The sequence below is a fragment of the Aquila chrysaetos genome, chromosome 16, assembly GCF_900496995.4.
Source record: "Aquila chrysaetos chrysaetos chromosome 16, bAquChr1.4, whole genome shotgun sequence".
NCBI lineage: Eukaryota > Metazoa > Chordata > Aves > Accipitriformes > Accipitridae > Aquila > Aquila chrysaetos.
The window spans coordinates 44523-115270 of NC_044019.1; the positions used below are offsets into that span (position 1 = coordinate 44523).

Below are 70748 nucleotides of genomic sequence, written 5' to 3' on the forward strand. Positions count from 1 at the left end.
TATGAACAGAGAGAAGAGAAAGACTCGACCCTAAAGAAGCTAACAGGCAGCTCTGAATTTACCACACACGAAATTTCGTTCTTTCACCTAAAACAAAAACATATCAAGGGACCAGTTCAGGAACAGAGCACTATCTGGTAACAGCAATTTTTTCATCAGCTTTTCTGCACTAGCAGCAAATTTGCCTTTTCTGTGGGTTTAATGTGGAGCATCTGTAGCGCCCTCAAACTCGCAAGTGTTTCTCTCCGCTCCCCCAGCCAGATACATGCGATTACCTGAGCAGCAAGCGGAATTACCCACGCAGGATTTTCTTCGTGTGATGCGGAAGGTGACACTGGGAAAAGAGGAGACAAAGAAATGAACCTGTTTGTCACACCCAGCCAACGGTGAAAAGACAGGGGAGGATTCTGCCAGAAGGGCTCTCCGCACTCCAGGAGCTCCCAGGTTTCTCTCCCCTTTGCCCGGTACCGAGGGGATGACGACACCTCGCCCACGCCCCCTCGCAGCGGGGGCTGCCCCAGGAGAGCCGGGGGACCCCCACCTCGCTTCTGCCCGCGGGAACGGACCGGGCGAGACCCTCCACGCAGAGAGAGGAGCGTGGCATGGATTGCATCCCCGAGGGAAGAGGCCGGGCTCCCCGCCGGCAGAAGGACGGCTCGCCTCCCTGCTGCTCGGAGCTGCTTGCTGAGGACAGCCCTGCCTGCGCCCGGCTGCCCTTCGGCCGTGCTGGGAGCGCGGTCCGGCCGACGGACGCTCCAGCTAATCGCGGCTCCTGCTCGTTACAGCCGCAGGTACTTTCACCTCTGGCTAATGCACGCTCCAGACAACGGACACCCCGCCTTGTTCCAGCTCCCGCTTGCTACAGTTCTGGCTCGCTGAAGCCCCAGCTCCGCGCTGAAGCTCCGGCTGATTTCAGCTGCTTCTCCTTACAAGCTCCAGCTACGTGCAACGGCCTGGGCTTTCCGTAAGGTTGTGTATCAACTGCTGTCAAAACTGGAGCATTGGGATTAAATGTCAGAGTTACATGCCGTATAAATATTCGTTAGTTCGGGCGATTAATTACTTAACAAGTATTCTGAGCAGCGCAGAAAGAAAGAGCTGGACTCAAAGAGGGCACGTGGGGTCTGAAAAGCACCCTTCCCCCCACAGACCATCGCAGATGTTGAGTTCGGCCTGCTGCGCGCCGGCCTCCCGAACTTCGGCATCCAACACAGCCAGACCCCCATCTCTGGGGAGGGTCCACGCACCCTGCCCACCCCCTGCTTCCCCCCGCAGCCCCCAACACCCTCCACCCGCCTGCCAAACCAGCCAAGGCAGCTTCTGATTTTGGCCCCCACAGCAGCGGACTCAGGGCCCATTTGGGAGCCAAAAAACCTGGCTGCCGAGCCTGTTCTCAAGGCCTAAAAATGCAGGGCCGGACCTCTGTTTCTGGACCCAAAGCCGCACAGCTCGGTCTGTTTGCGAGCCCCAAAATCAGCCGCACGAGCCTGTTTTCAAGCCCCAGGAACAGAAAACTTGGGTCTCCATTTCTGGCCCCCAAACCAGCTGACCCCCTTTGCAGTCTCCGTGCACAATGCTGGGGGGAATGTAGCCACCCCACAGCCCGGCACTCCCGGTGCCCCACACGCAGTTTTGGGGAGTGCTCGTGAACTGCAAAGGGTCCGGCCCCACACCTCTGCGGGGCAGCCCCAGCACAGGCAGGGCATCGCTTCATTATTGCTGTTTCAGGCTTGCTTTCCCCGGCATCACCGCCAGCGCCGGGCACACACACCAAACGGCCCAGCCGAAGCACCCCCGCGGGGAGCCAGGCCCAGCCACTCCCAGCCTGGCCCCGCTCCAGGACCCCCTGCCGGCAGCAGCCGGGGCCCTTCCCCGCCCCTGAGGGCACCAGGACCCACCCGCCGCCGCAGGAGCCCCCCCGGGCCGCCGCTGCCCGACCCGCGCCGAGAGCGGCAGAGGCCGCCCGGCCCCAGCGAGGAGCGGCCGGGGACGGGATGAGGCTGCCCCTGCTCCCACTCCCCCCCCGGCCGGACACGGGCTCGGCCCCGAACCCCCCCCCGCAACGACCCCGGGGCAGCTTCCGCCCCCGCCGGCCCCGGGAGAGCAGAGCCCGGACCCGCCCGCGGAGGCTCCGGCCGGGGGATCCCACCTCCGCGACCCGCCGCGTCTCCCGCTCCCTCACGGCCCGGAGCGGAGCTGAACGGAACCCGGCAGCCGGGGCAGCCGCCGCCGCTCTGCTGGCCCCGCCCCCCTCCGACCACGGCCCCGCCCGTGTTCAATACAGCGACGGGGAGCAGGACAGAGGGCTGGGAAGCGAAAAATAAAACAAGGGAACAGAGAGGGAAAGAAAGAACAAACAGGGACAGGGGGAGAGAGGCAAAGAGAGGGACGGGGACCAGGACAGCGGGGAATATATACACTGAGAGGGACAAGGAGCGGGACACAAGATTGCAGAGACAGGTACAGGGAAGCAGAAAGAATGACAGAGAGAAGACGAGGCAGGTGGGGAGCAGGTCAGAGAGCTGGAGAAAGACAAAATACTGCTGGGGAGCAGCACAGGAGGAGAGAGCCAAAAGAGATGAATGGGAAGCAGGGCAGTGGGACGCAGACAGCAAAAATAATGATCCGCAACAAGACAGAGGGATTGACAAAGTAGTAAGGGACAGGGAGCAGAATAGAGGAATGAAAGGAAAAAACACGGATGAGCAACAGGACAAAGGGATGTAGAGAAAAGGGAGGAAGAAGAGAGAAAAAAAGATGGGGATAGAGCATGGGACATGGAAAGACAAAAAGCTGGATAAGGAACAGGACAGAGGGACTGAGGGTGGTGGGGAGGGGGGAACCAGATGTACATTAAGACAAGAGATGAAGAAGGGAAAAAAAAAAAAACCAAAACAAAACAGTGATGGGCTGCTGGACAGAGACAGACGAAGAAAAAGTAGGGGCCAGAGTAGGGAAGAGAGAAAGGAAAAAAGGGACAGCTGGCTGGACAGGGGGTTATAACTAGAAACAATGAGACAGGCAGCAGGACAGACATAAAGGCAGAAAAACCAGGGAAAGGAAGCAGGATGGATGGTGAGGAAAAAAAGAAAGGGCCAGGGAGCAGGACTGAGAGGTGGAGAAAGAAGCATTACGGGCAGAGGGATAGACAGAGGAAAGCACAGGCTGGAAGAAGGATGGGGCGGGGGGAACAATGGATACAGATTAAGACAGAGTGACAGAACCCAGACAGACAGCAAGAGAAAGAAAAAAAAAAACAGTGACAAGCAGCAGGCCAGAGAGGGGGGCAGGGCAAAGGAAGGACAGGGGGAAGGAGAGAAGGATACAGAAGACAAGTGAGGGACAGGGAGCAAGAAAATGGGATACAGAGAAAAAAAAGAGGGATGGGGACCAGGACACTGGGGTGGAGAACAAGTGAGAGCAGCAGGGAGAATGACAGGGAGATGGAGCCAGAGGAAGAAGAGGGACTGAGAGCAGGACAGAGAAATGGAAAATTAGGGATGGGGAGCAGGACAGACAGGTCCTGGAGAGACAACGAGGGACTCAAGTATAATGACAGAGAAAGAGGGAGGGAGGGAGGGAGGGAGGGAATGACAGATAGTGAGCAGCACAGCAGGATACAAAAAGAAAGAGGAATGGGCAGCGGAGCAGAGAAATGGAGAAAGAAAATAGTGGTGGAGAGCTGGAGAGAGAACTAGAAAGAAAAATAAGACAAAGGAGAAGATTGAGGAGCAGAGAGAGAAAGGAAGGTAGAAGGATAAGGTCAGGAAGGTAGAAAAATCAAGAAAAATAATAAGGACGAGAAGCCCTGCAAAGAGATGGCACAAGAAAACATAGGGTCAGTGAGCAGGACAGAGGGATAGAGATGGAGGGGGAAAGGAGAGGAGGGAGAAAGGAGGACAGGGACAGGGTGCAGAACACACAGACAGAGAGAGAAAAAGGACAGGGAACAGCAAAAAGGGATTGATAAAGAAACAAAGGGTCAGATCAGTACAAAGAGACCAAGAAGGAAAAATTAAATAAACAGCAATGGACAGAGGCAGAGGAAGAAAAAGGGCCAGGTAGCAAGGAAGAGGAGGAGAGAAAGGGAAAAAGTCAGAGCTGGTTAGACAGGGAGGTATAGCAACAAATGACCAGACAGGCAGTGGGACAGGGAAATAAAGACACAAAAACCAGGGACAGGAAGCAGAACAGAGGGACAGTGAGAGGAAACAAGGGGCAGGGAGCAGGACAGAGGTGGAGAAAGAAGCATTGGGGCAGAAGGATAGAAAGAGAAAAGAGACAGGAAGAGGGATGGGAGACGGGGGTGGGTGGGGACAAGGAGCAGGACACAGATTGTCAGAGAAAGACAGGGAGCAAGACAAGGTGATACAGAGAGAGAAAAAAGGGACAGGGAGGCAGGAGAAAGTGGAAGACATGCAAAAAGAAGAGACGGGGAGTAGGACAGAGATGGAAGAGAAAAAGCCTAGGATGGGCAGCAGGACAGATAGCTGGAAAAGGGGGAAAAAAGCACTGAGCTGCGGGACAGAGATAGACTGAGAAAACACAGTGACAGGGAGTAGGACAGAGTGACAGAAAAAAAAAAAAACCAAAGAGGGAACAAGACAGGGAATGGCAAGGAGAAGGACAGAGAAACAGAAAGAGAGTGAGAGCGATACGGAGCAGGACAGAGAGATGGAGCAAGAAAGGAAAAAAGGATGGGAGGCAGAACCAAGGGAAAGAGAGACAAGGATGGGGAGCTGGACAAAGTGATGGAAGAGGAGAAGAAAATAGCAATGTGCTGCAGGACAGAGATGAAGGAATTAAAAAACAGACACAAGGAGCATAACAGAAGGACAGAGAGAGAAAAAAGGGACAGAGAGCAGGCCAGCATTAGAGGGGAAAAAACCCAAGTGATGGGCAGCGGGAGAGAGATATGGAGAAAGTAAAAAAAACTGAGGAAGACAGAAAGGAGAGAAGGGACAGCTCGCCGGATGGGGGGATACAGATAGACAGGATAGGAGAGGGAATGGGACAGAGATAGAAAGACAGAAAAGATACTGAGAGGAAGCAGGGCAGAGGAACAGCAAGGCAGGGGGGAAGGGACAGGGATGTGGACAGAGATAGAGAAATAGGCAGCAGGGACAGAGGAAAAAGAGACAGAAGAAGGGACAGGGAGCTGGGCAGAGAAAGAAGAATCAGGACAGTGGCAGGACGGAGATAAAAAACTGGGATGGTCAACAGGACAGAGAGGAATATGAATATGGGCAGGGAGCAGGACAAAGGGACACAGCAAGAAACGACAGGACAGGAAGCAAGACAGAGCGACAGACAAGACTAATGACAAGAGACAGAGAAAGACAGAGACCGTGAGAAGCATAGGGGGGTGGAGAAAGAGAGACAGGTATTAGGAGCCCTGCAGAGAGAGAGAGGATGAATAAAAAAGGGCCAGGGAGCAGCACAAAGGGTCAGAGAGAGTAAAAGATGAACAGGAAGGAGGATGGGGACAGTGAGATACAGAATTAAAACAAAAAAAACAAACAAAAAAAAAACAGCAACAGCAAGCAAGACAAAGTGATAGAGAGAAAACAAGAAGGAAGGAGGGAGAGATAGGAAGGCAAGGACGCAGAGCGGCACGTACAGGCATAGAGAGGAAAAGAATGCCAAGGAACAGGCCAGAGAAATTGTAGGGGGAAAAAAAAAAAAAAAGAGATGGATGCAGGTCAGGACAAACAGATGGTGTTGTCGTTTAACCCCAGCCAGCAACTAAGCACCACACAGCTGATCACTCACTCCCCCCCACCCAGCGGGATGGGGAATAGAATCGGGAAAAAGAAGTAAAACTTGTGGGTTGAGATAAGAATGGTTTAATAGAACAGAAAAGAAAAAAATAATAATGATAACACTAATAAAATGACAATTGTAATAATAAAAGGATTGGAATATACAAGTGATGCACAATGCGATTGCTCACCACCCACTGACTGACGGCCAGTTAGCCCCTGAGCGGCAATTCCCCCAGACCCGCTCCCCCTAGTTTATATACTGGGCATGATATCACATGGTATGGGATACCCTGTTGGCCACTTTGGGTCAGCTGCCCTGCCTGTCCCCCCTCCTAACATCTTGTGCCCCTCCAGCCTTCTTGTTGGCTGGGCATCAGAAGATGAAAAATCCTTGACTTTAGACTAAACATTACTTAGCAACAATTGAAAACATCGTTGTGTCATCAACATTCTTCTCATACCAAACTTAAAAACATAGCACTATACCAGCTGCTAGGAAGACAATTAAATATCCCAGCTAAAACCAGGACAGATGGAAAAGGAAAAAAAACACCTATGGGCTGCAGGAGAGAGACAGAGGATGAAAAAAAGGAGGGAGAGGGAGCAGGACAAGAAACCAGAGAGAAAAAAAAAAAGGGAGCAGTCAAACAAGAGAGAAAGGGAGAGAGGAAGAAGGAGCAGGACAAGAGAATAGGCAGAAGAGGAGAGGTACAGGGAAGAAAAAAAAAAAAAAAATCACAGCAACTTGGGGAAAAAAGGGGCCAGGAGAGGGGCAGGGAGGGACTGGGAATTACCACAGCTCTTGCTCTCGGCACTGCCAGAAGCCTTTGCCAGTTCAGACATTTCTTTCTCCTTCTCTCTTCCCTTCCTCTTCTGTAACTCCTGTCTCTTGACTGTCCTCCACCTAAAAGAATACATGGATGTCTCACAGCTCTCATAAGACGAGGCTTTCTACACACGTAGCCTCGCTCACTCGCACACTACGTGGCTGTACCGTGCTGTTGGTGATGCATACAGACCCTGTGGTGCACGTTGGCGGTCTGACCTGCTGTGGACTATGAAGAGGGATCCTTCCGGAAGCAGAGAGGCAGGGTCTCTCTTGCCTGCAGCAGAAGGCAGCTGCCAGCCGGATGGCCTTCCATTTCTTCTTTAACATTCTCTAGCCTCTCCAGCTTCAGCAGCTCCTGTCCACAGCCAGTATGCACTCCGCCTGTCCCTCTGCGCTCCCGCGCCGCGAGGAGAGGGAGGCCAGGCAGAGACAGCCCACGCAAGCCTGAGGCTGCTGCAGTCAATGGCATCCCCGGGGGACGAACGGACAACTGCACCCACAGCGTGGCCTCTAGGAGAGAGAAAGAGGCAGCAGTGACCGTTATTACCGCAGCTCGACCCTGGCCGGAGCCCCCTCCTTCCGCAGGGGCTTCCGCAGACGCCGCTCGTTCCCCGCGCCACTGCTAGCGGCACCCACGTTAAGGGAGACTCGAGAACACCGCGGGGCCGGCTTGCTGCCCTCACGACAGGGCTCGGGGGCTGCCTGCGGCCACAGCACAGGCTTCAGGGGAGGGGCTGGAGCTGGGGGCAGCCGCACAGCCCGAGCGGGGCCGGGGGAGCTCTGGCGACTCGGGGAGGCGCCCGCTGGCCGCGCCTGGGGCGTGCCCGCCTCCGTCCCCTCTTCCCTTCTACCGGCTCTCGGGGAACTCCCCGGCGCTGCCCTGGCCCGGCTCGCCTCCGGCGGACCGGGAGCCTGCCGCGGCGGCCGCTTCGCAGCTTCCCGTCCCGGCAGCCCCGGGCGGCCAGCGGGCAGGAGGCACCCCCCGCCCCCGCCCCCGCCGGAGGAGATCGCTCGCCTCACCCGCGGTCCCGGCGCTCGCCCGCTGCCGCCGAGACCCGCGCCCTGCGCACCACCACGCGGCTCCCGGGGACCGCACATGCGCCGGAGGGGGCGGAGCCGGCGCGCGAACGCTGGGCTGCCCCACGCGCAGAACGGCGCATGCGCCCGGGAGGCGCGTCCGCACGGCTGGTCGGGGAGCGGGCGCAGCGGGAAGCCCGCGGAAAACCACGCGAAACCGGCGACACTCCTGAGTCTGACCCGGTCGGACTCCGGGGGCCCCGGCGGCAGCGAGGACTACGCCGCGCCCGAGAGCCACGCTGCTGCCCGGCTGCCGAGTCCGCGAAAACTACAGCTCCCGGCATGCCCCGGGAGGCAGCCCGCTCTGCTGCCTAACACCGAGGGGACGCCGCTTCCGTTTCCGGCCACCCCACGCCAGCGCACCTGCAATCCCCGCCGAGGCTCCGGGCAGCTCCGGCGCGCTCCCGCCGCCGGCTCCGGGCAGTGCCCGCCGCCGCCGCTCCGGCACAGCGCGGCCCCGCCCCGCTGCCGCTCCGTGCGTCCGACACGGACCCCGCCGTCCTCCTCGGGGCTTTCCCCGGGACCCGCCGGGCGATTGCGCAGCCCCGCCACGGGGCCCGGGCCCCCCCCCTCGCCCGACGTGCTCCCAGCCCCCCGTGAGCCCCCAGGCCCCCACCTCCCCCGGGCCACCCCCGCCTGGGACGTTTGCGGTCCGAGGGGCGCCCGGCCCCGCTCACCATCTCCCGAGGGGCAGCCGCAGCCCGGCCACTGCTCCACTCCTGCCTGGGCTCCCACCGGCCCCGCCGCGGCCTCTCCCCCGGCAGCCCCCCTTTTCCAGGGAGGGGCCGTCGCCATCAGCCTCACTGCCCGCACCTGGGGCCCAGCAGGAACCGGGGGGGCATGGCCCGACTCCCCCAGTGCCTCACCTCCTCCTCCCCTGGACTCCCTCACGGCCCCTCGTGATACTGAAACGCCAGTCAAAGAAACTCTCTAAGGCTCGTTTTGGAGTTTTAGAAAGCAGGCATTCTTTATTGCAGCGCTGGATGCACAGGGGATAGTTCCACCTAGCATGGATGCCACAGCTTTAGCACTAACAGGTTATACAGAGTAACTAATTGCATATTAATCAGATTAGTATACATATACATAAAAATGATTATAACTGATTATCATAGTCCTGCCTACATCCGATCATGCGCAATGGAGGATCCATTTGAGTCAAAGGGCTGCTTTTGCGACCACCGACCCATTTGAAGTTCTTGCTGGCTGTCCTTGAAGTCTTTATTCTTGTCCTTGTTCTTTGATCTTGAAGCTTAATGCAGTTTCAATCACATGTGGTCAGTTTCAGCATTGTTCTCATCTAGCGTACAGGAACATCTAGTCATAAGACCAAAGAACTGCAAAACTTATGAAAAATGACTAGTTAAAGTTTGAACAAACCACATGAAATGTATGGACATATGCTATCACTTGCCCCATGCAAAGGGAGCCCAAACGCAGCCTGGAGGGCAAAGGGGAGGGACCGCGAGTGTTTATTCAGTCACGAGTGTTTATTCAGTCACGTGCCTAACGAGTCCTGTGAGCGAGTCTGCTCTGGAGCTCGGGGCCCCCCCCCCCCGACGCTCCCCCTGCCCCTGGGACACCTTGGCAGTCGGTCCGTCGGGGCTGCCAAAACTGAGGAGCACTAGAAGAGAGGAGAAAAGCGGCAGCTGGCTGGACAGCGAGGGTGTAGCGAGAAAGTGCGAGAAAGCAGGGAGCAGGTCCCAGAGAGAAGGACGGAGACAGGGAGCCCAACAGGGATGGAGAAAGAAGCAGCAGGGAGAGAGGAAGAGAGGCAGCACGAAGAGGGAGGGGGAGTGGCACGGAGACCAACCAAGAAGGCGGGCCAGGAAGCAGGACGGAGATGCAGGAAAAACCTGGGACGGGCAGCATGAAAGAGAGGGAGGAAAGCAGAACAGGGGCAGGGAGTTGGACTGAGAGAGATGGAGAAAGACAAAAAGTGTCAAAGAACAGGGTAGAGAGGGAAGAACAAAGCAACAGGGTCAGGGAGCCCGGACAGCAAATGATGGAGGGAAGGGCTGGGGCGGGGGGGTGGCAGTGGCAGGGTGGAACAACACAAACCAAAGCGCATAGCTACACACTACAGGGCAGAGAGGGAAAAATTAAGAAATAGGGACACAGAGCCAGAAAAAAAAGAGAGTTGGAGAGCAAAAAGAATAGCGTTGTGGTTTAATCCCAGTCAGCAACTAAGTACCACACAGCCGCTCACCTACTTCCTCCCCACCCAGGGGGAAGGGGGGAGAGAATCGGGGGGGGGGGGGGGAGGGGGGGCAGGGGAGGGGAAGTAAAACTCATGGGTTGAGATAAGAACAGTTTAACGGGACAGAAAGGAAGAAAATGATAATAATAACAATAATAAAATGACAATAATAATAGAAGAATTGGAATGTACAAAGCAAGTGATGCACAATGCAATTGCTCACCACTCGCTGACTGATCCCCAGCCAGTTCCCAAGCAGCGATGATATCCCCACCCCGCAGGCCAACTCCCCCCAGTTTATATACTGGGCATGACATCACATGGTATGGAATGCCAGTTTGGGTCAGCTTTCCCGGCTGCGTCCCCTCGCAACTTCTTGTGCCCCTCCAGCATTCTTGCTGGCTGGGCATGAGAAACTGAGAAATCCTTGACTTAGTCTAAACTTAGTGTAAATTGACTTAGTATAAATACTTGGCAACAATGGAAAACATCAGTGTGTTACCGACATTCTTCTCATACTAAATCCAAAACGTAACACTATACCGGCTACGAGAAAGAAAACTAAGTCTATCCCAGCCGAAACCAGGACAAATAGCAATGTGTACAGAAAGAAGGGCGGAGGAATTCTAAAATAGGGTCATCGGGGAACCAGAGACAGTGAGATGGAGAAAGGACACACGTGACAGGCCACAGGGCGAGAGGGAGGAATTAACGAACAGGGACAAAGAGCTGGCTAGAGAGAGACGGAAAAAGGCAAAAGATTGCACGGGCAACAGGACAGAGAGGGGGGAACTCAAAAACCAGGGGCAGGGATCCGGACAGAGTGAGAGGCAGAAGTAAAATGGGGAGAAGCAACAGGCCACGGGGCAGAGAGGGAGGAACTGGTAAGCAGGAACATGAGACCAGACAGAGCGCGATGGAGAATGGAACAAAATAGTGGTGGGCTACAGAGAAGAGGGAGGAATTAAAGAACAGAGACTGGGATCCCGACAGAGACACATGGAGAAAGAAGGGGGAAAAAAACACTAAGGGGCTACAAGACAGGTAGGGAGGAAATAAAAAATAGCAGCAGGGAGAGAGACCACGGAAAAAATCCACACAGCCCCTTGGGGCTGCCAATTGCCAAAACCAGGGAGACAAGTGCAGAGAGGAACTTGGGATCATATTCAAAATATAGAATGGTGTTTGGAATTTACTGGAGTTACAGGGCCCTTGTTAGATCCACCCAGAGCCAGAACTATCTATGGAAATTTAGATTGGACTAGACAAACAGAGAAAATCACACATCCTAAATGGAACTGTACGAAAGTCTATACTTGTAATTCCTATGACCCAGAAGTTCAAAGACTTTATCCAGTAGCTAAAGCTCTAAGATGGGGATGTGCTTGTAGAAATTATAGTAATGTTTTAAATGATAGTTGGTCCCCTCTTAATAATGGAAGGAAAGTTTGGCCTGGAATTGACTGTATCAAAGGACAGGCTGAAAGTTTAGGATTAACTGTCTGGGTGAGTAGTGATGGTACGTGGTCCACTCACCTTCCCATGAAGGTCAAAAGTAGACAATGGACTTATAGGCTGTGAAATGTGTTCATCTGATTCGTGTCAATATAAACAATGCTAGGGCCACATAATAAAACGTGACCCTCACTGTAACCATTTTGTCGGTCCTCGTATAACCACAGGCCAGGAGGAAACAGATGATATGTATATAGTTCTTTTTTGCCAGCCCAAAACCGGTTTTGTTGTTAACTGTGCAGTGTCACACAAGAGATCCTAGGGGAGAACTGAGGCATTTATCATAGTATTAAGCGAGGTTACGAACAGGGTGATCTTTAGTATGTATGAATAAAGGGTGTATTGAAGTGGCAGTGTGTGAAATATATTAACCTGATTCGTGTCAATATAGAACAACGATAGGGCCGCATGGTGAAATGTGACCCTCTCTGCATATGTAATCTTTAACCGTTTTGCTTGATCTTGTATAACCGTAGGCCTAAGGGAAGTAGGAGAGTATGTATATAGTTCTTGCAAAAGCCATATAACAGTAGGGAATTACAAAAGTTGGAAACGAAATAAAATCAGACATCAAGTAGAAGTCGAAAAATACTTCACACGGTCTCTCGGAAGTAGCGGAATCCTATAGTTGCAAAGGTTTAAAGAAAAAAGGGGGGGGGATTGATATAGAGAACAAACTGCTTATTGCTTAATGATTGTCTCTCTGTAACTTTACATACCAAGGACTGGTGTTTGTCAAGGATTAAGCCTGTCAGAGACTGGTACTTAGGAATGATGAGCAAGAAGGAACCAAGAGCGATCACAAGACTTAATTAAGTGTTCGATGAATTTACGATCTTGTTAAGAAGACACAAGTAGAGGCCTTGCTTGAATAGATAAGGCCAGAAAAGATAAGAACTCCTGCCTTTTGTTCCCATCCTTGTAGATAATTTAGCTTAAACTAACCATATGGTGCTATACCACTAATGAGAACTTAGATAATAAGAACACTAACAAGCACTAAGGTATCCAAACATGTAAAGGACCATACTGCGCAGAATCACCTGAGGAGGGTCAAATAGCGGACAAGTGAGGAAGACTATGGAAGACCACCAGAGGAGTCTTCCATAGTATCCCTTAAATCTGGTCTCACGTTGATTTGGGTCTCAATTACTTCTAAACAGTTATGTTGTAATTCTTCTGATGGTTCCCCAAACAAAAATTGTGCTGGACTCTGAGAAGAGGTCACTTTTAATTCCAGGTCAGGGGAATCAATTAGTATTGTTTCATACTTTAGGACCCGGCTATCCGTTAACCATTTTTCTGCTTTTTGTTGTAACACATTTCTGACATTGTGTGGGGTGTACACCTTTAAAGGAGCATTGAAGGTAATTTTTCTAACTTCCTCTATTAATAATGCCGTAGCAACTAAAGCTTGGAGACAAGCGGGCCATCCTCTACTTACTGGATCAAGTAACTTAGAACAGTACCCTATGGGTTTTTTTATTCCTGCCCAGTCTTGAGTAAGAACTCCATATGCTGTTTGGTTTGACATATTCACAAAGAGATAGAAAGGTTTTTCTAAATCTAGGAGGCTCAATACAGGCGCTTGTATTAATGTCTTTTTTATTTCCTCCAATTTTTGGTCATCTTCTGTAGACCACTTAAGTTGGTTGTTAGTTAGTTTTTCGTACAAGAATTTTACCTTTTCGCTATAACTTTCAATCCATGGTCTACAATATCCTAATAATCCCAATATTTGTCGAATTTCCTTTTTAGTCTGTGGAGGTCTCAAGGACAGTATCCCAGATACCCTGTTAGGATCTAACTTTTTCCTTCCTTTACTCAGCCAATGTCCTAAGTATTTCACTTCCTGTTCTACAAACTGTAATTTTGATCGGGACACCTTTAATCCTTTTTCCCCTAGGAAGTTTAACAATTTAATGGTAGCTTCTCGGGTCTCCTCTTCAGTTTCTCCTGCTATTAATAAGTCATCCACATATTGCAATCATTTCACCTCCTTGGGTAATGTAAAATCTTGTAATAATTTTTCTAAAGTTTGTCCAAATAGATTGGGTGACTCTGTAAACCCCTGTGGTAGCACAGTCCATCTTAATTGTTGTTTTCGTCCGGTTGTGGGGTCTTCCCACTCAAAAGCAAAATAATCTCTAGATCCCTCATCCAGAGGGCAGGCCCAAAAAGCATCCTTTAAATCTATCACACTATACCAAGTATGTTTGGGAGATATATGACTCAGTAAAGTATAAGGATTTGCCACAACAGGGAATTTAGTAATTGTTCGCTCATTTACAGCTCTCAAATCTTGTACCATCCTGTATGACCCATCCGGTTTCTTTACTGGGAGGATGGGTGTATTATGAGGTGACATACATGGTTCTAAAGTTCCTTTTTCCAGAAGTCTGTCAACTACAAGTTTTAACCCTTTTCAACCCTCCATTGGTATAGGATATTGTTTGACTCTAATTGGACGATGCGGATTTATTATTTGAACATTTAGGGGGTCCATTTCTATCTTTCCAATTTCCCCCTCCTTATACCATACTGAAGGGTTAATGGCTTTTTCATCTTCTTGTGTTAGAGTATATAATTTAATCTGCAATTTATCCCCTTGACTTTGAATGCCTAAGTTTAATTTCAAAATCAAATCCCTTCCTAATAAATTGTATTCCGCTTCAGGGAGCAAAAGTAAATCATTAAGGCAAATTTTCTTTTCTGTTTCTACTTCTACATCTTTTAAAACGGGTACTTTAAAAGGTTCCCCTTTTGCGCCTACTACTGACATATAACCCTTCCCTTTTTCTATTCCTTTCGGAAGTTTTTGAATAGTGGATTTTTTCAGCCCCTGTGTCCACCAAAAATAAAACTTCCTCCTTATGGGGACCAATTAATAATTTTATCAAGGGCTCCGTTGATGTTGAAGTCCCCAGAAGATATAGCCCCTGACACCCCTATTCTTCTTTGAATATTTTTTCATCTTGCTCCCGCTTACGACAGTTCCTCTGAATATGTCCTTTTTTGTTACAATAGTAACAAACTGGAACTGTAAATCTTTCTCGATAAGGCTGTCCTCTGGGTGTTTTCTCTATTCCTTTTTCTCTTCTCTCCCCGGACGGGGTCTTATTTTTTTGACCTTCTCTTACTGCTGCTACAAAGATCTTAGCTTTTGCTTTTTGTTTTTCCTCATCTCTCCTAAAATATATTTTCTGTGCTTCCCTAAGTAACTCTTCTAATCCTCTTTCTTGCCAGTCTTCCAGTTTTTCTAATTTCCTTCTTATGTCCCCCCAGGATTTAGCCACAAATTGTGTTCTAAGGAGTGCGGTTCCAGCTACTGTATTCGGATCAATTCCAGAATACATTTGTAGACTTTTCTTTAATCTTTCCAACCATTCTGTTGGAGATTCATCTCTCCCTTGTTGTTCATTAAAAGCTTTATTAATGTTTTGCCCTCGGGGAACCGCTTCCCTTATTCCTTGTATAATTAATGTTCTTAAGTCCCTCATATTCTGTCTTCCTTGGGGTTGCTGATGATCCCAGTGGGGATCCACATTTGACCATTTTTGGTCTCCCGGGGGTCCCGCCTGATTCTGTCTTTCCCAAATTCTCATCCCAGCTTGCCTAATCATTCCCTTCTCCTCAGCAGTAAATAAGATCCCTAAAATGGACTGTATTTCTTCCCAGGTATAAGTATTGGGGCCTAGGAATTGGTCTAGTTTTTTCAGCTACTCCGAGGGGATCATCCAATAGGGTCCCCATTTCTTTCTTAAAATTTCTTACATCTGTGGTATTTAATGGGACTGCCACAAACCCGATGCCTCCTTGATTGCCTCCGAGGGGTACCTCTCGTAAGGGATATAAAGAAGCTCCCTCAGATACGGCAGTCCTACTTCTGGTACACGCAGCCAGAGGTAGTTCTAATTCCGGTGCTGTTGGTGGTGGAGGCAGGGACAACGGTGGTACTGGTGGGGGTACTATGGCCACCTGAGGGGGAGCCACCGCCAGAGGTAGATTGTTAAGGTATGGAGGCGGCAGGTTATCTAGTGGCTCCCATTTATCATCTTTTTCTTTCTCTTTTTCGTTTGTATCTCCTTCTTCTCCCTTAAACTTCTCATCTGTTTTTAATGTAAGTATTGAGGCTGGAAAAGGACATGAAGTCCTGATCCATAATCCTGCATAATCACTTTCCTCCTGACTAAAAGGTTCCTTTGAGTTAACATATATATATAAAGCCTGGCAAATCCAGTCTTCAAAGGATCCAAAAATGGGCCAAAAGACATGTGGTCTTAAAGGCTCCTTTGGCCATTCAATCATGCAATATTGAATCAATTTTAATTCACTTTTTCCTTTTCTGGGGCCCCTTTCATTCCAATTTTAATCATTACTCCTAATGGACTTTCTGATGGTATATCTGGTAATTTGCTCCCTTTCTTCTGGTCCTTGGTCTTCGATTTTGTCTGACCCATCTTAGGAATTTTACTGTGGCAATTCCTACAGCCCTTGGTCACCGGTAAGAGTGTCTTGCAGGGGTTTTAGGACCTATCACCCACCCACGAATCCTATAGGAGTCACTTCGGTCCTTCACCGGCCAAGTCCCTCGCGGGAGATTGGAACCGCGGTTAGAAGACCTCCACAATCGCTTCGAAACTAAGTTTCGTCTCAGTCACACTCTTACACACATACAGGTGACCGAATCCCACCCAACTGAACGGTATACCCCTTAAATACTTACGACTCCGTCGTCTTCATTCGGATCTTCGCGCGCAGAATTACGGGCAAAATAAACTGCTGCAGCCGGCAAGGGAGCTCAAAAAAAATCAAATCTTTGCTTGTCCCTATTCAGGTTCAGGATGGCGTTAGTCCCGACCCGACCCGATCAGGAGCCACCAAATGGTGGGGGCGCCCCTCCTAGATTAAGTCAGAATTCAGGAACTAAGACCATCCCGGACGAGCCCCCAACTGTGAAAAATAATCATGTCCAAAACAGGATTCTAATTAAAGTTTACAATTTATTATATGAATAGAGGCAAGCAAACAGCGCTGGGTGCACCGGGAGCCTCTGCTCTACCTAGGCACACACCGTCAGGTCTAATTGTGCAGGTTAAGTACAGGTTCTACATACATATTCACTAGATTCCTGAGAAATGTTATACATATTCATTAGTTTTCCGGGAAACTATTAACATATGTAAATGTCCTTTACGCAGGCGCATTGAAGGTCTCTGGTGGTCTTCAGGAGTCCTCTGGTGGTCTTCCATAGTCTTCCTCACTTGTCCGCTATTTGACCCTCCTCAGGTGATTCTGCGCAGTATGGTCCTTTACATGTTTGGATACCTTAGTGCTTGTTAGTGTTCTTATTATCTAAGTTCTCATTAGTGGTATAGCACCATATGGTTAGTTTAAGCTAAATTATCTACAAGGATGGGAACAAAAGGCAGGAGTTCTTATCTTTTCTGGCCTTATCTATTCAAGCAAGGCCTCTACTTGTGTCTTCTTAACAAGATCGTAAATTCATCGAACACTTAATTAAGTCTTGTGATCGCTCTTGGTTCCTTCTTGCTCATCATTCCTAAGTACCAGTCTCTGACAGGCTTAATCCTTGACAAACACCAGTCCTTGGTATGTAAAGTTACAGAGAGACAATCATTAAGCAATAAGCAGTTTGTTCTCTATATCAATCCCCCCCCTTTTTTCTTTAAACCTTTGCAACTATAGGATTCCGCTACTTCCGAGAGACCGTGTGAAGTATTTTTTCGACTTCTACTTGATGTCTGATTTTATTTCGTTTCCAACTTTTGTAATTCCCTACTGTTATATGGCTTTTGCAAGAACTATATACATACTCTCCTACTTCCCTTAGGCCTACGGTTATACAAGATCAAGCAAAACGGTTAAAGATTACATATGCAGAGAGGGTCACATTTCACCATGCGGCCCTATCGTTGTTCTATATTGACACGAATCAGGTTAATATATTTCACAAAGACCACCAGAGGACTCCTGAAGACCACCAGAGACCTTCAATGCGCCTGCGTAAAGGACATTTACATATGTTAATAGTTTCCTGGAAAACTAATGAATATGTATAACATTTCTCAGGAATCTAGTGAATATGTATGTAGAACCTGTACTTAACCTGCACAATTAGACCTGACGGTGTGTGCCTAGGTAGAGCAGAGGCTCCCGGTGCACCCAGCGCTGTTTGCTTGCCTCTATTCATATAATAAATTGTAAACTTTAATTAGAATCCTGTTTTGGACATGATTATTTTTCACACAGTGTGTAAGCAATTTGTTATATGCATTTGTTGGGGGGAAGGTGTCTGTTGCGAACTTGCTTAGGCTTTGATGGCCACAGCTGGTGTTGTGCAGGGTGTTGCCTGTTGCACAGGATGTCTGCTGTCATGCCTGAGCAGCGAGGAGCAGTGAGGAGATACATTGTATAGAAGACCCCTCAGCCAATGAGAGTTGGAGAAGTTTCTAGGAGAACTGAAGACCCCTCAGCCAATGAGGAGAGTTCGAGAAGTTTCTAGGAGAACTGAAGACCCCTCAGCCAATGAGGAGAGTTTGAGAAGTCTCTAGGAGAACTACTGCACCTGCACAACCAGGAGGTGGAGAGTCTTTTGGAAGGACACGATGTAACTAATGTTAGACTATAAAAGAAGCTGGGTGGTTTTTCACAGTGTGCATCTTGGTAGAGCAGAGACTCCCGATGCACCCAGCGCTGTTTGCTTGCCTTTATTCATTTAATAAATTGTAAACTTTGATTGGAATCCTGTTTGGGACTAAATTCATTTATCACATAGGCTTATTAAATTTATGCCCTCTCTGGAAGAAATCTCCCTTGCGGCCTTGACGGTGGAATCGGGTAAAACGAGAAGATGATTCCTGGCAATCACCAAGTACTGGAACCAAAATAGGATGGGTATTGGAATCTATATTCGTACCACAGTTACCAGCTCCTCAAAATAAAATTACTCTCCACAATCTCTCACTTCAAGTAGAAACATTAGCTAATGCTACTCAAAGTGGTCTAAATGAACTCAATGTAAAAGTACAGGCTACTAGTAAAATGGCATTGCAAAATCGGTTAGCTTTAGACTTACAACTACTAAAAGAACATGGAGTATGTGGGTACATTGGATTTTCAAATGATTTGTGTTGTATCTACATACCAAATGTGACAGATGATTTAAACCATCAGATAGACAGAATAAGACATGTAGCTCAAAGTAGTAGAGAATTGAGATCAAACATAGAAAGTTTTTGGCTAAACAAAATATTTCAAAACTTTGGATTTTCTCTGACTGGATGGTTAGCTGGGCTTTTGCAAAATGTGATTGTTATCATCATTGTTATAATCTGTGTCGCTTTTAGCTGTCTTAAACGAGCTGTGACACGATCTGTATTCAGGTGAGACTACTAAAAGAATTAGTAGCCTCAAACAGAAAGGGGGGAACCGATAGCATATGTCCATACACTTCAAGTGGTTTATTCAAATTTTTATGGTTTTAATATTTTGTACCTTCTGTGAAAACTGGTTTGCTGCTAGATAACTGTATAAGTGAGATTTGATAAATGATCATATATTAACATTATGGTTGAAACAATAGACAAAGGGTAGCCAGGGAGATAATTACAAAAGTGTAGTCAAGTGATTAACTAGTAATTATTCATAAGTTTTGCAGTTCTTTGGTCTTATGACTAGATGTTCCTGTACGCTAGATGAGAACAATGCTGAAACTGACCACATGTGATTGAAACTGCGTTAAGCTTCAAGATCAAAGAACAAGGACAAGAATAAAGACTTCAACGACAGCCAGCAAGAACTTCAAATGGGTCGGTGGTCGCAAAAGCAGCCCTTTGACTCAAATGGATCCTCCATTGCGCATGATCGGATGTAGGCAGGACTATGATAATCAGTTATAATCATTTTTATGTATATGTATACTAATCTGATTAATATGCAATTAGTTATTCTGTATAACCTGTTAGTGCTAAAGCTGTGGCATGCATGCTAGGTGGAACTATCCCCTGTGCATCCAGCACCACAATAAAGAATGCCTGCTTTCTAAAACTCCAAAACGTGTCTTAGTCTTGGCGAGTTTCTTCAACCGGCTTTTCGGTATCAACAGGACGAGGGAGATCCTGAGCAGGGCAGAGGAACAAAAGAAGGCTCAGAGAAAACAGAAGGGCCTCAGGAGTGGATCTGAGACAACAAGAACAGTTTAAAGGGGGCTATACCAAAAGCTGCTCTTCCCAGCATGAGGTGCAAAGTTCTATGGCACCCTTGAAGTATAGAGATGGAAGACTACATCTCCTTGCATGGTGCATATGTGGCAAATATTCTGGTAAAGAAATAAAAATTTAATCACTTAAATGAGTTTGGTTTGATTAAGAAGTAGAAAATTGTGAAGCATAGGTATGGGAGTGTTAAGTTTGAAATGTAGTCATAGGAACTTAGGAACTTTAGAAAATGTACTATGTGTAACCATAAGAATTCAAGTATTGTCTAAAATCAGTTAACCACAGAAACTTTGACAAAGATTTGTTGATTTGTAGTGTTTTGTTTTAGGAAACTAAGGAAACCGTTATGGACACCAGTTTGCTGCTTGGAAACCCCTTACCCTTCCCACCTCGATCTAATTATCAAGGATTCTAATCAGTAGAGTTAAGTGAGATTAACCAATGATTGTTTTAACATAAGAATATTAATAAGATGGTGTGACTGAAGGACCTATTATTAGAAAGGTTACATTTAAGAATAGACATAGTATGCATTTTTATGTAAATTAATATAGATGATGTTGAGAATCGTACTGCGCAGAATCACCTAAGAGAGGTCAAGAAGCGGACAAGTGAGGAAGACTATGGAAGACCACCAGAGGGCTTCTGAAGACCACCAGAGACCTTCACTGCGCCTGCGTGAAGAGACATTTACATATGCTAATGATTTATCGGAAAGTTAATGATTATGTATAACATTTTCTAGAAATTTAGTGAATATGTATAACAGGTGTGTATTTAACCTGCACAGTTAGACTAGACAGGTGCACACAATAGGTGGAGCGATCCCCCGTGTCCCCAGCGCTGCAATAAAGGAGTGCCTGCTTCTTAACTTCTCATTGCTGTTAAGGAGTTTTATTCCGGATTTCAGGAACACATAGAACAAAATGGGTGTCCTGCAGTGTAGTGCTGATGTACTTAAGAAATGATGTACTTAAGCCACCCTAAGAAGACCACAAAGGTCTTGTGAAACAAGATACCCTTTGTATAAACAAGGCATGCCTTGCTAATGACTGTGCCCCTGAAGAACTAGAAGACTGGTAAGAAGGGAACATCCTACTCCAGGAGGCACCGAAAAGTTGAATAATTGCTAATAGGCATGAAGTCAGCAAAAATCTTTGATAACTGGAGGAAAGGTAAAGGTGGCAGGAGGAGATCATGACCACCGACTCAATTCAAGACCAAAAAGACTTAGTCCCCCCTCCCCCTCCTTGAGCATGTGCGGTAGAATAAGAGAACACTGTACCTTTTATTCGAAGCGGGGAAACTTTAGCCCAATACAAACTGTGGTAGATAAGTAACTACCAGTAATAGTTTTGGGGAAGAGCTTTGGAAATTGAATACGTATAACTGAACTGTATAAACTGCTTGCCCGTTTAGGCATGAGGTGCGCTAGCTTTGTGGATTACCACTTAGCCCCCATCTTTGCGCAAACATGAATTGGAATAAAATACCTCTGCTCTGTGTGTATATTGGTGTTTCGCACACCGGGTAAAGGACCCCACTTTTGCGACAACAGTGCTGGCAGACTTCGTGTCTCACCTACTGAGCAAAACAAAACCGGCCAGTGGGACACCAGTGCCGGAAAACTACACCACCCGGCACGCTGCACGGCACAAAATGGCCGCCCGGCAGTGCAGTGCCAGGAGATGTAGTCTTCCGGCATGCCGCGAGGCGCAAGATGGCAGCCCAGAATTCCAGTGCCGGGAGACTATGCAGCGCGCCCCTGCCTTCTCTAAGTTTTTAATCCTTTGGCGATGGCGTCTGCATTCCTCCTCCCTCTCCCTCCCCGTCCCCACGAGACCCGGAAGCTCCGCGGAGACCAGAGCGCAGCCCTGGAATTCCCAGGACTGGCCTATTCAGCTGCGATACCGCCCCAGCTCTCCTCCCCCCGCTCTTCAGCATCACCCTACACCCGTCGCTCGCGCGGCCCCGAGCCGCCTCAGTCCCCTCTTCTCCGGGACGCTCCCCAGGGCTTCCCCCACTCGGTGCCTGCCTGGCCCAGTGAGCACTCCCTCCGCCGTGGTGTGCCACTTTGCCCCCCGCAGCGGCCCCAGTGTGGTTCTCCTCGGGCCCGGGCCCGTGTGCCACCAGAGCCCTCTCGCATCCCCACCGCTTGTGTTGCGTTGCCAGGGGTGGATCCGCAGCTTATGCTGGACCTGCAGCCCTGAACATGAATCCCTCGTCCTAGCCCACCTTCTCTGCGGTTGCAGCTGCTGCTCTGGTCCCAGCGGGCGATGCCTGCTGTCTCCGTTGTCCCAGACCGCCGCCGCGTGGCATGGCACTGTGCGGAGCAGGCCCCCCCCACCTCCAAGTAGCTGCCCCCAGCCAGCCAATTCTGTGCGCAGCACCTGCCCTGTAGTGGCAGCCCCATCCCACCTGCTGCGTGGCCAACAGCTGTGGTTTGTTGAGAACAAGGACCAAGACCATCAGCCCCACTAGAGCCTGCCAGAGCAACAGAGCTACGCTTTCTGAAAGCTTGAAGGGAGAGTCCCAGAGGAACTATAAGACGTGCTGCAGAGCTCAGTGCGGCCGACAGGAAATCACCTGCAGGCGTCTGCCTGCTCTGTAAAAGCTCCCTCAGCACCAGCCACAGAGACCCGGACCTGCTGCCCCAGCCACAGTGGGCCCATTTCAGAGTGCTGCGAGCAAACGCAGGAGCAGCCTGGTATGCTTGTACAGCCTGGATGGGCCCTGGCTGTCCCTGGGATGGTAGGAAATGTCACCCTGAATGTCCATGACAATGGAAGGGAAATCCCCTGAAGCCCTGCTGACAGCACAAAGGTTCTCCAGGAACACCCAGGGATGAAAAGGGGGTCTGAGAAACCTTGGGGCCAACCCCTGCTCCCTCAGGCACAAAGAATAACCTCCTTCCCTTGGGCACTGTCACAGACAATTACAGAGTGCAGTTTAGTAATTAATCCATGTAAACAACACCTGGCCCGAGTCTGCTGAGGGGCTCAGAGCTAGTACATGTCCCGTTCCTCTGTGACACCTCAAAAGTCATTACTGGCCCAGCATTTGGCAGGCCAGTGAGGAAGGCCAGCTCCTGCTGCTGCCCTCGATATGTCAAGTCAGGGAGTAGCTGTTAGCCTTCTCCCTGCTTTTTCCTTGAGAGGTAGAATTCAGTTCCAATATCTGACAGGAAAACCCCTGATCTCATCTGTCTGCACTTGTGCCCTAGCCCTAGACTAGAGCCCTGCATGAAACTTTCACCACTTTACGCTCGACTGCGGCCTTGGCAGCCTGACCGTGTCATGCCTGCACCGTATCAAACCGCGGATTCAGATCAGAGCTGAATGCTGGGCAGCACAAGGAAAGGTTACTGTAGTGATCCTAACTGGAAGAGTATTGTACTTCAAGGAGTTAGTGATCCATGTAACAGTTAATGTAGGAAGGTGCAGGCCTGTGCTATGCTGCCTGTATGGCTTAGCTGTCAGGCCTCCTTTGTGCCGCACGTATCCCTAGGTCTCAGCATAAACTTAGCTGGCTAACAGTAACGAAAGAGCCTGCAGGTAGCTCCCACTTGGCACTGGCAATTAACACCAGCCACGTGTCCTTGACTTCAAGTGAAGCGGGAGAGTCTCATGCAAACATCTGTGTGATTGATGGTAGAAATGACTAATAGAACTATTTTCTTTTTAGAAAAGCACCGTAAGAGCTCTGAAGACTGAGATGTCAGTGGAACCTCCCCAGGGACAGGATCTGGACTGCATGCTGTGTCCTAATAAGAGGTTCCTCCGATTCTGCACATTCGGGTTCCCAGAATCTGAGGGGATGTATGATTATCCACACTATGCTCTTTTTCCTTCTAGCATTAGTGTATTGGGTTTGTGTGGCGGGGCTTTGGTAGTGGCAGCTGGTCTGCAGGGCTGGCTCCTGTGAGAAGCTGCTAGAAGCTTCTCTGGCTCCAAGTCGGACCCAGCTCTGGCCCAGGCTGAGCCCATCAGTGATGGTGGTAGCACCTCTGTGATAACATATTAAAGAAGGGAAAACCTGCAGTGGAGAAGGGAGTCAAATGTGACAGAAACACCTATGCACATACCGAGGTCAGTGAGGAAGGAGGGGGAGGAGGTGCACCAGAGGAGGGGATGCGCCTACAGCCCATGGTGAGACAAGACAGCAGGCTGTCCCCCTGCAGCCCATGGAGGGGAGTGGGGGAGCAGATGCCCACCTGCAGCCCATGGAGGAGCCCACGCCAGAGCAGGTGGCTGCGCCCGAAGATGGCCGTGACTCCGTGGGAAAGCCTGTGCTGGAGCAGTCTGTGACTGAAGGACTGCAGCCCATGGAAGGGACCCACGCTAGAGCAGTTCGTGAAGAACTGCAGCCTGTGGGAAGGACTGACGTTGGAGAAGTTCATGGAGGACTGTCTCCCATGGGAGGGACCCCACGGTGGAGCAGGGGAAGAGTGAGAAGTCCTCCCCCTGAGGAGGAAGGAGTGGCGGAGACAAGGTGGGATGAACGGACCCCAACCCCCATTCCCCGTCCCCCTGTGCCGCTGAGGTGGAGGAGGGAGAGAAAATCGGGAGAGGACTTGAGCCCAGGAAGGAGGGAGGGGCAGGGGGAAGGTGTTTTGAGATTGGGTTTTACTTGTCATTATCCTTATTTTGATTTGATTGGGAACAAATTAAATTGATTTTTTTTTTCCCCAAGTTGAGTCTGTTTTTTGCCTGTGACCATAACTGGTGAGTGATCCCTCCGTCCTTGTGTTGACCCATGAGCTTTTAATTATATTTTCTCCTCCCCATGCCACCAGGAGGGAGGAGTGAGTGAACGGCCTCATGGTGATTTGTTGCCGTCTGGGCTTAAACCACAACAGTTAATGTCAATAAATGGAAATTTAACCAATATGGAGTCCAAGTGCCTTTCGTACTGGGATTGTAATAAATACCAGCCCCAGTGCATTACAGTTACAAACCGCAAAGAAGGGTTCGCAGCCTACTGTGTGGGATTCAGGGCTTACAGCTTATGGTCACCTGTTCAGTAGAAAGGTCAAAATCCTTGAGCTCTAAATGCTGAATCCAGAAGTGATAAACTGCAAATCTTGGAACACAAATCATTGTTGGGGATTTAAAAATTTTGGATAAGGTTAGATTTTTAAATCCTGTGCCATGATCGGTAGATGACTGAACTGGAAACACTGATTGATAAATACGAAGCCCCACAAAATAAAGTAATGAACCATAAGGCCCTCAGTGAGAAACCCTCAACAGCAACCTCTGGGAAAAAAAAAAAAGGTAAATTAAAAACTCTGAACCCTCCGTTTTAAACAATAAACGCCCACGCGCATATAAGCAGGAAACCGATAAGATGTGGAATTTTTGCTCGCAGCTCAAAATGTTTTGCCCCTCGATAGGAATCTCAGCAAAACATGCAGACAGACACCAGGAACACATTACAGTTGCTTTTTATAAGCTTGGTTTTAGCCCCCGTACTAACATGACCGTAAGCATGAATCAATCCCAATTATTGAACTAAAATGCACTTCCACCCAATCTACCCACAACCCCACAAGAACCAGTTCATCCGCATTAGGGACAATAACTTGATATTTTTAGTCCTTGCAGATCCACGGGCAAACATCCAGAGCCGGTGACACCTGTTACAACCAACCATCCTTTTCTTAAGGAAACCGGTACCTGCTGAAGAGAGAGGTGACAAATTTGTGACAAATGGGAACGCTCCTCCTGTGGTCACTTAACAGCACCTCAAAACCTGTTTCCTCAGGTCAGTAAATCTCACCCTAAAGACTAACCAGAAAATTCCTCACTGAGTGGCCAGGAAAAGGGTAAAACATTTCAGCCGAGGAAATAGTTTTTATGATTTTTAGCCTATTACCCACGTAATGAACATGTGCAGTCCAAGCTACCTAACCAACTGGCATATCGCTCAAATTCTCTTCAAGGAAAAGCAACTACCTTTTTTTTTGAAAATGCTGAGGCTCATCCAGTTGGATGTTTCTCGGCTGTAAGGATGCAATTTAAAAGTGTCCACCTCAGATCTACAAAATTTCTACACAGTCAGGTCTTAAAGAGCAAGAAACTGTTTTCTGAGTGTTCTGTAAACATCTTGGAATGGAGAATTCGGGGAGTACAAGCATCCTGCTTACTTTACAAGAGGCTCTTTTCAACATAGTGAAGAACTTGTGCGGGAAAAGGGAAGTCCCAAGTGGAAACACAGCACGCCATCTAAGATTAAAGACCAAAAAACCACCTTAGACCTTTTGGATAAATGCCAGGGCATCTTCAGAAATTTTGCTTGTGAAAGCAAAAACACAAATCTGCACCTACTGATTTGCATGTATATCTTAGCAATCCAAAGTGAATCTACAAGCCAGCACAGAAAACGGACAAAGGTGAAGAGCGTGTGCCTCAGTATTTATATGGTATTCTCTGGTGTGCCTTCAAACACAGTACCGCTGGATTTGGTGGTCCTAAAGACAACACTGAGTAGTACAGTTGTCCAGATTTCTCATTGTTGCAGTTTATCATTTGTGATCCTAACTTCACTCTGTAAGAAAACTATGGGAGTGAGTCCACATTACCCAGAAAGCCTGTAGGACACATCACTGATTTTTGTGCCTCTAGTTATCTAGCTGGCCATTGTGGGTCAGACAAATACAGTAGAAAATAAAAATCAATTGTACACATAAAGTGCACATTATTGATGAGTAGGAATGAAAAGGTCTTGATCTTCAGAGAATATTTCCACAATTGAATGATTTCTGTGGTGTTTGACCCCAAGCTAAGAAAATATAATACAGTCATTAAAGTTTGGGCGATGTTTTGCAGGAAACCCACCACTGATGAAAAGCCAGTGAGGTAGCTTCTAGACCTGGAAAAAAAAATTACTATTCTCTCCTTACATAAGTATTTTGTTACTAAACACTGAACGTTGGTATGACAGTTTGTGTAAATAGTCACATCTGCAAAAAGTCTGGACTAAGGTAAAGAGCAGCATTGGCGCTATAAAATTGTCATTGGTGCTTGAATTCATTTTCTCTCCCGCCTTGTCAAATTGTCATTTGACTGAAATACCATTTTAAATGAGATAATGCATCCCAGAACATTATGTGCAGATCGTTAAATGTTCATCTTAACATTTATCTTTTACAGAACAAGTAGATCCCCAGCCACTGTAGTTCAGTCTTACCAAACACTTAGGATTTTCAAACAAAGCTTCAACATCTTTGCAGGAGGTGGGTTGGAGGGGTCTGTGGACCACTTCAATGGACTTCAAATTTTTTTCACCAATAGCAGAAAAACGTTTAGAAACCTACTTTAAGTACTCGATAGAAGAGACGTGTTTAGAAACCTGCTTTAAGTACTTAATAGAAATGGCTGGCTGTAGACATAGCTTGCCAAAATGATCGAATACTTCCAGGCAAGCTGTCATTTAACTATGAAATCGGACGTGACCTATTGACTGATCCTCAGCACCAAAATTAAAAGATAACGATTAGCTTTTTAGAGTTCTCAGCAGAGGAAGTTTATTTATCCTACACAGGACACCTGGATCAGCGATACACTTTTGCAGAGTGCTGAGGAGAGTCATCTAAAAGAGCATTATGGTGCTAGATACACTTCTAAAGTCATATTGATCTTGGCAGTGGAGTTACACATTAATACCAGGCATGGCTAACAAGGCCATATCCTTGGCCATTAGGCTGATAATGCTGGCTCCAGGACAATCTTTGTACACAAAACAAGCATATTTCTTTGCCAGTCTTTCCTTTTCTAAAATGAGGTCTCTCTCCCTCTCCTCTCCCCAATGTCTTTTGCTGACATTTCCTGAAGTTTAGAGTGTTTGAGAGGGTGTTCTCCAGCCTATCATCAGTCCCCAAAATACACTGTAGCTGTCTGATTGGCTCAAAAAAAAAATTCAGGTAGATTTTAAGGTCTCTTAAATTTTTGTGCGTCAGCTTACAAGCTGCCATCTATCCCTCAGTGCTGGGCGGACTTTTTAAAGATAGCATTTACTCTTAGAATTTTTATGTAAGCAAAGGAAGAAATTACTTATGATGAGGGTGGTGAGACTCTGGAACAGGTTGCCAGAGCAGCTGTGAATGCCCCATCAGCAGTTCAAACACAGGTTGGATGGGGCTTTCAGCAACCCAATCTAGCGAAAGATGTCCCTGCCCATGGCAGGGGCTGTGGACTAGGTGGTATTTTACGGTCCCTTCCAACCCAAACCATTGTATGATTCTATGTACCTTTAACCTGTAGAACTTTCGCTGCCATTCTTCCACTTTCTCCTTCTTCACATTAAACTTTTCTTTTTTAAACTCAGTGAAGGGTAATTTAGGATAGGGAGTATTCATTCTGTTCCAGTGCCTCCACCTTTTTTCTCCTCTAGGGAGACACAAAGAATGGTAAGTTTGTGGAGTAAAGGTGCAACTGTGGGTTCCGTTTCTAATTCTGCCACACGCTGACATGGGGAGGATGTATAGTGTATAGCTTCACCGAATCTTTTACCATAAGTAAGCGGGTTCTTCAGTAGAAGAAACCCATTTATTCACCCGAGTCGCAGAGCGACTGCTGCAACGATCCATCTGATGCAAAGAAAGGAATAGGAATGGGAGGAATTTAAAAGAAAAAGTTAACGACAGTAGGTTGTAACCCATGAACAATTATATCAATTAATATATGTGGCCCTTGCCTTCCTAAACACCTAGAAAATCCCTGTTCTTTGAGACTAGGCAGTTTGTGCGCTCTTTTATACTGGAAAATATTTCAGCCTGTTCTCAGTGTTCTTCCTGCTGAGGTAATGCGGAGGGGTAGCTGAAGGCCTGGGATAAAAAGGGGACTAGTGTCACCTGGTCTGTTTCTCCAGGCTATACATAAGTATCACTAGCAAGAACGACTGACACCTTTAGTATGTCCGACACTTAGACTGGAATGCTAATGACTTGCTCCTAAAAAGAAATACTGAATTATATGAATGGGGAAAATGGTGTAAAACAGTTGCCACGTTCTGGGCTGTTTTAAAGAAGTCAGTATGACAAGTAAAATGGCATAAGGAGAATAAATGAGAGGTGCAGAATCATAGAATATAAAGACAGACGATGTCTATGAAAAGGGAGTGAGTCTGCAGGGGCCAAAAGTACTACCATTGGGTTTTTACATCAGAAGTGTGCTGGTAAACTGTTCCAGGACAACAGACTGCAGAAATTTACAATTACAGTATTCGGGAGGATTTACCTTCTTCACTTTTGGACAGGCAAGCTGAGTGTTTGCTGCTACTGAGATATGTAAACTAAAACTTAATCCAAAAGTTTTCTTTTATCCTGTTTGTCTGAGGCTGAGATCGTTCCCAAAACTTGGAAGGTGCTGGGGAGGCGAAGGGGAAGATAATCTGAAGGAAGTTAGAGCTGCAGATTTTTCATTTCTAGATTTTTTAATGAGATTCTTTCACTGGTCATAGCTAAATTATCCTCGGAGCGGTAGCAGACTGAACAACAGATTGATTTTCTCCTCCCTCCATCCCTAGCAAATATAAATTCAATGTGCAAAGCTTGCACTCCATTACTTGCTCCCGTAGTGAAATAATCTGCTTAAAATGTGAAATTTACTCACACGGACAGAAGATGGGAGGGGTTGTAACTTTTTATCGGATGCTGCAGATCTTTAATTTTACACATTTTTGTAAAGAAAGGTATGTTTTATTTTTAATTTGCTGTTTATTTTTAATTTTTTTATCTTTAAAAAATGTCTAACATGCCTGTTTGTACACTGATTTGCAAGGGTATTTTCATGTTTAGTAGGCTACCTTAAAACATAAAGTTTCCTCTATAGTCGTCGTATTGCGGCTATAAGACTGCAACTTCCATTTGATTTCTTAACACTCCTGTTTTACAGGGTGAAAATGAATCCCATTTGAACAGAAAACACTGCGATAAACCACCTTTATCCTAAAAACCCCAGATTATTCTGGTTTTAATATAACTAAATTCTATTGAATGGTACTGTACATACAATGAAAAGGTAAATCTACAGACGTACTGGTTATCCTTGTGCATAAAAAAGAAAAAGATTTTTGTTAGCGTATACAATAATATAAACACTGAAGAGGAATTAAAATCTTGTCCACAATGTAGTATCCTGTAACGGAGAAAGAAACAAACATAGGAAAGAAAGGTGAGTATGCAATTACACACAAGTATTACGAGTTTATCTGTACTCAGATGATAATCATTTAGGAAAATGCTGGTAGAGAATTTTTGCATAAATCATTTATTTTTCACAGAGTCGGGGCCAAAGATAGCAATGCTTGACACTCTGGCACTCTGTTCTGTATTTCAAATGCAGGTATCAATGATCAGTGGAAACTGGACCTATCATGGTGATTTTTTTCATTGACATCTGCAAACAAAAAGCAATTGCCTGCTCCAAATTATGTGCTTAAACATATTTTTTAATTTAACAATGCAATTTTGGCAAGATGTCTTATTCCCTCTCGAGTTCCTTTGTATAACCAATTTTTGCTGCAAAACAGTAACTGGACATGACCATAACTTCCACTGCGACGTGGGGCTCGGAACATCTGAAAAGGAGGACAGGGAAATATTCTTCTATCTTCATAAGTGTCCTAAATATAAATGTACTGCTCTCACACTGCTGTCAGATGATGGTTAAACCAAACTGCATAATGCTCTTAAAATCCTACAAGTCAGGCACCTTAGTTTCCACTGATTTGATGCCACCTGAGGGTGCTTAGTACCTCATAGTGATATGCTTATCAGGATGTCTTTTACTGATAAATTAGACATGGGCAGATGATGCACTTCTCCATCTTGTAGATGAGAGAGAATACCCAGATTATCAATGAGCAGTGGGTCATGTTGCCATGGTTACAATGTGAGATACGATGGTTTTTCCCAGTGTCATTTTTTTTGTAATGCATTAAGGAAGGACTGCAGCTTTTACAATGTTTGATACCTTTTTTCTCCCATACATTTTAGTGTTAAGATGGCAGAATAACCATGGGAGACTGGAATTTCCTTGGAGGCATTTTAGAGGAGGTCCACATTCATTCCACTATTATTGGAAAGATTTGGCTAACAATCCTCTTCATATTTCGAATGCTTGTCCTCGGAGTGGCAACTGAGGATGTTTGGAACGATGAACAATCAGAATTTATATGCAATACTGAGCAACCTGGTTGCAGAAACGTGTGCTATGATGAGGCCTTTCCCATCTCTCTCATAAGATACTGGGTCTTGCAAGTTATATTTGTGTCTTCCCCTTCCTTGGTGTATATGGGTCATGCCTTATACAGACTAAGAGCCTTGGAAAAAGAGAGGCAAAAAAAGAAAGCTCAGGTAAGAGTGGAACTTGAAAGCACTGAATTAGAAATGACTGAAAATCGGAAAAGACTGGAGAGAGAACTCCGGCAATTGGATCAAAGGAAGCTAAACAAAGCACCTCTGAGAGGCTCTTTGCTCTGCACTTACGTGATACATATTTTCACAAGATCTGCAGTGGAAGTCGGTTTTATGATTGGGCAGTATCTTCTTTATGGCTTTCATCTAGATCCCCTTTATAAATGTCAGAGAGATCCATGTCCAAACACAGTCGACTGCTTTGTATCTAGACCAACAGAAAAGACAGTGTTCATATTATTCATGCAATCAATAGCGACTGTATCATTGCTTTTAAATATCCTAGAAATTATCCACCTAGGATTCCGAAAAATTAAAATGGGACTCTGTGGACAGAATAAAAACAAGGACGACCCTCACAATTTCTATGTAAACAAATCTAAGAAATACTCTGTGATACCGCACTCTTCTTTGGGAGTATCCACCACCCCTCAAAAAACTCTTCCTTCTGCACTTAGCGGTTATACCTTTTTAATGGAAAAGCAAACTGACACTGCTGTCTACCCGGTTCTAAATTCTCCTCCCATGTTTCAGTCTGTGCAAAATAACTGTACAGAAAGCAGCAGCAATTACACCCATCGCAATCAGGAAAATAAATCGCCAAAGAGGAGGCCAGCTACAAATGCTTCAGACAATCAGACTCGAAATACTAGCACAAATAATAATGAAGGCTTGCTTGGTGAGCTTGGGACTGAAGCGCATGATGTGCAAAAAGAAGCTGAAAAGAAACATTTCCTTGTTGTTACTCAGAATGCAGATATAGCTTTAAGCACGTGCTTGAGAAGCTTTGCTGAAATGCCATCTCAAACTTCACTGCGACCCAATACCACTTTTCCTATTACTGGTTTCAGAAGACAACATGGAATTGGTTCATCTTGGAACTGCTCAGCAATGGTTGAGAGTGCAGGAGCTTCAACAAATTCTCTTCCAAAGAACAGCAACAGAAGACAAAGCAGTTTCAGTGCAAACAAAGCCCAACTTCCTTACGAAAATTCTAGCCGAGCAGACACTCCTGACTCTACAGAGGAGGTGAGCTCAGAATCTAAGCAAAGTAGAAACTGCAATAGTCCTAAGCCTTTCTCTCTGTCTAGGCGACTGTCGCTGTCAAGTAATGCCAGCAGCAGGCGTGCCCCCACTGATCTTCAAATATAGTGTGAGTTAATCTGTCAATCACACTAGTCAATGCTGGGATAATTATTGGACATTGCGACATAAGCAAGACCTATCTATAATAGTAGCTAAATTGTTCAACTTTAACCAGCTGTTTCACGTAGATAGAAAAGTGAAATATTCAAAGCCCTTTGAATATTAGCTAAGTAACTTTTAAACAGTCTCGTTACTTCCTTTGTAACGAAAGGATGGCTTAGAGCTCAGCATATAAACTTCTACACTACCCTTCCAGCTAAGAAGGAAAACATACATCGTGTAAGTCCACATATTAGGAAAAGTCAGGCATAAAATCACAGCTGGTACTATTTAAACTGAATAAAGGTAGAAGACAAAATTTACAGTCTAATTCTATTTTACGAAGAACAGTAAATGACATTAGGCTAAAGATGGCACTGGCGCTCTCAGGAGAAATTAATTATCGGTAAATATGTTTCTGCTTAATCTCTCTGAGAATTCAAACAGACATTTGATAGCTGTCTGAAAGCAGAATGTCAAACATATTCTGCTGTTTGAACTGTGTTAAATACAAAAAGAACAAAACACTTGATACATGTATCACTAATTCTTTGACTCCACCTTCTGCTTTTTTCAGTGTATCACCACTGACTTCCTCAGCAGAACAATCAGAGTGAATCTCTTATCATATACTATTACCATTAAATATACTATTACATTTTTAAAGCATCATGAATTACAAATGAGTTGTGAGCTTTAATTCTGAGATTATGCACATGTCCTGGTTTCGCCTGGGATAAAGTTAATTTTCTTTCTAGTAGCTAGTACAGTGTTATGTCTTGGATTCAGTATGAGAAGAATGTTGATAATGCACTGATGTTTTCAGTTGTTGCTAAGTAGTGTTTAGACCAAGTCAAGGATTTTTCATCTTCTCATGCCCAGCCAGCGAGAAGGCTGGAGGGGCACAAGAAGTTGGGAGGGGACGCAGCCGGGAAAGCTGACCCAAACTGGCCAAAGTAATATTCCATACCATATGATGTCATGCCCAGTATATAAATTGGGGGGAGTTGGCCTGGGGAGTGGATTGCTGCTGGGGAGCTAACTGGGTATCGGTCAGCGAGTGGTGAGCAATTGCATTGTGCATCACTTGTTTTGTGTATTCCAATCCTTTTATTATTATTATTGTCATTTTATTATTGTTATTATCATTACTATTTTCTTCCTTTCTGTACTATTAAACTGTTCTTACCTCAACCCACCAGTTTTACTTCCCCCCCCCCGCCCCCGATTCTCTCCCCCTTCCCACTGGCTGGGGGGGAAGTGAGTGAGCAGCTGCATGGTGCTTAGTTGCTGGCTGGGGTTAAACCACAACCTCGTAACACTAATAAACTAGCATTTATTTTTTTTTTAATCAGAAAACAAGTTACTGAAATTTATTAATCAGAAATTTTGGATTTCACAAACCAGAAGGCTTAATATGGTAAAAAAGAAAAAAATGGTAGTACCTTCCTACTTTCAGTTACAATGTCAAAAAATATGTATTAGGTTTATCAAACTGTAAAACTACTCCTTTTCTGGATGCTATGGGGTCCATCTGTCCCCCAAATTCTGACAGACTTTTAAATCATAGAATGCTTATAATTGTTTAGAAGGAGCATTTCCGTTTATGCTTTTTATGGGGGTAATAAATAAAGGACATTCATCCACTTGCCGCTCCAGTCCATATAGTATAAGGCGAGTTCCATGAAACATCTTGAAGTAATGAAGGAGGGAAAGATGAAAAAAATACTATGTTACATTTGTAATCGAGACTTCTATGAATGAAATACATTCACTTGAGTTGCACAGCACTGACAGGCTGTAAATACTTAGTGAGGTGGTCACATCTGGGATCCATTAGCGTATACACATATATTTTTTACTAGTGGATTTGACTTACTGTATGCGTACTGGAAAATAATATGTGAGATGTAGCATCACAATGTTACGGCATCATTAAATTCTTAATAGGCATTATCATTATGCTTACAAGCCAGCCATGTTTCAGATTGGCTGAAGACTGTACAATATTAGGAAAAAAAGGAGCCAGAAAACCTTAAAGGCTCTTCTGCTTGCAGCAGCAGCATTAATTTGTCCACATAAGAAATACGCATTAATACTATTAAAACTGTTCACTGTAGATTTCTCTCCAGCAGCTATTCTTCTCACGTCTAGTATCACTCTACGTGTATACATAAATACAGCCCTATGTAATTCTGCTTACACTGTAAAATTTAACACTGTGTAATATACAGGAATGAAATGTATAGTGTGATTTAGCTGAGTTAATGCTGCTACTGTGGCTTTAATTCTTGCATTTCTTGATGCGTAAGTTTCTGTGGGTAATAACTGTGCTAATGCATGCTTTACATTTAATGTCTCTGTAATAGAAAGCCTAGTATTTAATGCACTCTGCTCCTACTGTCTAAATAATAGAAAATTAGCATTTAGATGCTCACATATGGGATATGACATTTGCACTTCTGTTGGTTCAAGACAAGATAACATAAAATCACAGCTGATTTTACACAAAACACAAGATAATTTGTTTTTCTGCTGCTGACAGAGGATTTTTATTAACTTTTGTTGTGTGGACATGGGTCAGGCATTCTATTTCATCACAGCACCTTGCCAACAGAAAAGCGTAACTTAATTCCAGTGAAAATTGAAGACGTTGCGGAAGAGCGTGCAGAAAAAGTGTGGAAAGACCCTAACACTGCAGGTGCAAGATTATTCGGTTGTTTCTTTTATTTATTTTTATAATCAACAGATTTTATCAGTCAGCAGGTACCGCAGCGTTTCACAAAAATAAGCCGGTATAACCGCTTCCGGTTTTTAAACCAGGCTAAGGCGAAAGACTTTCTTTTCGACGCGAAGGTTTCGCCGCATGTAACCCCTCGGAGCCCCTTGGGTAGGCAGCTCTGCAGCTACAGCTTGCTGCAACTTTCTCCTCCCGCGATTTTTCAGTCAGCTCCCTTTCCCGCTCAAGCCACCAGCACCGCAGTTACCCGATCTGACGGAAAGCCGCGCTGCCAGGGGCAGCGGCACCTCGCCGCCCGCAGGCACAGTGAATGCCAGACGTCTCTCACGACGGGACGCGGGCCACCGCCCCGCCCTCCGGGTGACTCCCGCTGCGGCAGCGCGCCCTCTCACCGGGGGGACCCGGGGGCCGACCGTCGCGGCCGCCCCCCCCCCCCCCCCCGGCCGGCCGGCCGGCCGGCCGGCGGCGCGGCCCGGCCGGCGGCAGCGAGCCCCGGAACCGCCGAGTCCGAAACGCACTTCCGTACCTGGTGAAGAGCGCAGGGCGGAGCGGGACAACGGCCAGAGCTGCTGGGGCAGGGGCCACAGCGCCGGCTTCGGCCTTTCTTTGGGCGGCGCAGACCCCCGCAAGAGAAGGAGCGCGGCGAGATCCTGCTGCGCCGCCCGCGCGGGGCGAGGCCGAGGGCGTTGCTGCTGTCCCGTCGCTGTGGTAACCGCTGGGAAGCCCTCGCGCCGTAAAAGAGTAGGGCGCAGGCGCGAGGCCGGGTGCAGGCGCGCTGAGGGTTAGATGGCGCATTACAAGGTAGGAGGGAGCGAGCCGGCGGCGCGGGGTTGGTGCGGCTTACCGTGCCGTCTGCGCGGAGGGGCAGGCCGTGGACTGGTGCCGGCTTGGCCCTTCGTGCCGCCTCCGCGGCGGAGAGGGGGGCCGGCCTGCCCCCACGAGCCGCCGCCGTAGCTGGGGGGGGGGGCGCCGCCGATCTGACCGTGTGGGCGTCCTCCCTCAGGCCGCGGACTCCAAGCGGGAGCAGTTCCGCCGGTACCTGGAGAAGTCGGGGGTGCTGGACACGCTCACCAAGGGTAAGTCTCCGGCCCGCGTCGTGCCGCCCGCGGATCCCGCCGGCGGCTCTTCGGGCGCTTCTGCGGGTGGGGGCCGTTCCCCTCGGGGCGTCCCGCTCCCGCGGCGCAGCTGCCGTCCTGGCACGGCTGTGGTGCGGCCGCCCCTCGGGCTGCCTCGGCGCTCTGCGCCGGCTCCCCGCCTCGGCGAGCCGGTCGCTCTTTCTCCTCAGTCTGCGTGGCGGCCGGCAGCGGAACTCGCCCGGACGACTTGGTGCGGCGGTGGAAATGGAGTCGGAGCCGGGCGGCGAGGCGGTGCGCGCTAGGGGGGGGGCAGGGGGCCTCTCTGGAAACGTCGCCTGCGAACCACCGTGCGTTCACTCCTTGCTGGCAGTTCGCGCGTTCATTGCGCGTGGGTCGATTGCTAGAGACGTGTGTGGAACCGGAGTGGTAGAGACACGTAAGGGACAGGAAGGCGGTTCCTTTCCCCTTCCGTGGTGTGTGAGACTTCTCTTACTCGGCCAAAGCGCTTTTCCCTTTGCTTGCTTTTGGAAACAGCTGAACTTCTTGGGGGCTGTTATTCTGCCAGAGCTGTCCAGAGAAAGCAAATGCTTGAGACAAAATAACAGTAAATGTGCTCTTAAAAACACTCTATTTAAAAAGACCCTTTCTTGAGTAGAGCTTGGTGCTTCTCAAACTAATGAACCTGTAAGTTTTGGGAGAGTGACTATCCGTATCAGAATGGGGAAGATGATGATGCTGAACTTGATGCGTACTTTGGCTTTCTGTATGGCTTAGTGTCTTTTAAATCCTTTTGAAGTCTTTTTGAGAGCCTTCAAATAGTATGTGGAGAAAGCCTGTTAATATTACTGCTTGAAAAACATGCTGTTTGAAGAGGGAGCAGCAGATCTAGGATGTCAAGTAAATAGGTGCTGCACTAAGACTCTTGGCCTGGTGTGTGGGTACCACTTGTATTCTTTCTATTGTAATATGAAGCATCCTATCGGATGGCAAATCAAGTCTTTCAAGCATCGTGGCATCCTAATTTTGTTTTTAACTTAGGTGCTTAGCTTAAAACCAATTCGGCTGTGCAGTTTGGACATCTGAAACTGGGAGAAGGGCTTCAAAGTATTTATGAAAGCAGACATCTGCTATAGCCATGTATGTGCCCCTGGGGTGAGGGGCAAGTGGTTATGTCTGGGAACTTCCTGAGTATCTGTGTGACTGAGTTCTCCAGATATGGAGTTGGTATGTGTATGGCTAGTTTTATTTAAGCTGTTGGGGTACTGCTGCTTGTGCCTGACCTCCCTGGCACTCTGTTGGCTGCTAGAGCCCTCATCCGTAAAGATTATCAGTGTCACTTACTCTGACGGTAGCCATTTATTTTTGCAACTGTAGGTGTTTAATGGAGGCTGGCTTTTGTATTGAAAGTTATGGAAGTGCTGATGGTGTCCTGTGGTTCAAAGATGTAGCTTAAGTGGAAGTAATGGTTTATGAAGGGAGAGTCTCAAAATAGTTAGAATTTCAATTTTGCTGATGAAAGCCAATATTAGGATTGTGTGTGGAATATGTAAAAATTGTCTAGGTTGTTTTGTGTTCTGTGCTAGAATAGCCAAAGACTATGGTTAGGGGATAAAAAAAACATCTGTCTAGCTGTAACTGGGTGGGATGCTCTGTTCCCGCCTGTACAGCAGACCTATTCTTTACACCAAAGTATATAGGTGAAAATCTTGTTAAGCAGAAAAATGTGCTATAAATGCAGCATGCAACTTGTATGCCTTCTGACTGTTGGTACATGTTTTAAAAACTTAGAGTTGCATGAACTTCTGCAATTGTTGAATATTTTCTATTTGCAGTGTTGGTAGCCTTATATGAAGAGCCAGAGAAACCAAATAGTGCACTGGAGTATCCTTTTTCTCTTCTGTGAATTGTTTGCAGAGACTTCACGTGAAACAGCAGTAGTGCTTCTGACTTGTAGGTGGAGAGGCTCATTTAGAAGACTTATGTTGAGAACATGACTTAAGGATGCAATTTAGCTAATAATTGCATTCTTACAAACTAACAAAGTCTGGCAGGATGAAAGAACTGTGCGTATCAGTATGCCAGCAATTCTGAAGTTAAGTTATAGGCCATTACAGAATGTCATAGACGTACAGCATTAGATTTGAGTACTTATAATATCTGTGGCTTCTGAAGTCGGCTTCTTCATGCTTCCTCCCCGCCCCCCCCCCCCCCCCCCCCCCCAATAATATGAGAGGGGAAGAAAATTAAGGTCTTTTGTTTCTTGCTGGTTTTAAGTAGCCTCTCCTTTTGGCTATTGCTTCTATATTTTTGGTTATTCCTTTTAACTCTTCAAAACTTCTGTGTTCAAGAGAGGAAAAGAAGAGGAGGGTGTAGTAAAACATGTGAATTAGTCCTGTGTGTACTGATGTCTTGTTTTGGGTTTTTTTGGGTTTTTTAATATACCAATGAACTTGAAAAGCTTTCTTATTTTTATATCTTCATGCTGTAGGATGGAAAACACTCTAGTAATCTTAAGTGGTTTAATGCAATTTTGGTCACGTGTATTGCAGCACTAACTTCATCATAAGTGTTAAAACTAAAGTGTGGTTATGCTGTCTAACTGAAGAAATACTTAACATCTAAATATCAGCTTTCTGAAGCATCATCTGGGAGCTTCAGCTCCTGAGAATCCAGAAATAGAGGCACTTCGCTTGGAAGTGGCAGAGATGAAAGAAAAATACGAAGCTGTGTTGGAAGAAAATAAAAAACTGAAAACCAAGGTAAAAGTCTACTTAGTGTTCCTCAGTAGTTCCATATTACACAAGAAGAATACTTTAATACTTAGAATACAGCTAACTTTCTTCCATTAGAGTAACTGATAAATGTTGTTGCATTGTTTAGCCTCGTGGCTGAGGAATGCTAATGGAATTGATCATAGTAAAGATTATTTTTTTTTGATGGGACACTTATTGTGTTCTGTAACATAGAATAGTGTTGCTAAACTAGGGTTTTTATTTATTTATTTAGTGAACGTGTATGTTATTGAGGCTAATCCCATGTCTTTATTCAGTCCTGTCTGAAAGTTGTCTGATATTATGTAGCTCATGCTTCCACAAGAGTTTTGAAAAAGAAAAAAGCTCATGTATCTATTATAAAGGCTTTCAAAAGGTAAACTGAAGGAGGAATATTATATATTATATATATTAGTTTATTATATATATAATATATTATATTATATATTAGTTTGTGTGACCTGGCACAGACTTGTACGTGGCAGGATGTTACCAATGGAGGCACTCATGTCTATGTGGAACAGTAATTTGCACTTTTGGGCAAAACAAACCCTGGTATTCCTCTGTCTGCAACAACAGTGGATCTGATGTGCTAGCTAAGGCAGAGCCATTCTTTAATGGGTCTGCAGACTGTCTGAAACAGCTCTGAGATGTGAACAACTTCCCCTTATGAGACAGCACTGACTGTAAACCTAACAACACTGAAGGAAACCTTAATAAGCTAGTAGCTTATGTGCCGCTACAGGTTTCCATGCATTTGGTGGCAGAGGATGGCTGTTGTTATATGTGAACATCCCTATGCGTTTTGTTTTTTTTTTTACCGGGAGACAACCACCTCACCTTAGTCTTGGGAGAAGGGTTTCTTGGGTGTTATGCCTTTGTATTTCTTGTCTGGAGTGCCCTCTTACTGTCCTAGTAATTGTCCTCCTCCTCTGTTAGCCACTGTGAGTCCTTACAGCTACATTTGTTATTTCTTACTAGGAAATATGGCAAAGAGCAGAATTTTAGGGGGAGTAGCAATAGACCAGCAGTTCACTTGGTGTAGCCGACTTAAAAATGCAACTGATAGTAAGTAGACACATGAAAGCAGAGTAACCTGGGTCTTTGTTTAAAGAAATCTTTTAAAGAAGTCAAAACTTGTTCCAGGAAAGTAAGCCTTTCCATAACCATGGGTTTATTTGTGCTTTCACCTTCTTCAGCCTTCAAATGATAACTCTTACTTTGTGTGTTTTCCAGTATTAATGTTTTTGCTTTTTCCCTTTCTTTTCTCTACCATCTTCTGCCTGTCATTCTGACACTGTAGAAGTTCACACAGACAGAATGCAGGGAGAACACTACTGTTTAGCACTTTTTTTTTTCAGTCCTGTAGCATAAAATACATGCCTTTAACTGTGCATTTATTGGTAACTTGAATCATGTCCAAATAGGTGGTGGTCTTCCCTTGCATTCATCTGTGAAGATCTGTTCTTTTCCTTACATTTATTGGTCAGAATGTCAGGTATTTGGGTGGGGCAGGGGACAGGAAGTCAATAGTTAGGCCCTTTGTGGGAGAAAAAAAAAAAAACCTGACTTCGGATTGTATACTGGCCATCTGTGGTAAAATCTACAAGAACAGTGGTTCTTGTTAGTGGCATAGTGATTGCTGTAATTTAGTGTTGCTACGAGGAACACATGGGTATTAACTTTATGTACTTTGCTTATTTTCAACCTACTCCACAATTTGCGGGAGAGGGAAAGAATCTTAACTGAGGAAACTGAACTGGTGTATTTCAGAGACTCAGTCCTAATGCTTGAACTGTTTTGAAGCTTGAGCTTACCTTTAATGTAACTGAGGTCAAGTAAACACCTTCATATGTTTCTTTGGAAATAACTTTACACGTAAAGGTCATACTTTAGCGCATAGTTGCCTAGGCCATACTCTCCACAAAGAATAATGAAAGCTAGAATGATTACAGGGAATGTTAGTTTGGGTACTGTTGCTATGAGAATGACTTTCATTTAATCATATTTCAGTGAAATCAAAGCTTATAAGGCACTGATCATTATCAGCTGCTATTTGAGATGAAAAGTACTTAATGAGACCTAGAACAAGAAACAGGCAGAAATTAAGGGCAAGACCTATATGCTTGAAAGTGTGTTTAAAAAGCTTCCTTGTCATAGCTGCATGATTATACAATGTGACAAATTGATGTTTTGAGGGAAGGGTTACTTTGTTGCCTGACTCGAAAATGGACTTGCATAAATATCAGTGATGGATTAAAATGCACGAAGTAAATGGAACACTTCAAGACCAAATGTTTTCCTACATTTCTTAATGTAGAAAGTGTCTCTGAATGTTGCAGCTAACTAAATTCCTCTCTTTAAATCCACAGCTGGCTCAGTATGAACCACCTCAAGACGAGAAGCATGGTGAATAACAGTAGTTTCTCCTTTAATGCCTTGACTTAATAAAGGGCTTCCTGAGAACTGTAGTCTTTTTTTTTATGTGTGTGTGTGAACTCTGCATGTCTACTTTGTTACCTTATGATCTTAAAGAAAGAAAAAAATGCAGTATGAGTGTACAGCTATTATTGTGCAGCTGCAGCAGCAGCTGAAGAGTTTAAGCATACTGACCAACTTCCTTGATTTCTGTATTTAAGAAAAGCTGATAGTTATGATTAACTTGTAAATAACTGTGCCTGCCAACTCTGTGTAAATTTCATATCGTGGTCAATGGTCCTGTTAAGCTGCTGATCTCTCTCTTGGTTTTCTTTTAACTGGTGGGGGTGACATGACACAGATGGACCACTGTAAACTAAAGCAGGACCTCCAAGGTATGTTCTAAGTTGGTGCTCAGCACTGAGGTTAGGCTTCTACTGAAGCTGATAGGGTAACTGTCTACTCAGAGGGACACAAAAGGAGTGAGTATAGTTATGTTAAGTGATGGACATAGCACAATGTTGGAGATGCAAAGTGAACTTACACTTTTTAATTTGTATGAGGTGTACCTATTTCCATGTGGTTCATGTCTCCGATCCTGTTTCAGAAACCGGGCCTTGGAGAGTTGATCCAGATACTGCCTGGGCAGTTCTGAACAGAGTACAAAATTCTTACTTGTAATGGATGTCCTGGGTAATTAGAGTGGCACATGTAAGAGTACAATGCAGAGAGTTCTGCTTTCTGATTCATCTCACTGGGAAAAGAAAATTTAGGCAGGGCAGAAAATGCAAGAGGGGTGGGTGTGTGACTTGTGACTTCTAATTTCACCTCTATGTTCTATGGCCCCTGTTTCCCTGAGTTGGCTTCACAATTCTTCTGGAATGCAGAATTGGCCTTTTTAAAAAAAAAAAAAAAAAAAGAAGAAAAAAAAAGAAAAAAGTTTTAAAGAGCTGCATCTGTTTCCTATCCTAAAACCCGGTAGTTTAAAGGCAACTGATGACAGGAAAAACAAAGGAAGGGGAGGGAAAAAGTGCAGTAGCTGTCTTATGTATTAGATCTACTGGCTATTAGTTTAACTTCTCTGTTTCTAGGATGGGTTTTGCAGCTTGTCTTATGGGTGCGGTAGGATGGATCACAACTTTTGCTACAGGCAGTGTACAAACTGAAATCAAGGGCTAATGAATGTAATAGTTGCTTACCTTACTACTGTACCTATTATTGATCTAAAGAGACCAGAAGAGAGGTAAATGAGGGGAAAATACTGTGTTAAATCAGTAAAACAACAACAACACCCCCCACCCTGAACAAACAAACAAACAAAACCCTGAAAAAAACCCAAACAGAAAAAATGCTCCACCTTCTGCAACGAGGGGGAGAAGAAAGCTCACTTGTGAGTTAGAACAGACACCTAGTACCAATTTGCAGCAGGTGGAAATAGGGAGAGGATAATGCTGTAGAAAATGCATCATACAGCTGAACATGTGCTGCAAGTAATGTGACTGGAGGAAGACAGAAATAAATGCTGTTTGAGGCACATCTTGCCAAAGAAGTGGCAGGCAGGTAAGGTGTTTTGTCGAGGTCGTCACAGGGCACGAAGGACTCCGTGGCCGAGACATTGGCTGTGAGGGCAGTGGTCCACGCTTACGCTTTTCGTAACTGTATTTGCTTCCCTCTAAAAACAGTTCGGTCTTGCGAGCCTTAAATGAGGATTGTAAGGAAATAACCGCTACTAGTTAAAACCTCAATCGAGCGGCCTGCCTGCGTGAGCAATGCCAGCAGAAAATTCCTGACTATTTGACGAACGCGAGGAACCTCACTCTGCAGATAACGTTGGCTGGGAAAGGAAGGGGGACGGCCTCTTCAGCGACAGCTCCCCTGCCTCGGCTGCCGTTTCTTTTCGCGCCCGCCGGGCCGGTGCCCGCGGCCGGTCTCCGCAGCAGGGGCGCGGGCGCGGGGCGCCCCGCGGGGTGGGGGTGCCGCGCGCTGGCTCCCGCGGGAGGGCGGCGGGCCCCTCCCCGCCGGCGGCGCCCAGGGCCGCCCGGGCCGCTGCTCGCCCCGCCCCTGCCGCTCACGTGCGGGAGCGCCGTCAGGTGACTCGGGTCGTCTGACGGGAGCCATCCTACCTCGCTGCCGTCCCGAGCCAATCGGCGCCGGGGAGCTCGACGCCAGCCAATCCGCGGCAGGCTGTGGGGTGTCCGGTTGGGTTGGACGAGCAGAAGGAGGCCCTGGGACGGGCGCTGGTGGCTGGAGGGCGGCGGGCTCGGGCGGACATGGCGCTGCAGTTCGGCGGGGCGGGCGCGGCGGGCGCGGCTGAGGAGCCAGCGTTGGTGGGGGGTAGCTTCGGGGCTGCGGACTCGTTCCCCAAGGACTTCGGCTACGGGGAGGAGGAGGAGGAGGCGGAGCTGGAGGGAGGCCCGGGGCCCGGCGGGCCCGGCGGCGGCGCGGGCGGGCCCGGCGGCGGCGCGGGCGGGGCGGACTCCAAGCCGCGGATCCTGCTTATGGGGCTGCGGCGCAGCGGGAAGTCCTCCATCCAGAAGGTGAGGGGCAGCCGGCGGCTCGACGCCCCTGCCTGCCGCGCTGCCTCTCCGGCGCCGAGCTCTTTCTCCTTTCTGTGGTGCTCTTTCGGCAATTTCCGCTTTTTAATGCGGGCGCGTGTGGCGAAGTTGAAGCGAAGGGAGGCTCCTGCTTAAGGACGTTTACTTCGCAGAACGGACTCCCCGAGAGAGGAAGGTTGTGTAGCATAGATTGTAGCCTTTGTAGTTCTTCGCTTGAATGCTTCAGAAACGAAAAGTGAAGATATTGGTGTAAAATTTACCGTGAAGTGCTTTCTTAAGGATGTGAAAGCACTGGGAGCGGTACAGGTGTGGTGTTTAGCTAGCGCTTCCGGTCAGAAGATGACTTGAGCTCTTGTTCTGCCTTTTGATCCTTTGAAAGAGACTTCTGCTTCTGTACGAGCAGAAAGACAGTCTCTGGTTTCTTTTAGTACGCTAGACCAAGCGAACGAGTCGCTGGTCGAAGAGGAAATAAAACAGTTTCGGTGCCTTAGGTTTGTTGGTAGCTTTGTGAAATTGCTAGCGTTTCTTAATAAAAATAAGACAAAACCGACTATTTTTGTTTGCCACGTTGCTTAAGAGAAGCATAGCGCTAAGAATGATCTTTGTTCCTCACTGCAAGTTTTGCATTTGCAGTCCCTATTATGAAGTTTTTAGGTGATACTTTTATGGGAAGGCGTTACTAGTCAAATGCTGTGGTTCTCAAGCTCTAGACTTAGGGGCTTCAAACTTACTTCAATGCAAGTGTGGAATCCTTCGGATATTTCTGTAAAGGTTTTATGCAGAGAAGCCTTTTTTGGACATTGCGCTATAGCAGGTATGAATCTGCTTCTTTTGGCCAACTTATGCAGACTACTTGGCAATCCATAGGCTGTACTAGACTGATGGGTTCTAAACTGTAGTCTGAAGACTCCTATCTTTTGCTGTAGGCTTGCCTTTCTTTACACAAGGTTTGCAAAAGTTACCATACCTGTTAGTGAGAATTTTTTTTCCATTGTGCTATTCTGAAATACAGTGGCAGACTGGGCTGTCATTGCTTTTCAGTCTTTCCAGTTATTCCCCATTATTTAGGCCTAATGCCCCCACTGTATGTGCAAATGCAGTGATTGTACTGAAAGTCTTTTTCTGTCTTTAGTCATGTGAATGGCGCTCCTTGTAGACTCTCATTAGAGATCTTATTTTATTATCCACAGCTGAAAAAAGTGAACCCTAAAAGCTAGAGGGAAGCAGTAACTCCAAATTGCAGCTAGATTTTAAGACTTTACAAGTCACTTTATAGATGTAGGTTTCGGACACTTTTTTTTTTTTTTTTTGTGATGACCAAGGTTGGTAGCATCAGTTCTCTGAGGACCCGTTCAAGTAGTTGTTACAGGAAAGGAACAGTGTGATGTTGAGTATAAGAGGACATAGAATTTATCTTTTGCCGATCCGTTGCCAATCTGGCTTGGGAATTAGAAGCTGTGGTTCTGTTACCTAGGAGCTGATTGTGCTGCTGCCTGAGTGAACAAACTGTGGCAATAATTTGAGATACTCTTTGAGTATCAAGAAGTTTCAACAGTGTCCCTGCTCTTAGACCTGACTAGTCCAAAAATGGTCATAACCAGACTTGACCTTTCTGTCTGGGCACTAGTTGTTGATCGTCTTGCCAGAGAGTGGGGGTATGCATGATGAACACCGTATTGGGAAAAGTACTGGCTTTGTGGGAATCTAGAAACTTGTGTGAAAAACATGAATTATTAAACCATTTGAGCCCTCTACTGAGAGCAATATTAACAGGAGGCCTCTCACAAAAGAAAAAAAACGGTGGTGCTGAGGAGGAACTCTTTTTTTCCTTTGGACAATTGGATTTTCCGTACTGGTATAACCTGTGCAAATTTTTGTGCAGACTTATGACTTGCGTAACTGGACTTACTGCACTGTCCTTATGTAATAGGAACCTGAAAAGAATTCAGAGTACCTGATTTTGGTTTTTTGTGTGTGTGTGTGGTTTTTGTTTTGTTTTGGGTGTTTTTTGTTGTGGTCACCACGCTTGCTGCTCTGCCTTCACAAGATTACCATAAATGTATTACGGGGGGAGGAATTTGTGTGTGTGGTAGAACCTAAAGCAGCAGCTTGTTTGGAGCTGCTGTAAACCTTTCACTTACTCCCATTTTTCTTTAAAGGTGTTAAATGAACTGAATTGGGGGAGTAGGGAGTCAGAACCAGCTGTCTGTCATGTTTCTGTAGCAAGCTCTAATACTTAAAAAATTTTACAGTGAGATGTAATGTAGTGCTCCTAATAACTAGTGAATTTCTTTAAAAACTTTGTCTGTTTTGTTTTCCTTTCGCTGTACTTACCCTCTTCCTTTGTTACCCCACACTACCCAAATCTCTCCTCTGGAAAAAAAGACAGCTGCTACTTCTGAGACCATCTCATTCATTATAGCAGCTTAAGAAATCCATAAAATTAAAGCAAAGATTCTGGAAAGCGTGAAATTGACAAAATGGTTGTATGTCTTATGCTGTTAGGGAATCCTTTGGAAGTCGCTTCTCATTGTTACCTGTGAAGCAGCTGTTTGCTTCCAGTTAGTAGATTCTCAACACCATCTTGCAATACCATACCTTTTCTCTCTCTTTTCAGGGACCTCCTTCCATCTGCCTGTGCAAATTCCTTTCTGGACATCAGGGCAATAGAAATAGTCTAATATTACCTCAAGAAAAAAAGGGGTTTACTATGACTGGAAAAAAAAAAAAAAAGGAGTTTGAAAACCCATTCTGCATTTGGACTTATAGGTAAAGGTGCCTATTTTTATGTGCAGAATGATCCTGTGCTGCAGTGGGGAGACTGGTTGTTTATAAAGGGCAAATTGCCTGCTTCAGCTGTACAGACTTCATTGAGGCATGCTTTTCGTGGTGGCTTGGGACAACTCCCAGTGCAGGGTTCTTCCCTTTGTGTTACTTGCACTGTGAAGATTCTTAGAAAAGTTCTGGCTCTGGTTGTTATTTCCCTTTTGAGGAAAAGGATGTAGATTTCTCAGATATAAACCAGTTATTCAAGTTTCCAGACAAAGTGTCAAAAAAAAAAAGGGGGGGGGGGGAACTAAAGTAGATTTGTTACTTTCTCAGCAACTTGCAATTCCTGCATTAGATATTCTTCTTGCAGTTTACAGGTGTTGCTACAATGTACTCGATAAAGTGTCTTGTGGTGACAGGTTATATTTGATCATAAGTTCTCTTAGTAGGGGTGTTGTGGAAGTCATGTTTGTCACTTGACGTATAGGATTATTGTTTGGTGGTCTGGGACGTTTTTGTTTGCGTGGATCAGGCCAACATTTCAGCTGGTAGTGAAATTCCAAATATGGCTGTTCTCTGATTTGTAAAATAAAAAACCACCAAAAACCAAGCACATGCTTCCCTGGGGAGTCCATTCAAAGTTTAAGGTGGTGGGAATGAATATGTCGGACAAATTCAGCTCACAGATCCAAGGAAGGGAAAATTGAGACAGAAATTGTGAGTTTAAAAAAAAAAATAATACAAGGGCAGTCCAGAAACACAGGGGTGGTTCAGAAATACTGCATCAGGATTGCAGCTTAACTGCTGCAGTTCAAAAATAAAACCAAGTGCCGCTGTAAAGAAGTTATTGTAGAGATAAGATTGACACATCAGGAAATAAAAAAAAAAACCCTGAAAACTGAGATTGTGGCAGGTCAGATGTGAATGGGATGTTCAGAGGGATAAAAAAAAAAACCCCAAACTGGAAGAGCCTACTGTTAAGAGTGCTCAAGCTGACAGTGAAAAGTTCTTAAAAGACAGTAAAAGCAGGAAGTCTGCCAGGAAGTTGACGAGACCATTGGATGTTGAAGGTGTAAAAGGAACACTTGGGAATGATAAAAGCTATAGCGAGGAAACTCAGCAGATTCTTAGAATTTTACTAGCTTTGTCTGCTCTGCCTGTGTATGCCTAGTCAAAATTGCTTGGCATCAGTGTGAGCTGCATGCTTCCAATCGGATGCTCCCACAGCCTTTTTATTTGCTTTATCAAAGCTCTGTAAAGCAAGTAAGAGTAGGGGTATATGCTAGGTGATAGAAATGGAATTTGATTAGAACTGTGTCTTGGTTCCCTTATTAGTGTAAAAAACAGATTGGGAACATCAATCTGATGTAACACACTGCTTTGGGAAGGAGGGGAAAGGGGGATGATGGCATTGCTTCTCAGACTCATCTGCTTTAAACTGGATTCACTAATTCTATCCTGCTCCCTGTGGGAGACGCTGAGTTCCATAGAAGGAACATTGATTTCAGAATGCTTTAAAACTGTGCTGCAAACCCTGAGGAATTTTTAGTCCTTGCAATACAGCTGCTACATATATAGAACTGTTTTTACTTTTCCATACAAATGTCCTGCTGTTTAAAACCTCGTTTAGATCGTGGCTTCCTCAAACGTTTGCCTTGGGGAACAATTTTTTTCCCTTGGTCTTAAAAATCTAGGCTGACATACTACTTTGAACCTCAGTAAAGAATCCATTAACTATACTGGGTGTGGAGTTGTTTGTCTTGCAGTTTTTCTGACTGAGATTGTTGCAGTAGGTCTCTTTAATGGATAGCTTCTGTAACTGTGTGAAACATTAAAAAAAAAAAAAATTACCAAGTGCTATATAGGAAACATCTTTCTTTTTGCAGTTCTAGCATTTGACCACCTCGTGTTTGTAGTAACTTTTGCAATATATGGTTGAGTTGCTTTAGTGCAACCTTCACTGTTGAAACTGACTGCTTTTGCTACAGGCTGCTTTGCTGTGGGGTTACGTGCTAGTTCTGTTTGTTCAGGGAAGGGTTAAAATCCCAGTGGGGCTTTTTGAGTACTAGCAATGAGTATGTTTTTCATCACTGCAGCTAAACCATTTACCAACTGGCATAGAACTTTCATCGTTTCCTTAGGGTACTTGAGAGGGTCAGCAAACATAATTCAGTTGTTAATAGATGGCAAACTACCTAGCTATCTGGGTCTCTAAAACTGAGATGTTATTTTTGTACACTTTTATTGAAGTTTAGGAACAGTCTGATTATATTGTGTTGTAACGCTTGGCACCAGACTAAAAGCAAAGTTTCCTTTAGGAATTTCTACGAGTGGAAGGGAACAGTTCTTAAAAGCTTGCAGTTGCTTCATTAACACGGTGGCTTCATACCAGATCTGAATTGGCTAATGTAGCAGAATTTGAAAATACTGTCAGATTTGCAACGAAGAAAGAATAACTGGGATGTCTTTGTCTTTAGCCAGTAGTATTATTTAGACTTGTTAAAATGTTTAACTGTATTCAGTTCCTTGGTTCTGGTCAAGGGTAGGTTATTTCCTTAGCTGATGCAGGAAGCTGTCTATTTACCAGAAGGAAACTGTACACTTTAGAATGGATAAACCTATTTGTAAGATTCAAGTGGCAGAAAGTTTACCAATCTCTTCTAATAAGATAAAGTTGAGACTATTATTTGTGTTCTTTTAACAGGTGGTGTTTCACAAAATGTCTCCCAATGAGACTCTATTCTTGGAAAGTACCAACAAGATCTACAAAGACGATATTTCCAACAGTTCATTTGTGAATTTCCAAATATGGGATTTTCCTGGACAGATGGACTTTTTTGATCCAACATTTGATTATGAGATGATCTTCAGAGGAACAGGTGCTCTAATATATGTTATTGATGCCCAGGTAAATACAAATCACTAAGAATCACAAGGAAGTTTTCTTTTGCTTTGTGTGTGAGAGGAATGATCAGGAAGCTAATAATTTATATTTTTAGATAAGTTTGTAAAACATCTGTTATGTATGAAAGGACGTGTTGGCAATCTAACTTTTGGTGTATGGTTTTCAGTTTTGTGAATTGACTGGAACATATGCTCCTGGTGGAGAGAGTGGAAAGGGGCGAGTACCCTTACCTGAGAACTTACCTTTTCTACAATAATAGTGAGAATCTGCTGTGCTTAGATGGTCTAAATTATTCCTTCCCTCTGCTGTTGACTGCTACGGAATTCATTTAATAACAGCACACTTCTGACCTCAGTTTCAAGTACTGGTATTATTGGGTATCTGGTAGCTTCTAATAAATTTAGGAATTGCACCATGGGAGATTACCTGGTCATTAGGACTGTCTTGGAGATCACTGTCGCCTTCTGCTGGAGTTGAACTGTAACCTGCCTTTTGCTCTGAAGCCTAGTTTTGTGTAGCTGAGCCTTGTATGGCTAATGCAACTTAATTGACATAACAGAATCTAAGCTACTTGGATTTCTGACACTCCAAGGTATTCTCTTCTCCCATACTTCTGTTTAGTTACAGAAGTGAAGTGAAGTTCTTGCACTGAAATATTTTGTCCTTGTGCAGAACAGAATAGTTATCAGAGATATAGCATTGTCATTCATTCCTGCCAAAACTGATTTACAGGATGACTACATGGAAGCTTTAACAAGACTCCACATTACAGTTTCAAAAGCCTACAAGGTCAACCCAGAAATGAACTTTGAAGTTTTTATTCATAAAGTTGATGGTTTATCAGATGACCATAAAATAGAAACTCAGAGGGATATTCATCAGAGGGCTAATGATGACCTTACGGATGCTGGTCTTGAAAAACTTCACCTTAGGTGAGTAAAAGATTCTGGCATATGTGATTCTACTGTTGCTGATATGCATACAGACTAATAGCTTTTAGATGTAATAGTGGACGGACCGGAGCAAGGCCTTGAGTTTCTTAATACTGCACAAACTCTTGTTATAAAACACACTGCTGAATTTATGGCCAAGCCTCAGCTGTTAGGCTGAGTAAAATAAGGCAGGCTACTGTACTGGATTTCAATCAACAGATTTATTAATAAACTTCCTGATAATTCAAGGTCCTTTTGCATACTTTTCATCCAGCATAGCAGGCCGAATTTGTACACGTGGCCTGGAGGGACAGGGTAAGGAGAGGGGAAGCTGCCTGCCTTCTAGTCCTGGCTAGCACTGACTTTTCAGTGTGATTGTTTTAAAAGCTTAGTCTCTTTCTTGGTATTTGGCTCACTTTTAAGGTGTCTTCTACCAACACCTTTAAAATGAGCTATCTTTTCTCTGTTTTTACTGCTATTTTGATTCTTGTGGAGCCTTTAAGTACTGCCAGTGTCTCTTGGTGGTAGTGTGAACAAAGTGGAAGGCCAGGAATGGGACTTGAAGAAATCTGGTCAAGTATTTAATGCCTTTGTGATCAGCATTCTGTAGGCTAAGTGTGTTGTGAAAGCATGTTCAAATTTTCCTCTCTGTTCTCGCACCTCTCTGGATGGAGGAATTCAGTTTTGTGTTTATTCCAGACGCTCAGAAATTAGGTTCTTGGTGTAGCGACCAGGTATAATTGTGATAAAGGCATCCCAGCTAAATCATCAGGCCTGAATGTTAGAAAACATACCTTTACTATTTCTATTGCAATTCTGAAATACTCTTGAATCTTTGTTCTTTTTTTTATTACTTTTCCCTCCCTCCTCAACTCAGCTTTTATTTGACCAGTATCTATGACCATTCAATATTTGAAGCCTTCAGTAAAGTGGTACAGAAGCTCATTCCGCAACTGCCAACGCTGGAAAATCTACTAAATATCTTTATATCAGTAAGTGTTAATCTAACAGAACTTTGAGTGAAATACGCAGAATGGTAAAGCAAGTCCTTCTGCTAAGGAATGCTGGCTAGATCTGCCCTTGGGAGATTCAGGTGGCACTCCTGTTGGTGTATTCTGCTGGCCCAGTTGTCTGCATTAGAAGCCTTTTACCACAGCTAAATTGTACTGGTGTGTGCTTTGTGTGGGTTTCTCTAAATACTGACAAAGCATAGTTTGGCTGGTTATAACTGTTAATACAGAAGTTTTCTGCCAGCACGATATACTGATTAGTCTGCTAAGGCACTTAGTCTAATGTAGCTGTACTGGCAAGAGACTTTTTTCATAATATGAACTTGGCCTTGAACTAAACTGTCTATTTCATGTGGCCTGTGAGACTTTTGCCCTTACTCTTCTAGTGTTTGTGTTTCTTACAGAATTTGTGACATAGAAATTTGCTGCTATGTACTTGAAATCAGATAAAATGTCACCCTAGAGACAAGGTTGAAGTAGCCTGTCTCATTAAAGTTATGTCTGTAAGGCTGTTGCAGGCATGTGGAAAACATGAAAAAAGCCAGTTGCGATTGAGAGGAGCTGTGCGGGTCAGATGTATCGCCCCATGCTACTGTATAATGCTTGTTTCCTGTGTTAGTAGAGGACTGTCTGTAATAACCTGGCCCAGTGGATGAAGGGCATGTTAATGGTCACCCTGCTTAGTGCCATGAGGCTATGGAGCATGGCCCTGATGCCAAAAGGATCATCTGGATGTCCTCAGGACACTGTCTTGGGTATTCAGACTAGCTAGGAAAAAGTGATAAGGAATGCTTCTGGTGCCTAAATAGAAATTTAGCTTTGCCAGAAATCCATAGTGTACACGTGGTAACTTGCTTAACAGCAGAAAGCTTCTGAACTTAGTATGAGCACGTGCACTTTGTCAAAGTGCTCTGTTACAAATGGGATGGTACAATTGGCTTGGTGCTTTTCCATACCCATAACTGCCATAATGTGATAGTCTTCACGGAGTCATAAGTTTAGAAGCTGACTTTATTTGCTCTGCATGTTAAACTACACGGCAACTGCCACACACAGAAACTGAACTGCCAAGATACTACACAAGCATAAAATATAAGTGTCAGCATACTAGCATGAAGTAACTTGTCTCTGAGCCTGGTCCATCAGGTGGATGTGAATGTGTGGCTTTTCGGGAGTTAATAGAACCACAGAAGAGGAAAACTGCTGAATTTGGGTTCTGGAAGCATAGTAAAATGTAATCTTAATTATGATCTGGTAAATAATAAACTGAAAAGAATTCTAACTGAGTCCTCAGCTTTATTTTTGTCAACTAGAAGGTGATGTTGATATGTACTATGGCAACAAGGGTATTGTATTTATAAACTGTATGCTCTAAATCTTGATTCTGTCTTAAGCCTCTAAATTGGTTATGTTTAAATCATTTCCTGCTATTAAGAATGTGAAAGTGTATGAATTCTACTTGAGATTTTAAAAATGCAGTTATTTAAAAAATTCATCCAAATTCTTTCTCTTTCTGAAGAATTCAGGCATTGAAAAAGCTTTTCTCTTCGATGTAGTCAGCAAAATCTACATCGCAACAGACAGTTCCCCTGTGGACATGCAGTCATATGAGTTGTGCTGTGACATGATTGATGTAGTGATAGATGTTTCCTGTATATATGGGTAAGTGATGAATGCTCTTAGGAAAAAAGTCCTTAAAAGTTGTAGAATAGGTTGCAAACTGTTCAAGTGGTGCTGGCTTTGTCATCCAGCCAGATGCTATCGATTGGTCTGTAGCGCACATTGGTTCTGTAAGTAATTAGAATATAAAGCCAAATGATTTGGCAGCTGGATTGAGCATTTGTACTCAGTTTCCCTCCACTCATGGCCTTAGACAGCCATCTGACATTTGTAAAAGTCAGGTGTTTCCTGTAAAATATGAACACTGCTGTGTCTCTTTTGGCATGGTGGGTGCAAGTATGTTAATACCTGCAAATAATTGGGGTCCATAGCATGCCATAGCTCCTAAGTGTAACCTGCAGTCACATTGCTTTGAGACTTGCCGCTATCTGAGCAGAATAGCTTTTGTGAGGTCAACTTGGCTCTTGCTGACTTTCTCTGAGGGATGCATATACTGCTTGTTTCTCACAATTTACGGCTGAATTATACTTCACAACGGATTTTTGAAGCAGCCCTGGAGGAGTGGTAACTTATTTTAGAACTGTGGTTGTAGCCTGGAAAATACAGTGCTGCCAAGAAATACTGCAACGTTTAATGGTCTGTCTGCTGACGGGTCAACCCAGGGTTGTCTAACTGTTTTGGTTGGTTTTTTTTGTTTTTTTTTTTTCAGGAGTGAGTGCTTAGAAGTAGCTTGCGATACGTCTTTTGCTTCTACAGTAATTTAACTAACAATAAAAACTTGCAGATAGAAAGCAGCATCCTAATCTTTTCTTGTAAATGCAGGCTGGTTTAGCTTAAGACCAAAAAGTGTCCTGCTCCCTGTTGCACTCCCACACCCTGGCCTCACTAAGGAAGCCTTTGTATTAATTTACCAAAAGTAGTTTTGCTGAGGTGTCACTCCATTGATGTTTCTGCATAGAAGTCCTGCATTAGAATCTGTAAACCAATCACCTGATACCTTACTGTGGCGCTGTAAACTCAGTTAGACAGTGAGTAGCAGTGACTCTTTGGTTTGAAGGTAAACTATGCTGTAACTAATGTACTACAATACCTCCATTAAGAATGCTCAGACGTAAGCTGAAAACAGTATTGACTGAACAGCTATAGCTCTTAGTTTGATATCAAAACAATGCATGCTGACAGCTTGCTCTTAACTGCTCATCTAAGATAGACAGTATCTGGTGAAGGCCTCTACTCTGTTTAGGTCTAGCTTTCCTGAGAAACTTAAGGTGTGATAATGGTCTTACAATAGTATTAAGACCTGCATTGCAGGTTCTTTGCTTGTTCACTGTTCAGTATGAGTGATACTCTTCTAACTGCATTTAACAGGTATTTGTCTTGAAGTTACATATGCATGCCTACTAGATTATGTCTTGGGTTAACTCCTTCTTTCTTAGGTTAAAGGAAGATGGCACTGGAAGTGCTTATGATAAAGAGTCAATGGCAATTATCAAGCTCAATAACACAACAGTCCTGTACTTAAAGGAAGTAACAAAGTTTTTGGCATTAGTTTGCATTCTTAGAGAAGAGAGTTTTGAGCGCAAAGGTAAGGACTTCCCTCCACCCCCACCCCCAATGAACAGCTTTTATCTAATGTTTTTTATCAACTATATTTTTGTGTAACTAAATTTGTTTAATTTCTTCTGGGAGGAATTTTCTCCTTTCCCAGAGATAGGTATAAAGAGGTCTTATTTTTATTCTTGTGAATCATCACTTTAATTGCTGTCCTCCTGCTGAAATGACTTGTGTAGTTGTGGCCTGTGTCACTACCATCTGCTATAGTGGAATCAGTATAATGGAGTAATGCTTATTACGTTCTGCTTGACAGCTCCTTTATTGTGAATAGCCATATTCTCTATCACGTGTTGAACTGATGAAATTTTTTTTAACATATGACTGAAGAAATCAACAGTGGTAGGCTAGTACAGCATGTGGTAGGAACTTAGAACGAGGTATTTAATACATTGCAGGTCTAACCAGCTATATAGTTGCTTGGACCTGTAGGAGATGATAGTATGAATGGTCTTGCATGTGTTACGGGGTAGAAATGACAGCGTAGAAATGACAGCGTAGGCCCTAATTTCAAAGTATTTGACTTAAATGGTGACAGTACCTACCTTGGCATTTTAAAAAGAGAAAAAGCAGATGTGTTCTTTTAATAACTGTACTGTATTTGATCTCAAAGTTTTTCTCACCGCAGTTAGGATATATATCAATGACATAAAGGGCAAGATAACATTCAAGTGATGGTTGTGCTGTACGAGCATGTTTTTGGGGGGTAGAGTCTTGTGTTGTCCCCTCACCTGCTGTTTAATTACGAATACACACCCTGCATTTCAAATGAGTACCTTTTTTTCTAAAAACTGAGACAGTCTAAATAAATACTGGCATCAGTAAAACTTTGTTAAGTCTTCTGAATCCAAATTCATACTAAAATAAGTAGCAAAATAGCTGTTGGGTAAATGAAACACTGTATATTGATTGAGAAGCTATGTTGATTACATAAATGTGCCAAGCTGAGCACAGCTGTTCCTCTCCCCTCCCTCTCCTTCTTGGCAGGTCTGATAGACTACAATTTTCATTGCTTCCGCAAAGCCATTCATGAAGTCTTTGAAGTAGGTGTTGCCTCCCACAGAATCTGCAACCATCAATCAAGCACCTCAAATATGAAAGCAGTGACTCACAATGGCACACCTAGGAATGCAGTCTAGAGGAAAACTAAAGATGTTGGATAGACTTGTCAGCTCTTCACTCCAAAGTTTTGTGGAACAAGAGAAGAGTAGTCTGAAAGCCTGAAGTATGTTTCACAGGAGAAGAGTGGCACTAACTGTGGAACAGCAGCTTGTAACTCATGTTGGACAACCGAAACTACTGTAAAAATACTTTGAGGCCAGTGGAGTTAGAAATGCTGGTTTAAACCAGGTTTATTGCAAGTGCAGTGGTTTTTCAGTTTGGAATCCTATTTTAACAGTCTGTCTCTGACTGATTGCCCGGTCAAAGCTTACAAATGATTGAGTTGAGTTTTGTGTGAAACACTTGAATAGTCACTTGCTCAACTTTTTCTTTCTTTTTTTTTTTTTCATTAATCTGTAGAATATCCTCTTTTGCTTAAGTTTATCCTTTTGTCACACACACAAAAAAGGTGGTGTTATTATTTAGGCTTGTGAAACTCAGGCTTTTTGTTTGGTGAGGCTGGTCTCACAAATCATTCCATAAAGTAGTTCTTGCTCTCGTCGGTATTCTCAGAGTATTCTCGTGAATTCTGTACTTGTTAAGTGGATGCAAGGTAGAGCTCTGTTCTAGTGATTCTATGTTTGGAGAGCTGACCTGGAGCTTCATTTTAAGAGATCGTGATACTTTGCTTTCAGACCACGCTTCTTGGTATGCCCCCTTTGATGGAAGGGAAGTATTAAAACCAGAAATAAACTACCTGCTCTCTTTTGCAAAAACATGGATGTCATAAATCTGTGTGATTAATCCTATTCACAAAACAACTGCATGGCTAACTAAACTGAAATGTCTGCCACCTGTTGGAATAAAGCAACCACTTTCAGCTATTCCCAAGCGAAGAAATTACAAAGTTACTGGCTTTTGATGGTGAATCTGTCTCTACCCTCTGACTGATAATCAAGCCAATTCCTAGAAAAATGTCTTAGGGCGTTATCCTTGCACGGCAATTATATATCAGTGTGCTACAACCTACTAATAATACCGGACATTGAAAGTGCGTTGATTCTGTACTGTGGCAAACACCTTCTTGTTTGTTGCCATGCAATCTGAATAGAATAGTGGGTTTTTTCTGATTTTGTGAATGCTGGCTTTCATACTATGGGAAGTATATCTGAATTGTTTTAATCTAATTTATTGGTATTGGTATTATTACTGCAGATGTCATACTGTACATCAGCCTTGCTATGCAGTAAGCTCAGCTGCTGGCCCGTAAAGATCTTGCCTCTTTTTACCTGTCCCTATGTGCGTATAGGTTTTGCGAAGCCACTGGACCAACCGACTGTACAAGTGCCACTATAAAAGTTTCTGCAAGAAGATCTGGAACTGTAAGCGATCTCTGCAACCGATGTATTTATGTGGTCAGAAATAACCACGGGATTGCTTCTGTGCTTATAGAATGGATTTTCATTGAACTATGTAAAAATGAATATTCATGCATTAACATTGGGGTGTATGCACATACTGTGTAAATGTTTTTCTTTTGTTCTAAAGATGTTGTATGATACTAAATACATAAAGGATCTGCTCCAAAAGTTACCACGGTCAGCACGAGACTTGGGAATTCAAGTGCTCTAGTTCGGTTCTCTTAATAGCGGTTGTAGTTCTGAACTTAGGCTGAGCCCCTTTTTGGTAATGGAGCTGCAGGGTTTTTTTAAGGAAGTGCTGCAAGCTTGTAAGATTGGGTTTTGTAGCTTGCAAGCTCTATCACAGTGTTCTAGTACTCAAGGTGAGAGGAAAAGTAATTGGCAAGATCACAGGAAGGAAGAAATCATTCCCATTTGTGCAGTGAGTTTTCCATGTTCTAAGTACACATGTATGTTCCTCTCTTTGTCTTTGCTCTCTACATGATGTAATAAAATGAAAAATGGTCAAACTGTAACACTTGTTTCTGTGAGAGGGTGAGACACTTCAACAAAAGTCTATAAAGGCCTATATGGTTAAGCAAATTTTAAGAAGACATGTTATCCTCACAGTATTTTTTAAAGAAGTTAAATACCACCTTCCCATGTGAAATTTTAAAAATTTCAGTCGGCCTTTGCTTTCCTCTCCATTAAAAGCTGACTCCAAACTGACTACTCAGTTTTCAGAAGGTGACTCTAGACTTTAAAGGCATATAAATGATGAAGTGACTTGTTATTTTCTTTTGATTAATGGTGAGCCTTAGCCTGCGTTCTGAAATTCAGCCTTCTGGTGTGCATGTTGTGGTGGTTTTTTGGTGGTGTTTTTTTGTTTTGTTTTGTTTTGCTTTTTTTGTCAGCATTACCTTACTCTTGAATGATTGCATTTACTAAAGGTTAATGGTAGCATCTCAAAACAGAATACTGATCATTTTCACTACTACCTGCACAATATTAGCTTTAAAAGTTAAATTTGTCTCTAGTAAGGAGCATGATATTTCTTCAGTTTACTGTCTTAACGGCCTTCCTAAATTGATTAATGTTAAGTCAGACGCTGCTATTCAAGTAGCATGTTCCTTAACCTGTTGCTGCTTTAGCAAGGCAGCTTTTGGTTTCTGCTGAAATCTTTATGCTGCCAGGGAGGGAGGGGAAAGGATGAGAATTACGCTTTTTCTCCCTTGTGTAGGGACCTATCTCCCCTTCCTGTACTGACCTGCTGCAGGGAGAGATCCTATTAGAGATAAGGGAAGGCAGTATCACAGTCTCTCCAATAAAAGGACTGAAACTGTAAAGGTGACCATCAACTGGTGCTTCACCTTTCTGCCTTTTTTTTCCCTTCTGAACCTGTAGTGGTACAGCTGCTCTGCAGTCTTTTTCGCAAACAACTGAGGATGTGTGCTTCAAAAGAGAAAAAAGGTGCAGACACAGGAGGGCATGGGGGGAAAAGGTGACTAGCCTGCAGGGAGGAGGAATAAAATCTCTTTCTGTTGAAGACTAAGGCAATCCCTCACAAAATACGTGTCAGAGCTTCGAGCTGTCTGGCACCAGACTAAGGGTTGCTAATCACTGGCTAGGTTTCCAGTTGCCAATTGTGCCAGCTGTAGCACAGGAGAGGGAAGGAAGGAAAGGCCCGGCGTGGGAAGAGGGGGCAGGGTAATAAAAGGTGGTGTCTATCTGCGGTCCTGAAGGTTTAAATCTGCCTATCGTTCGGCTGGAGGAGCGAGCGGTCTTCCCTCCCTTCCTCTCAGACCTCCCCGAAAGTCACGCGTGACTGAATCACCCACTCCGTATCTAAGGGACAGCAGCTGTAAGCGCGGGGCTACACGGAACGGGGTCTTACCTTCAGGCAGTGGGAAGGGAAGCGCGGGAGAGCTCCCGTCGCCTGGCGGCCTGCGGCGAGCGGCCCTCCTCCCTCCGAGGCACCTCGTCCCCGCGCTGAGAGAAGAGTCACTGCGGCGCCGACGGCGGGTGCTGCCAGAGGCCCCGCGCGGGAGCCGAGCCGGGCCGGGGTCGCGGTGGCTGCCCCAGGCGGCAGGGGGCGCCCAAATGGCGCGAAGGCAACTGTCGTTCAGCTTCCGGGCGGAGCGGGCGCTTTCCCGCCCGCTTCCGTTGTTTTCCGCGGCGGGCGGGCGCCTTGGCGGGCCCTTCCTCGCCTGAGCGGAGCCTCGCTGCGGTAGCGGGCGTCCGCCGGATCGCTGCGTGTCGATGCCTGGCGCGGATCAGCGCGCGCCGAGTGGCCGAAGGCGGGCAGCGTTCCGTCCGGCCCTCGCAGTACGGGAGGTGGCAGGAGTGCGGGAGGTGACAGGCTTTGGAGCCGCCGGTCGTTCTGAGTACGTACCGCCTGACACCTGCGTGCGTGTGTGGTTCTTTTCGCATTGACGAAAGATTCTGTGCTCCCTTTCGTGCGGAAGAGCGGGGCTTTTTTCGCTTTGAGTACCAACTCGCGGTAGATGGCAGTCTTGTAACGTGTCTGCGAGATTTAAAAAAAAAAAGTTGCCTTTCCCAAAGCCATCTTCTTCATGTCTCAAGTAGGTCTTACTTGGGACGGACATACATCCGCGTGCTGCTGCACACCAGGACGAGTTCAGAGGTGTTTGTAGTTTTTCCTTGAAGGCTGCCTTAAATTTTAGAAAAGAGCAGCTGAGGAAGACTGTCTTTAAACTTTTTTGTTTTGTCAAATGCTGTTGCTGGATGCCAGGTGAAGCGTTTTCTTTTATTTTTTTCTTGCTTGACGTTTCCACTGGCTCCTGCTACTGTGTATGTGGCCATCTTCTTCCTTCCTTTCCTTTTCCCACTATTCTTTGCTTTCCCAGCACTGGTTTCTACCCGGAGAGTTGGAAATGGGTGGCAGGAGAGAAGTATTCTTTAAAAAGGAGTTCTAGAGGTGCCTTTTCTGAATGCTGGAGTGTTTTTTGAGTCAGCTTACATTTGGTAAAATTCTCTTATGTTGTCTGGATAAATAGGATTTTGTCCTCCTGTTGGTTCGTTCAAGTGCAGAGTAAATGTTTTTTGCCCAAGATCCATCACGTTAGATTTTTTCCTCTGTGTTGTGAACAGAGTATTTTTTCATGTCTAGAACTATTACTATGTTTCCTTATTTCCAATATGACTGTTCACCTTGTTTTTGCAACTATGCGATATCCTTTTTAACTTCAACATTTGTTCTCACCATGTGTGTGTAAATGGACCATCAAAGAGGAGGTACAGAGATGACAGAGCCAAGACACTCTTGATAGTGGCTGATGGTATGATAAGGGAGAGTGACATCAAGTTGCAGCGTGACATCAAGTTGTGGTATCAGATTAGATACTAAGGAAAAAAGTCTTCTCTGAGAAGGTGATGCAAGTACTTGGAACAGGTTACCCAGAGAGTTATGGGTCTCCATCCTCTGATGTTTTCAACCTTCAGCTAGAAAAAGCTAGGGCTGACCTGATCTAGCGCTGGCGATGGCTTTGAGGGCGCGGTAGGACATGATGACGTTCAGGGGCTCTGTACATCCAACAGCTCTGTGATGCTGCAAAATATTGGACATGATGACGTTCGGGGGCTCCATACATCCAGCAGCTCTGTGATGCTGCAAAATATTTCTAACTGCTAGCTGAAGAGCATAAGCAACAGATGAAACATTTTCTAATTTGCAGTATATATGAGGTTCAAAATACAATGTCACTGAAGAGAGATAGGTGGTAGGACCACCAGGCATAGATGTGTGGTCTGTAGTGTGAAATGTGTTTAAAAATAGTGAGAAAAATGTTTTTTTCTCTCTGTAAGTGGTTTGGTATTATTCCCTGAGGGAATGTGAGGTATGTAAGCAAAATGCCTGATTACCTTAAGAATAAAGCTTCATATTCATGTAAACATGTGTATATAATGTTTTTAAATTGAAGGCAAAATAAGGTGTATATCTCTGTTTTAACTAATTTTGTAGTTTTAAAGGTTAGATTGCCTAATTTTACTGGGAACCAAGCAAATCTGCCAAGCTTATCTTAACATATGGCTAAACTAGCTCCATTTTTGCTGGGATCTAAGAATTACTTGCCATTCTTCACAGCTCCTGAGCTTCAAAGCTCTATGTTGCTGCCCAGTTTGGTCTTAATGTGTAAACAGGTATCCCTTAAGCATGAGAAGGAAAGAAATGTCAATGTCTTTGTTTTTAATTAACCCGAGGTTGTTTTCTGGGTATGGTCTGAAATCCATGTACAGACGGTGCTAGTAGGTGTCTTGTGTATCTCCAGGTACACAGCTTTATTAATGGCACCATTTTAAAAATGCAGACCTTGTAAAACTAGGAAGGCGAGCCATATCACAGAGAAGATTGCATAGTCTCGGTATGATTTTGTTTAAATTTGTAAGTTCTTTCCAATTTTAGTTGGAAGGTAGATTGTTTTTTTGAGTATAAGAGGTTTTTTTAAATACAAGCATTTTTGTGGTTATAAATAGAAGTCAAAGTTGCTACTTTGCAATTTGGATATTTTCTGCCTTTGCACTCAGCTCTGATATTTGTTTTGAAAACTGTAATTTTTCTGGGCATAAGCAGCTAATGTTTTGTTTCTGTGATTCACCTTCCAGATGGTTGTGTTTGGGGTGAAATATTAGTTAAAGAATTTATAACAATATAATATATTCAGCATGAAAAGAAATGTCACTGAAACAGCAAATAAGATGTGCTTTTGAAAAATTCAAGTTTCATTATTTCACAGAGGAATAGATCAATATTCCATCATTTAACAGTTGAGTTTAAAAACCTGCTGTGAAGTGAAGCAAGATATCTTATATTGGATGTAAGCTACTTTGATGTTAATTCCCTGGTTTTGTGTCACTTAAGGGCAAATAAGCCTTCCAGCTCCAGTCATGACTCATTATGTCATTATGTTAGGCACTTACTGTACATCCATAGCTATGCGATTCATATATATCAAAAAGTGCAACATCATTTTTAGCTACTTTGTTACGCTACTAATTTCTTGGTTTCTTAAAAAAAAATCTTTTGTAGCTTCAAGCAGAGTGGCATAGTTTGAGTCTTTAATATTGATTGGGTCCTGCCTGGGAATGGTTTTCATGGTATTTGAGAAATGTAAATAAAGGTACTACTGTTTTATTTTTCATTGTTGCTGGGACAACATTGATCCCAGAAAGAAGATCTGAGCTGTATCAAATGAAAAAAGACGAAACACCCCAAACCCCCCAACCAAACCCCTCAATATTTAGTGATAATACAAATTGCAAAGCACTTCTTCACTTTAATGAACAAATATCCACAACACCTCAGTCCTTTGCATGGCATGAATATTGACTGTTTACTGGGCTAAAGATTTCTGTGCATCATTTAGAAAACATTTCCCTCTGGGTACTCTTGAACACATGCCATCATGAGCGGTTCCTAGGTCCAAGTATTAAGGGAGGACTTCCATGTGTCATGACAGCATTCCAAACTGTGTGTGCCTGGATTGGGATTACTTCTGCAGTTATTGAATTACTTGTGTAGCCTTTTGTAGTTATTTTTCCCTTGTCTTCAATGTTAACTGAGCACAGCTGAGGATCTTAACTTGTCCCTCCTCCCCACTCCCACTGTGAAAGTTCTATGGAAGAGAGGAAAAAACAGATGAGGAGGAAAAGAATCTGAAATGTAGTCTGTCTGGTGTATGTTTCTTCAGAACTGAACTACACAGTAAGTATTGAGTGCTTGCTGTTTGACGCTGCTAGCCATGCCCTTTAAACAAATGCTATTTCTATTTATAGAACTTGTCACTGAAACAATAGACCATTTTAAATTTGATAATGTAATTAATGCTGACAATTTCCCAGTATTGTCCCAGGTGACAAATAGATTGCTCATTATTCCCAGTCTGTACATACACAGAATGATTGAGTAACATACTATACAATCAAAAGCGATTACTGAGTAGGATACTTCATGTCAACTAGGAAAAGTAGCATAGTCACTAGGCTTGTGCCACAGCAGCCTTTCTCTGTAATCACAGTTGGTGCAAGTACAGAAAGACTTGGCTTTAAAACAATTTGCTCAGCAGCCTCAGAACCTGGTTACTGTCTTACAGTTACTAATTGTATATCATTTCTTCATCCAGTCTAAGAGGTATCCTGAAAATGTGTTCATATGGGCTCTGGGATGACAAATTTGATTTGAGTAAATAAGAAGCAGACTCTTTAAAACAGACCTTTGTTCTGGATTGTAGTTGAAAATACAACACATACATACAGCAACAACAAAACCCACCAAAATACAATAAAATACAAAATGTGACACTGGGTCTTCAAAAGTTCTAACTTGGATTTTAACAGTACCTACTGTATGCGAATACATTTTCTGTCTTTTTTTGTTGCCATTTACTTAGCTAAGACACTTTTACAACATAAACACAAAATTCTATAGAAGTACATTCACAGCTAGCATTAATAAATCAGTCCAAGCTAAGCTAGACCAAATCTGGAAAGGTTTTTGTAGTTTGTTACAGAGAAAATAGGTTCAGAGCTGATGAAACCTCCTAAAGGCTGGTTTGCTGCTTTCTCTCTTTTGCTGGTGGTGGTGTTCTTCAGATTACTGAGGCTGCAGTCAGTAAGTGCTACTGGATAGTTAATTGTTACAAAATTAGGCTTGCTAATTAGGTTTGTGAGCAACTAATTTGTCCTTGGTAGCAGGGAGTACGACCACATTTGCTAGCCTCGTGGACTTGATGGAGGACAAAAGACTGTCCTGGCTGCCCTCTTCCTTTCTGTCCTTTATTTGTGTGGTATGTTAGAAGACTCTAACTTCCCTTCCTCCTTTTTTACCTTAGATAATGTCACTTTTTTCAGCAATCAGCTAGGTAATTCAGAACTAATTACCCTGATTTACCTCTCAGACACCTGGTGAGGCCAAGTGAAGAAAAGCAGCTGGGACCATTCAGGAGGTAAAGGACCAATTAAAATAAATTTGTGTTTAAACAGCAGGTTAGGAAAATGCCAGAGGCACAGCAGAGGCCTTTGAAGGGTGAAGTATTTGCAAGATCCAGACTAAAGAATCTGAATTGTGATTTTTCTGGAAGCTGTTTTCTTTTCATGGCAAAATAAACAATATTCCAAGTTCAGGAACAGAGCTCAGCTTCAGGAGATAAACTTTTTTTTTACGTAGGCCTAGAACTCATGCAGCCTTTTTAATAGGTTTTCATATTTATTTCTAGCAAGTACAAATACCTGAAGTTACACACTTCACTTTTATAACGGAATTGTCTGGAGGTGAATTAACTCTTCTTCTGAAGTCTGTTGCAATCCTAAGGTAGGACTTTCTTTGATTAAAAAGTGGCAAATTTGTAAATTAGGCAGCTGTTGATTCTTTAATGTTCCATTTTCTTTCCTACCTTGAGAGGTGAAACTGTTCCAGTCTGTCCACATCTTGCTTCTCACTTTGATTTTTTGTAATAGAGTTTTTATTGTTGATGTTGTGTCCACCCCCCCACACCCCCCATGTCTTTCAGGCTGCCAGCTGCTTATTCTTTATCTGAAATCTGTAACAGTAAAGCAAAAAGGAAATATTTGCATTTATAAGCCTATATAATTGTGTTTTGGGAGACTGATAATTTTGATTATCATTGAAAGCAAGGAAAAAAATCTCACTTCCCTGTAAGCACATTCACTTTTCAAAAATTCTGTGAGCCTCCATGTGTCACACTTCCAATCCCCAGTGTCTCAAGGCTAGCTTTTGTCACATGTCAACACATACCTGTTAGCTGGAACTCACTGGGATAAAAACATGCTCCTAGGCTGATAGTACTCATAGTTCAGAGCCATCTTCTGAGCTGTTGCAGTCATTCATCAGGTTTTGAAATCTCATTTGAAGATCAACCAGGTGCTAGGCCAGACAGTTTTTTGACCTGGAAGGTGATCTGATTTGCAGTCTTCCGTCCCCTTTTTTTTTAATATATATATAACCTTTATGGTATTTGATGCAAATACTGATGTTAATGGCTTTTCGAAAATGACGCTGTGTAGAGCAGGGGTTATGTTACAATTTTTAACTACAGAGTGATGAACAGAAATGTTACCTTTGTGTGGGATGATCTAAATGTTAAACAGACAATTATCTTAAGACAGTGTCTTGGTCTGAGCTTGTAATTTTGGTTGATGGTACATGATTTTTTAAATGCTATTCAAAGACTGATAAGAGATTAAGAAAAAAACCCAACAAACCAACACCAAAAACCAAACAACAGAGGAACCCCTAAAATAGTCTTGTTTAAAATGAAATAATTTATTTTTTTCAAAATAATAATGGGCAACATCTGTCTTTCTCTTGTCATCCAAGTACAAGGTATACCCTTCCTCAGACTGTCTGCTGAAGGCATGACTCTGTAGCAACCTTCCATTAGCTGATAGATCAAAAACCTACCTTTTATGATTCCTGAGGGAGTTTAACTTCTTCCCATTAAAAATGAATAATAAAATTTAAAGCTTTCATCGTAATGGGGTTAGGAGGAGGTATTTTGCTTTTTATAGCTACACCAGTGATCGAAAAGCCTGTTGAAACCATTGCAAAACTAGGGAAGAGGTTATCATTAGAAGACCAGTGTAAAGAATCTTTTAAAGAACACTTTTGGATTTAGTTAAAAGTTTGTATCTTCCTGGTGTCAGTAAGCAGGCCACCTGCACTTCATGTCGGATATGAAACAAAGGGAAGATGTGAAATGTCTCAGGGTCGTACAGAAATCTAGGGGATGAGGTACTTCAGTGTGACCAGTATTCTGTAGACTTTTTTCCTAAATCAGTATACAGTAGAATTAAATGTTCCTCCACACCCCATGCACCCCCCAATTCCTGACTGACAACTCAAGACCTTTACTCCATATTGTGGAAATGGCGAGAGATATGAGAGAATTTTGTATGCATTTGTCCCTATACGATGAAAAATATGCTAGGTAGCCACAGTAGGCTTAAGAGACGGCCTGCAGTGGTCACAGTGGGCTTGCTATGTTAAGAACAGTTAGATCTCTGGTAGGGTAGAAAATGAGACTACCAAAAGGAAATCGATCGGTCCAGAGAGAGAAAAAAGCATTGCTGATTAATTATTTGTTTTGTCCCACAATCTTCCTTCTGCCCAATCTGAATCAAAACTCTAGAAACTAGATTTTTCTCTGTACTTTCTTCAAATGATACTTCAGTTCTTCTGCACATTTTTCTTCATCTGTAACATCTGTTCTGAAACAACTACACTAATAGAACTGTATTAAGCTTTCCCATTGCCAGGAACTGATCTGAGTAAATGGTAAGAATTAGCCAGAATCCTTTCCTACTGGGCTGTAATCCCCAAATATATCCAATTCTCTGATGTACCAAGAAATAGCTACTTCTAAAGATGCTCCATTTGGAACTCCCACTTCTATGCCTTACTGTGAAGGTTTACAGCTTATCAGTTATGAACTGCTATGGGCGTTATGGCCATAAATGCTGTTTTATGATGCTGTAGTGAGGAGGCTCACTGCTAGTTTAGCTGCCTTTTTGTGCTGTGTGGTGTTGTACACCAGAGCCAGTCAGTATGGGAGAAGGAAATGATGAGTACAGTAATGTAGTTAAGAAGCTAGACAGAACTGACATCCTTACCCCTAATTATGGATCAGTGCTTTTAATTTTTTAGACTTCTATGCCATACAGTGAAAAACATTCTGCTTTTATAAAAATACGTACTTTCTGTATAAGTTATCATCCTAAGAGGAGAAAACTGTCACTGTTGCAGTTCAGGGTTATTAAGTGAGTTATGTTGAAATACCAAGTAAAAATAAACTCCCTGGTGGGTAACAGTAATGTGGATCCTTTTTACTTAGATTCACATCTATTTGCCCGGTTTTTTTTCTGGCTTACAGTGAGTGAATTGGTCATTCAGTGTTCCCTTGTGATCTAAAGATAGTTTATTCTTCTTGCCCTCTAGATGGCTGTCTTGTTCTCTTTTAAAGAATCTGTTACACACAGAGTCTAGTAGAGCTGTAAGGGAGAAAGTTTATGTAAATAGTCACAGTTTTTACATGTTTGCATATTTGCAATGTACTTAAGCGTTTATGAGCAAAATGTTGATATGTGACTGTGCCACTGAAAACCTGCTGTGAACAACTGTGAGCTGATACGTTTTCTGCTTCTGGGCAGGAGGAGAGTAAGTACTAACTTCTTTCAGAGAATTGAAAATATTTCCTAATACATTTTTTATTATATCAAAAACCTCCTAATTTATCGCGGGAAGAAAAATTCTCTTGTGGTTCTAACAGGCACAGCTGTAGTATTATTTTTCCATCTACTTAATACTATAGGAAATTTGGTTAATTCGTTTTTCTTAAAAACTTCTTTAAGTCTTTTGACTATAGCCACAAGTGCATGGGGAGCACAGTAAAGATACTGAGGGAATGTTCTTGCAGTATTTCTAACGCGTTGGAGCACAGGACATACAAGAAGGCTTTCTGAGTGGGGTTTTTTTTCTGTTTTTTTTTCTTTCTTTTTTTTCAAAAGATTTCTGGCTTCATCTTGCAAATTTGTATTTAGACGAACTGAGTCTTCAGAAGAAGCTTGTGTAGAGGATTATCTTTAAATGGACTATTGTGAATTCATTTTTAAGATTAATAAGTGTTTCGTAATATGTGAAGGAAAGCCAGCAATGTAAAAATCTGTTTATTTTGTAAGCATTTAAAAAAACCAAAAAACCCTAAACTAAACCCTAAAAAACAACCCACCAGAGGAGACCCCTGAAAATCCTCAAATGAACACTGATCATATGTCATATGTCCGTTTTGGCTAGTTTAATCATTTCTAAAACTTAAGAAGTGCTTTATGGATATTAATGAATGTTCATGACTCAAGTCAGCATTTGGTTTATATGCGTTTATAGGAGGACAATATGTATAGTTGAGTGCCATGCCACACTCATTGCTCAAACCTTTGATTTATTGGATAATTGTAAATTTATGTAATTTGGTAGAATTGCGATTTGTTTGGTTTTTCACATATGTGTTTTGAAGTATCCGCTGGGGCCCTCTTGCAATTACAGATGTAGCTTATGGCCGAGATTCTAAATAGTCACTCCCGCATCTAATTTTGTGGGGTGTGTAGGATGACCAAGCTTATGCATTCTTACTCCAATGCATTTTTCTGAATACCCAAGTTATTCCTTACAAGTCAGAGACTTAACAATGTTTTGGGCTTTATAACTTCTTCTAAATCAGACAATAATTGCCAAACAACAGCTTAATGAAGCCAAATCTTCAGGAATCACCCATCAGCAGTGTGGAGTGAAAACTTCCTGAGGTTTTCAGTTCTTCATTGGTAATAAAACTAAAATTTTCATTTCTTGAAGTCCTTCATTTATTTTGTTAGATAACAGCGAACAGTTAAACAGCTGCTTAACTCAGGAAGGAGCGAGTCCAATGTTTGCTATTCAGTTGGCATTTATCTTTATTCGTAAGTAAATCAACCTAGAACATGACCTTGGTATTTGGTGTGTTTTAAGTACAGAGAAGCAGAAGAATCTCTTCTACAGTTTTCTGAATTGTGATGAAGGCATTTAATTTTTACAGTGTTCCCTTTGTTTCTAAATGCATTTACATATATATTTTTTCCTGCTTCTGAACTACTGAAAATGGAGTTTTCTCAGTAAGTGGCACACTGAACAAGTAGTACCCTCCTTTTCAGTGCAGCACTGATCTTAGGGTGTTTAGAAACAACTGTCTAGTTAATTGCTTTTAAAGACAATTATTAAGGGATGATAACTTATATGATGTAGCATTGATTAAAATAATTGCTTTCTGGAAAAGACTCTCATCTAATAAGTTAATGCTTCTGAACGGGAGATGTTAAGATTATTAAGCATACTTCTACTGTCATGAAGAAAGATGCCAGTTTCCATAAGTGACAATTAGCACAATCTCATAGTAACTTTGGTTAGGAGGTGACTGGCTTAATCTGCCTCTCCTGCATACAACAGGTCATAATGTGATAGATAAGCAGTTGTGCTTACTCTGTGATGAAGGATGAATCATGTTTGAAAATCATGATGTAAAGCATTCAGTGATCTTATCAGTCATTCATAATAACTCCTATGTCATGCAGACTTTTTATGAAAAAGAGCAAAGTAATTGGTATCCGTCACATGCACTTGTGTTAAGATCACAATTTCCATGACAGTACTGCGCTTTAATAGAGTCTGTCAACTTAGTTTAGCCTGTAATGGCTCACAGCACATCAGTCTTAAAGAATACAAGAATCCTTTAGTGAATAAGTTAACTGTAATTTTACACAGAATTGTACCACATAATTCTCTCAGGGACATAAAGTTAAATTTAGAGGAAATCCACTGCAATTAAATCACACAGCTTCTCAGGATGAAGATAAATGGTCAGTTCACTTTAAAAAAAAATCAAAAGCCAAGTTAAGAGTCTTTTGAGGTTAAGAAAAACCCATCATGAGGGTTTACATTTGACTTAATAAAGTTACTTGTTTTTATAGAATTTTCAATGCTACCTAGTTTAAATATATTTCCAACCAAGTAGATGGCTTGGTAACATTCTTAAAAAGCTTCAAAACCTGCATTTGTTTTGACTTTCAGAAATGCATCGTCACCTGAACTATTTGTTATTAACAAAAAAAAAAATCAGAAAACTCAAGGAGCAGGAGAAAGATTAAGCTTTATTTATTGTGTAGCTATGTTTATATGTCACCAGGAGTAGTGACAGTGAAAGCAGTCATGTTTGAAGAGAGATGAGGATCCCTGAAATCTGTCAAAAGTAAATGAATGAAGAGTTGTTGGGGGAGTTCTCATCTTTGGAAAACCTGTTTTCAAGACAACAGAAAGGTGATTTTTTTTCACTTCAATGTCTGCAGCAGAGTCCTTCAGTTGAAGGTTGGATAATCTTTTTTTCTTCTGTGTTGCATTCTTTCTATTTTTCTGATAGTGTCTTTTTCAAATAATACTTGTTTGAAATGTCAAAATGCCATGTAAGAGCATATCCTTTTCTCAAACTTCATTGAAAATACCATAAAGAGAGTGTGAATTTAAATGAAGCTCTGAATTTCATGGTCCAGCTGTGCTCCTTGCAGACCTACATGTTCTCACAGATGTGGGGTGGAAGACGTTTACCAAGCTCATCACATCTTTTTCAGCTAACATTTTGCCCATATTTCTTCCTTTTAATGCTATATCGATAACGTGAGAAAAGTCATACTGAAAATACCAATGTTGTAGCACTGTCAGTGTAGCACAGGCACACTCGGCATTGACTGACTTTCACAGCCTCATTGTTTCAAGGCTTTTCCCCACACGCGTTTGATTTTGCTTTCTTACGTTTTCTATCTGTGAAGCTTACTCCCTTTAGCCCACTGCCATGTGCTGCTAGTTTGAAAGTATGCTTGATATCCAAGTGAAGAAAAAAGGGAAATGTCATGGGTATAAGCATATTTACAGTTTAATGGCTTCTGTGACTGCAGCTTATGTAGGTACACCTGAGCTATCTTTAAACTAGTTCACTGGGATGCTGCTAATATTGTGGCAGCAGAGTGGAGTCGCAGTTTATGTTAAAAGTGGAGAAAAT

General features: G+C 43.9%; 3 protein-coding genes and 2 long non-coding RNA genes across 6 annotated transcripts; all 5 read left to right on the forward strand.

Annotated features, from left to right (window-relative positions):
• Window positions 1-6146: 6146 nt before the first annotated feature.
• Window positions 6147-10717, forward strand: LOC121233866. The gene is made up of 2 exons (XR_005934153.1): window positions 6147-6199; window positions 10366-10717. It is a non-coding gene; the product is annotated as an uncharacterized LOC121233866 (long non-coding RNA).
• A 14557-nt stretch (window positions 10718-25274) lies between these two features.
• GJA9 (gap junction protein alpha 9) lies at window positions 25275-32197 on the forward strand. 2 transcript variants are annotated; one of them, XM_030039492.2, is made up of 2 exons: window positions 25275-25392; window positions 30626-32197. In XM_030039492.2, the coding sequence occupies exon 2, from the start codon at window positions 30647-30649 to the stop codon at window positions 32195-32197; it is 1551 nt and encodes a 516-aa protein (XP_029895352.1). In that variant the 5' UTR covers window positions 25275-25392; window positions 30626-30646. The 2 variants fall into 2 exon arrangements, with proteins under 2 accessions (XP_029895352.1, XP_029895351.1); XM_030039491.2 differs by lacking the exon at window positions 25275-25392 and adding an exon at window positions 29205-29319.
• Window positions 32198-35661: 3464 nt separating this feature from the next.
• On the forward strand, window positions 35662-41283 carry LOC115351978 (MYC binding protein). Its single transcript, XM_030039495.2, has 5 exons — window positions 35662-35771; window positions 35974-36046; window positions 37879-37927; window positions 38676-38805; window positions 41190-41283. The coding sequence occupies exons 1-5, from the start codon at window positions 35757-35759 to the stop codon at window positions 41232-41234; spliced, it is 312 nt and encodes a 103-aa protein (XP_029895355.1). The 5' UTR covers window positions 35662-35756; the 3' UTR covers window positions 41235-41283.
• Window positions 41284-43423: 2140 nt separating this feature from the next.
• On the forward strand, window positions 43424-57674 carry RRAGC (Ras related GTP binding C). Its single transcript, XM_030039493.2, has 7 exons — window positions 43424-43772; window positions 49264-49467; window positions 50197-50396; window positions 51274-51388; window positions 52926-53068; window positions 54463-54611; window positions 55625-57674. The coding sequence occupies exons 1-7, from the start codon at window positions 43506-43508 to the stop codon at window positions 55774-55776; spliced, it is 1230 nt and encodes a 409-aa protein (XP_029895353.1). The 5' UTR covers window positions 43424-43505; the 3' UTR covers window positions 55777-57674.
• On the forward strand, window positions 53075-54082 carry LOC115351979. Its single transcript, XR_003926966.1, has 2 exons — window positions 53075-53719; window positions 53750-54082. It is a non-coding gene; the product is annotated as an uncharacterized LOC115351979 (long non-coding RNA).
• Window positions 57675-70748: the final 13074 nt, after the last annotated feature.

Bases quoted from the DNA above. Each gene is read 5' to 3' on its own strand.
- GJA9 (XM_030039492.2), top strand. From the start codon at position 30,647: ATGGGAGACTGGAATTTCCTTGGAGGCATTTTAGAGGAGGTCCACATT.
- LOC115351978 (XM_030039495.2), top strand. The intron at 36,047-37,878 runs GTAAGTCTCCGG...TTCTATTTGCAG, and splicing joins GCTGGACACGCTCACCAAGG to TGTTGGTAGCCTTATATGAA. The intron at 37,928-38,675 runs GTATCCTTTTTC...TCTAAATATCAG, and splicing joins AAACCAAATAGTGCACTGGA to CTTTCTGAAGCATCATCTGG.
- RRAGC (XM_030039493.2), top strand. From the start codon at position 43,506: ATGGCGCTGCAGTTCGGCGGGGCGGGCGCGGCGGGCGCGGCTGAGGAG. The intron at 50,397-51,273 runs GTGAGTAAAAGA...TCCTCAACTCAG, and splicing joins CTTGAAAAACTTCACCTTAG to CTTTTATTTGACCAGTATCT. The intron at 51,389-52,925 runs GTAAGTGTTAAT...CTCTTTCTGAAG, and splicing joins TACTAAATATCTTTATATCA to AATTCAGGCATTGAAAAAGC.